Source organism: Abramis brama, assembly GCF_963993115.1.
Source record: "Abramis brama genome assembly, chromosome: 17".
Taxonomy (NCBI): domain Eukaryota; kingdom Metazoa; phylum Chordata; class Actinopteri; order Cypriniformes; family Leuciscidae; genus Abramis; species Abramis brama.
In genome coordinates, this window is record NC_139979.1 from 8,789,790 (window position 1) to 8,861,878 (window position 72,089).

At 37.1% G+C, this 72,089-nt stretch overlaps 1 protein-coding gene across 1 annotated transcript; it reads right to left on the reverse strand.

Moving 5' to 3' along the window:
* Positions 1 to 2,614: 2,614 nt before the first annotated feature.
* On the reverse strand, positions 2,615 to 22,371 carry rspo3 (R-spondin 3). Its single transcript, XM_084089886.1, has 6 exons — positions 21,623 to 22,371; positions 13,023 to 13,217; positions 12,717 to 12,860; positions 11,394 to 11,537; positions 11,118 to 11,297; positions 2,615 to 3,510 (listed from the first exon to the last, which is right to left on the reverse strand). The coding sequence occupies exons 1-6, from the start codon at positions 21,714 to 21,716 to the stop codon at positions 3,314 to 3,316; spliced, it is 954 nt and encodes a 317-aa protein (XP_083946012.1). The 5' UTR covers positions 21,717 to 22,371; the 3' UTR covers positions 2,615 to 3,313.
* Between the last annotated feature and the right edge of the window lie 49,718 nt (positions 22,372 to 72,089).

The window sequence follows — 72,089 nt, forward strand, 5'->3', positions numbered from 1 at the left end:
TTATATGTGTGTGTGTGAATTTATTTATGTATATAATTGGAACTCTTACAAACTAATTTATCCTTGAACATTATTATTAAAGGCCTATTGTTATTTTTAAAGTAATTTTGTAGCATCCTATAGCAAAGTCGTGTATAGTTTTTTATGTGAACAGTATAAACATAAATCATATTTTTATTTATTACTTTTGTAAATTACTATCAACACTTCAAAACTGTCTATCTATCTATCTATCTATCTATCTATCTATCTATCTATCTATCTATCTATCTATCTATCTATCTATCTATCTATCTATCTATCTATCTATCTGTCTGTCTGTCTGTCTGTCTGTCTGTCTGTCTGTCTGTCTGTCTGTCTGGCTGTCAGTCAATCAGTCAGTCCATCCATCCATCCATCCATCCATCCATCCATCCATCCATCCATCCATCCATCCATCCATCCATCCATCCATCCATCCATCCATCCATCCATCCATCTATCTATCTATCTATCTATCTATCTATCTATCTATCTATCTATCTATCTATCTATCTATCTATCTATCTATCTATCTATCTATCTATGTATTACAGTTTTTCTCCATTGGTTTGGCTCATTTCTTGAAACAGAAATGACATTCTCAAAACAACATGGACAAACCTCCAAACCACTTGGCAATTGTTCACAACAGAATTGAATTTCTCATTCATTTCATCAAATTGTCTCAATGTCTCAGTACATCTTTGCAAATGATTAAGTACAGGTAGCCTACATTTAGCACAATTTCCAAGTGAATAGATCTTGTTGATCTAAACTGATTGTTGATTCTCAGTCTAATGGTTGTTCGCTCCAAAATGTGTCAGCGTCATTTCATTGTATAAGTCATCACATGCACAATAGTCTGTTCAATTGTCAAAATTAGTCAAGAACATAATACCATGAATAGCCTACCATATGTGTGTGTGTGTGTGTGTATATATATATATATATATATATATATTATACCATATAATATTATTGGCCTATTGGCCACCAGGCCATGGTGGATGTCAGGCCAGCGAGGGGGCAATATAACTATGTGTGCTGCCATATCTGAGAATGGTGTGGCCACTCACATCCCCAGTCTTGGCCCATACAATACACAGAAGCTCCTCATCTTCTTGGACCGCCTTCATTTTGATTTGATCCCTGAAAATGAGAGAGGTCTCGTAGGGCTACCACAATATGTCATTGTATGGGACAATGTGAATTTCCACCGTGGCCCGCTCATCAGGGCCTGGTTCACTATCCATCCAAGGATGGTCATGGTGTTCCTACCACCTTACTCTCCTTTCCTCAATCCTATTGAGGAGTATTTCTCCGCTTGGAGGTGGAGAGTGTATGAGCATCGGGCTCAAGATCAGAGGTCCCTGCTCCATGCAATGGACGCTGCGTGTGAGGATATTACAGGAGATCAGTGTAGGGGATGGTTGTGACATGCACGCTGTTTCTTCCCTCGTTGCATCGCAAGGTAGAATATACGCTGTGATGTGGACGAGAATCTGTGGCCAGACAGACAGCAGCGTGTGGATGGCCAGGAGGGTGAGGATGGTGGCCAGGAGAGGGAAGGTGAGGACAGCGACCAGTGAAGAACTGTTAGTTGTGAAACTCCAGCTTTATTTACAGCACTGTAGGCTGCATATCATTTTCATTGTTTTTTGTTTGTGTGTTTATATTACAGTATATTATGCTGTATACATTTTCTTATTACTCTGATGTATGGAAGTTACTTTATGTGTGTGAATGATAATGGTTACAATTTCCTTGGCAGTATGAGTGCAGTGTGTGATGTCAAACCTTGGAGGCTACTCTTACCATAAAATCCTATTTCTTTTTTTCAGTTTTATACACAATTGTATTCTGTTAGCTAGACAAAAAACAGTACAGTAACCATTGTCAATGAAGGACTGGGCTAAGACTGAAAGGTGGACATGAGGGATATTTCAATGGTCCTCTGCCAGTGACAAAACATCTAAACATTTTGACTTGCAGTGCTTACACAATGCCAAAGGGACAAAGCATTTTGGGGGCACTGACTGTTTAAATGAGAAGGAAATTTAGTTTTGACACATGAGTGAACTGTTTTGGGAGAGGTATGAGCTTTTGCAGGTGAACCATGGTGTTGTGCCGAACCATCCACGTTATTTTGGCAAAAGCACCAAGAGTGTTGAGAACGTCCGGTCTGTTTCAAGAAGTGAGCCAAAGCAATTGAGAAGGATCTTTGCCATTTTCGTGGCACTGACTCTTTACATGGGAAACCAATTTAGTTTTGAAGCATGAGTGAACAGTTTTGGGAGAGATTTGAGCTTTTGCAAGTGAGCTATAGTGTTGTGCTGAACTGTAAGACTGTTTTGCCAAATGATCTTAGAGTTTTGAGAATGTAATTTCTGTTTCAAGAAATGAGCCAAACCAATGGAGAAAAACTGTAATGTTCACAGAGAAAATTAAATGTGGATATATAATAAATGAGGAAGAAATCACACATTTGTATCTTTAAATGGTGTTATGCATCACCAAACATTTATAGCTAAGCTACTGTTGTGTTTGATGTATATTTATGCTTGTCGAGACAATAAATAAATTACAAACGAATACAAACTCAGTATTGTTTATTTGACATACAGGTGCTTTTGATTTCTGGTCAGATGGCTTCAATGGAAAGCTCAGATCCTGTTTATACAGACAGGCAAATCAACACTTTGTTCGGAGAAAACTGAAGTTAAAACGTTGCAGCGAGAGTGTTGTTGCTCATCCAGTATGAAGAAAGCCAGTTCATTAGCCATTTACACCAATCAACATGCAGTCTCAGCCTCTGGCGGCAGGCAATGTCCGCGGTGGCAGTAAGCATGCTCATTTTTAATTTACTCAGCCCCCCAAAAATAAAAAAATACAGACGTTTATACAACAACTCTACTTTAATGTCTCAAAAACCTACATTCAAACCATGATACAGTGCTGTACCTGGACCCCCTTTAAAAAAAAAAAACATTCCACGGATCATCGGACATGCCCAGCCCCACGATACACAGTTCAGCCTCAATCCAGCACCAGACCGGGCCCACGGGGGTGAAGGGTGCCCTCTGAAGGAGAAGTTCGAGGGGCGTCCTGACTGTCTGCAACTGTGTGGATGACGAGCGTCCCCTCTCTCACGTGCATATACAGTATACGTTTAAATTATACAGGTAGCAGCAACACCCCCTCGGCGAGGGGTTAAGAGAGTGAGGGGGTGACACGGACTGATAGGGGAAAGAAGAGCAGCAGCAGAGGAGCAGCAGCGAGGAGCAGCATCTCTCTATACTGTTCCAGCGTCCCTGCTCTGGTCCCTCCTGCGACGGTGCTCTGTTTTGTTCCGGCTTTCAGAGTCCTCTCGGTCGATCGTCTCCTTCTCTCGTTCTCTCTTCCTCTCTCGACGGGCCTCGACGTTGTCTTTCTCCTGCAGGTTGAAGGGTTTTTTCTTCTCTCTCCGCCGCTGGCCTTTCGGTGGCTTACCTGCAAGGACAATTGGTGACAGTGTGAGACACTTTTTTAACATTAAAATATAGAATAAATCTGTGTTTTTTGTCAATTTTATCGTCTGCCAGGAGAAAATTTGATCACTTAGAGAAGTAATAGTACAATAGTAAAAAAAAAAAATACACGATCTGATGTAGCACTACAGTTCAAAAGTTTTATTCAGCAAGTATGCATCAAATTGAACAAAGTTGACAGTATAAGACATTTATAACATTACAAAAGATTTCTATTTAATAAATGTTGTTACTTAAAACATTCTATTCATCAAAAAATCATGCTTTCCACATAAAAAACAGCTGTTTCTTGAGCACTAAATCAGCATATGAGAATAATGATGCTAAAAAAAAACAGCTTTCCTATCAAAGCAACAAAATACATTTTAAAATATATTCTATTAAAATTGAAATTCTATTTAAAAATCTATTAAATGAATAAGTTACACGTTTACATTTACTGTTTGGGGTGTGTTCAAAAGTAACAATCGCAATGTTTTTGCTCATTCATCTGGAATAAAAGAAAGTATTGTAACCAGAAAAAGTGCGCACACAATATGACCAGTCAGAGTTTGGCCGGCATCTGAGCTGATTTATTTCCCATACAGGCATGTTGAATCATTCTATCATTCTATTAATCAGGCTTTAGTGATTTTCCCATCATCCTTCATCTCTCTCCCGCTCCAGATGGAATTACTCATTCAACCTAAGATGACCATTGTTCTTAATTTTGGACTGTTTTGGTTGGGAGACATCCCTTCAGCAATCATCACTTCTATTTAAAAGTATTTTTCATAGATTATTAAGAGTTTGATGGAATCCAGGTTGAAGACCCATTTATAAAGTTGTGAAACAGCAGAACCATCTGGTGGGGTGTGCGATTGGTTGCGTCTGGTCTACCACAAGATGACAGTCTTGTACAACAACCTTTTCCATTTCATTTGTCTTTCTTTAACACTGTCAAAGAATGGTTGATCAGTGTTTTAAAGGGATAGTTTACTGAAAAATGTAAATCCTGTCATTATTTTCTAACCTTCATTTAATTTATGAGGTGTGAGGTTTTTTTTTATAGTGAACTTTAAAACTAAAAATTAAATAAAACAAAAATAAAATGATTAAAGCTTAAAGGAGAACAATTTTAACATTGAGCTCATTTTTTTTGTAAATTTGGAGTGCTGTCAGTACAGAGAACGACAAAAATCGGTGTTGCCTACTTTTGTCCCCTTTTTCGGTCGAAGTCCACAGTAGTCGATTGTCGAGTTCACGCAGTTAGTTAGTTACCTATGATCACGCGTGTGAACTCGACAATCGACTACTGTGGACTTCGACCGAAAACAGGATGTAAATACAGGTATGTGCGCTGGCTGAATTAACATCACTTTTATTCATATCTTTCACATCTACTGCAGTCAGATTCACCCGTGTTAACTCTAAAGGAATCACTCACATGGCTGGGCACTTGTAATGACACATCAAGGATGTTAAGAGGCTAAAAGCAGGTTTAAAACTTGCCCCATTCAAGTCAACAGGGTGCAAATTTTAAAAAGAGGATAACATGGTGTAGGCAACACCGATTTTTGACGTTGTTCTCTGTACTGACAGCACTCCAAATTTACAAAAAAATTAGCTCAATGTTAAAATTGACCGGAGTTCTCCTTTAAAGGGTAACTAAACCCCTGGTCAGAGCCTGAATCCACCCACTGGCAATATTTGAAAAATGCTGGAAAAGTAGGCAGAGCCCAGTGGAGAGGGGGCGTGCATCTGAGACGTATCTCTCTGTAGGCAAGGGCGTGGTTAGCTGGTACCCTTTGATGTCAGAGGGTACCACAACTTCCAATAGGAAAATTCAACTGCAGTAGCCACTGTTCAACCTGAAGAGGGCAGCACTCAGACGTCCATATTTAGTAAAATTAAAACACTTTAAACACAAATGTCAAAAAAATTACTTGAATCAATGAACAGCACTAATAAAGCCCCATTCTTACAGATTATTAACTAAAAAAAGTTGGTTTAGGGTTTAGTTACCCTTTAACCTAAAAGTAAAATTCAAAATATGAATAAATACTATAATGGTATATAAATAATATTAAGAATGAATATGACATCAATCCTGGTGTTGAGTGTTGATATGAACGATCATAAATTTCAGTTTCTCACACAGCTACTTGTTCCTTCAGAAAGAATATAGTGCAAATGTTGGACGCTGTGAAGGGAGGGTGGGATCTTATGATTTCAAAGCTAGCTCGCTATTGCTAGCCTCTCTGAAATTGCCTACCCTGCCTTTAACAAAAAATAACAGCATATTGTTTAAGAACAACATGAGGGTGAGTAAATATGACAGCATTTTCCTTTTCTGATTAATTATACACTGGAAATGCAAAAAGGTAGGCGGCGACCCATCAATTGCAGAGTCAGATAACTTTATCTCCATTGTGCTCTTGAGCAACCAGTCCGGTTTCTTCCAGGAACATGATTCCTGCAATTACTGCACAGTACGTCTCTTTGGAATAAAACTGTCAAGATGAGCAACCACGGTGAAGCCGCCCAGCTGAATGTTTGACAGCAGAATAAGCTAACAACCGATTAGCACATCAAAAATAGAAAGACTCAAAATACAAATTCTGTTAATATTACTTTATCTCGCCGTTGCTCAACGCTCACGGCTAGCCAATTTCCATTATTGTCAGAGGCTTATCGGTGGGGCACAGATGAGGATTGGAAAAGTGCTGAGGTGGACAGCCACCTCTCCCCCGCTTCTCCCCCCAAAGCAGGCTCTACTAATCAGCCGGACTCTCTCCGGACTCCCTGCCCACTGCAACCCACACTGACCCACACATTCCTGGGGTCTAGCCAGGGCGATAGGGGGCCACTGACGACTCTTGTTTTGTGACTGAAAGTAGTTCAGGAGGATGAAGTGAAATCCCCCTCCTCGACCTCTCGTGGGCTCGAGGATGTTGTGATTGCACTGTGCATTCTGAACGGGCCGACTCATGTACGGTGTCTGACCGATCAAAACATACACACGCGCGCACACACATTTCACTCGCTGTCGTCACCTCCCCTCTCGCCGTCTCTTTAAACACAGGAAGTTCCCCTTCACGCACACTGTTGTCTTTGTCGTGACGATTTGGAGATCAGTGGATTAGGCGTAATCCTCTGCCTTTCCCATAAACCAAGGCGTAACATGACCAGAGCGCTGTGCCAATTATTATGGAGATGTTTACTGCCACTCTTTCGGAGATGGAAGGCTGTCAAGTTTTTCAGTAAACAGTCAAGCGACGAAATTAATACAAGTGATTTCCTCAGCGATGGAGCATGTTCTTGAGCATCTGGTTCACCACTGAAGTAGCAGAGGCAATCCTAGTGGAAAATGTCATGGATCAGAGGTTGCTTGTTCAAAGCTCATGCAAGAGACCTACTGGAGTTATGTAACATTTACGTATCAATTTTGACACGAATACGACAATTTATGTCATGCAGTATAAAATACAGTGTCATAAAATTAAAATGGATAGCATAGCAGATCATGTGGGCTAAAAGGAATTTGATGAGAAATCAGAAAATAGGAGACCCATGTGAGAATACTAATGTATTTTTCTCAGGAGCCCCATCTGAAAAAACAGGAAAGTTCCACTGGAAAAGTCCCCATTTGTTCTCCATTTAATCTCATTGCTATAGGAGAAACAATTGAGAAATAGATTATTTTGTGAATTCTTCTTTTGGGATACTCTAGTTTTAGAAGCCTGTTTCTGCCTTAGACAAGTGCATTTAAAATGTAAAAAAGGAGATAAAGTGCAAAATAAGAATTAAAAGTAAGATTAACTCCAGTCTTCAGTGTCACATGATCCTTGAGAAATCATTCTAATATGCTGATTTAGAGCTCTAGCTGAATAAAAGTATTAAATCTTACTGCTCACTGACCCCAAACTTTTGAAAGGTAGAATAAAGTGTAATGAAATATTGAAATATGTGAAGTGAAATATTATGAGAAATGAAGTGTTTTCTAAAAGTTTTGTATTACTCTTTGATGGCACACGGCTTCCATTTAAAGTTGAATCTGAGCATAAGTTTACAGGTGCTCTATCAACAACTGAAAATAGCCACATGATAATGGGTCTATTCATCATTTCTGGACGAATCAATGGATTGCAGTTCCATCCTCCTCTAGGATATGTTGCAAGCTAGGAATGGTTTGGAACAAGTTTGTCTCATAGTTGTGTCTATCTAGATGTTTCAACATAGGTGAAATGAGGAGTCATCTGGCTCTGATTATACATTATTCTTGAAAGAGTGATTGAGAGGGGAGAAAAGAAGGAGATCTTAAAGGAGGATGGAGATGAGAGGGTGAAAAGTATGCCAGGACAGATGGAAGATTGAAAATGTGAAATGCTCTAAAATCAACCCTGACAACCCAAATCATCCCAGTCTGCTGCTGTTAAGGGCACAGAGGCAGAGGTGGTTGAAATAGGATATGATGTCGGGTGCAGTGGGGCACATTTTCATTAATGAACCCTGGGGGTGGGATGGGGTGGGGTGGGGTGGAGGGAGGCGTGCTGTCGTCCGGGGGCTTTTGGCAGGAGCCAGGCGGGGATTAAGGGCTCTGGCTCGTCCCACAGGAGGAATGCCCGGGCTTTGAAGGCCCAGTATAGCTGCTCTCCCTTAGGGAGGTTGGTGCTAGTGTGGACGGCAGAGGCATGCAGGGCTACATACAGAGTTCAGTGGACGATTGAGATAACACACACACAAAAACTCAAACAAAAATATCTCTATCCATCTATCTATCTATCTATCTATCTATCTATCTATCTATCTATCTATCTATCTATCTATCTATCTATCTATCTATCTATCTATCTATCTATCTATCTATCTATCTAACCTATCTATCTATCTATCTATGTAAGTCAGTCAGTCTCTATCTCAATATTAAAAACCTAAATGAGCACATGTTGACATCAGGAGTTGAGTTTTTAGAAAGTCTGAAAGGGAAAGGACAGGGGCCAGACACAGGGTTGCGTTTGGACAAGATGTGTAAGAAAAAGGTCAGGATTAGTCAGAGGGAGAACACGAAAGAAAAACAAATGACAAGTAACGGGAGAAGAATGAATTTGGCTAGGGCAACAACAAGTAAAGCAGTTGCATGTGTGTGTGTATCGGGAGTGGGGGGCGGACAAGGAGGATGTATCAGTGTCAGAGGGCGGCTTGGGATTACTTTGAGCTGGCGGGGGTCGGACCACTGACCCTGCTGGTGTATGTGGAACATAAACACGGACAGGACAGAACCCCGGCAGATAATTAGCGCGCAGTTGATGTTCTAGGAGTTGGGGCAGCTGGGTAATCACAAGCGGGGGCGAGGTCGATAACCGAGCCTGAAACGCACCCCTCAGCTGTGGCCCCCGGCGGATCAACATTGCACTGACTCCTTTGATTTAACATGGAACAAAAAGTCTTTCTCAAAAAGCAAAGAGGTTCTGCTGAAAGAGAGAACACACTTCTAAGATGAGATGGAAGCTCTGTTCCTACATAAAAAGGAACCTCATAAGTGACTGATTTGGAACTCACAAATAACATGAAGGTGACCTGATAATTTAACAGTTCTGTTAGTTATTAATTATGTTATTTTAAGTTAATTATACTGAATTTATTATACTAAAACAGCCAGATTTATTTATCAATACTTTCCTGCTAATTGCATATATACTGTATACTACATATATATATATATATATATATATATATATATATATATATATAGTTAACTATAACAATAACTATATGTGTCCACAGCAGCAGACGATATCGTTTATTTTTATTCTAAGCAAACACTGCAGTTATGTCATCTAGCGCTTTAAATGCAGGTGGATTCTGATTGGCTGTCTTTTTTATCGTTCATCAGCTAGAAAAAAAATCGTTCTGAAAGTGATTCCAACGATATAGTTTCTGTGTCGTTACTGTAATAGTTGTGGTGTGGACTCTATTCTTTTATATTTAGAACCATTTTAGAACTGATATTTATTGTTATAAGTATAGTTATCATCCTAGGTATGAACGGGCCTTTAAAGCAGCGCTATGCAGTTTTGGCCATAGATATCATATAATAAAGGCTAGCTGTCTTACGGTGGAGTCTCTTCCGGCATCACCGTTCGGCCATCTTGTCACAGGCAGGCTTTCAGGGCGGGCTCTGTGGTACCTGATGTAAGGTGAGTGATCAGCACGAACACAAATACTCTTATCTCGCTGAAATCTTGACGGATTTACAAACGGTTTGGTTTCTTACAAATGTTATTAACGTGGCTATAATTCCGAATGCTTGAACATGTATGTTATAATTATTCATATGTATGCAGTGTCATAACTACATCTCTGACGTTTATAACAAACCAAACCGTTTGAAAATCGGTAGAAAATTGAGCAAGTTATGGTTATTTAAAAAGTACATGCAGCATTAAAACAACGAGCTGTCTGTGGCAAGATGGCCGCCACGTGCGGACGTCGACCTCCATTGGCCAGCAGCGTGCACGAGACATCTAGCCTTTATTATATGATATCTATGGTTTTGGCAATTTCTTCGCTGTTTTCTCGCTTTTTGCTCGCGGGTTTCTCTATAGAGCTCCCCCTACAGCTTCGGAATAGATATTTGACAACACTGTCGTCAAAACTCGTTGGCGACTCACCCGCCTCCCATCTTCTCCCTCATGTCATGTGCATTTGTATTCAAAGAACCCGGCAAATGCACAAAGCCATGTCCACTGAGGTATGTATGATACACAGAAGGCTAGCATATAAATGTTTATATAGTGTATGTGTGCAGTGCCATAAAGCAATTTGTTACATCGCGAGACCTGATACCTGAGACCTGAGACCCGCCAGCCCAAAGTTGCAAGGGTGGTTTTTCTGCTCAAAGGTGCTAGGGGGGTGCGAGAAGACCACCATTCAACCCGAAAACAGTCATATAACCATTCCAATGACTCCGAAGCTGTCCAGTTAAGGTAAAAAAAAAACTGCATAGTTCACCTTTAATTGTGACGTGTTTTTTGTGTTTTTCTGTTGCATTTTTGTGCGTGATCAAGTGATATCATTGTTCTTTGGAGTCAGAGAAGTTCAAATTTAAATCTCCACCTCCTTTATTTTCCTCTCTTCCCTCTCTCTGCGCTGAGGCCCTGACTGTTTATGAGGTGGAGAGCGATGGAGCATCGAGTTGGCCTGCTGTCTGTCATAAAGCAGCAATGTCCCACAAATACCACTATACAAATAAACATTCAAAACATAACTGGCCAAATATGGTTAAGATTACAACAGCACAGATCTTTGAATCTGCTCCATGTATTTGTTTTGCATCGGTTGGGAAATAATTCTGGCTCTTACATTTAGAATTACAATCCAGACGATACAAAACAAGCATTTATATGATAATAAAATGAGCAGAGTCAATGTTTTTTGTAGATGTGGAAAATGGATAACAGCCTACTAGCAATTCCATTCGCTAAGTCAAGCATCGCTATTATTACTTCTTTACTTTTCTAAGTGATCAGACTTACAATTTTCAGGGACGATCGGGCCTATTTATCAATAATTATATTGGCCACTTACATCTTCTTCTTTTGACAAAGCACTCCCTCTTCTCAGAAGTCTGTGGGCACGGGCTCCCCATTGGAGAAGGATTCTGTAGGACCCTCCTGGTCCTTGTTTCTTCACCCCATTTGAAGCCGCAGGTTTTTCCCAAGCGCGAGCAGGGGCTCCACTCACTCCATTCGCCCAATTCACAGTGCACTAAAACACAGTTAACAAATCAGTGAAGCAACATAACACACGCATACAGCACTGCAGGGGTTTTGACAGCAGATGTACAGTATGTCAGAGACTGACCTGTTGGGATGCACTCCACTGAGTCATTGGGCTCAAACTTGTCTGGGCAGATGTGATGACATTGCCCATTTAGGAGGTAGTGTCCCGGCACACACCTCGTACACGTGTCACTGTTTTGACAGGAGTCACAGTCCACAGGACATGCTGTAAAACCATCACACACACACATTATATTTACATTTATAATTATAGGGGAGACACTAACTAAATGTAGTAAGACTACTAACTAAAATGTTTCTACACCAATTTGTTTCAATGTAGTAGTTTTATTTCATGACATGTAGTTTTTAACAAACTACAAATAATGTTGTTGTGCATCTAAACTCCACATGGCTGTTTTTAGACGGCCCTCTCTCTTATATGTAGCAGTGGAAAGTCTAATTCATTCTAGTGAATCGATTCATTCTAGTGATCCTCTCTTTAATATTATCGCTGTCGGGCAGAAACCTTGTATCTCCATATTTCGTAATATTTCTATCATTTACTATTGTTCACACTTTATTTCTGTCTGTGGGTTTTGCAAATATTAACCAATGAAAAGTATTAAAAAGAGCTTGTGATTAAACCTCGTAACTCCATTGGATCCTCAAACTGTCACTCAAACCTCATAACTCCACCCTGCCTCTACCGTGAATGAAGTGCCTTACACATTTTGGACCGGGTCTGCTTGTTTGCAATGCAAGGGTAAATAAAGAACTGGTTGTTTGAATAAGTGCATCATTTTCTTTATGTTTTATTAATTTGATGAGCAGAAAAGAGAGTCTTAGTCTAGAATTTGTTTTTGAGTCATTAAATAGTCCCTGCGTAGCACTTTGTCTTTAATAATATGAGATTTTGGCCAAATGACAGTAAAAAGTGAGCACCCACATAGCTACAGTAAACTTAAGAAGTTGATGAAAACATAATGCAATGCACTTACTGCCTCAGATGCAGCCGTTCTAATGAAATTCTCTAATGAAATTCTCAGAAATGTGCTGGTCAAAAACATCGTAACTCCATTTGAGCTCGATTTTGGGAAAATGTTAACAATATAATGGCACATGCAAGTCTCTGACCATATATAAAGCCACAATATCAACATTGACAACGTTTTGTTTCATTATTTTTTTCAATTTCCTGAAAGTAGCGTTTTTAGAGATATATAGAGGTTTCCACCCAACAGTGATATGTAGCGTGTAGTGTAGTTTTACTTCATCAAATTATGATTAGCTTGTAGCTTGGAAAGCTACAGTTTCAAGTATAGCTTACACAACACTGGTGGCCACAGAAAAAGGAAGCTAAAAACTAGTCTATTATATCTGTGGCACTAAACTGAGCACTCACCAGGGACACACTCTTTCTTGGTTTCGCTGGGCACCAGCCCATCTGGACAGCTCTCCATGCACTTGCCCTTGTGCAAGTAGGATCCCGCTCTGCAGCGCAGGCAGAAGTTCCTGTTAAAGCACGAGTCGCACTCTGACCCACACTCTGGAAGACAGGTTATGCACTCATTACCACATTGCCTGAACTGAGAAGAGAATGCTGTAGCATGCATATCAAAGCCCATAGTTTCATTATACCGTAACTAAGACAAAGCCGTCTGTAGTGTAAATATTTCAAGGAGAAGCTGAGGTGAAACATGCGTCTTACTCGTGCAGTCGTTCCTGTCGGGGGAACGGGTGCCGTAGAAACCATTGGGGCAGGAGGCCAGGCACACTCCGATCTGCCTCATCCCGTCCCTCTCCAGGTGAATAAAAAGCTTGGGTTTGCACGTCAGACAGCCATTGTAAACGGAGCAGGTCTGACAGCCTCCCTGGCATCCCTGGGTGCTCACCCCTGAACCCTCTGTGGTAGAAACATCATTTTCACATTAGGATCAAATAACATGTGTGCTCAAAATGATGAATGAAAATGTAAAGATCTGAGAAGTGTAATGGATATACATAATTTATGTATTTTCTGGAGAGTGAAACCACTGGTGTCAGTCTAGGCCTTTTCTTTCATTTCCAAGTGTTACACAGCTACAATATTACTTATATATTTTGTGAGGGATAATGTGCAGTCAGCTTGTCGTCGCAAAATAAAGCAAGATGGGCAAAATATGGGCAGATTGCAAAAAAAAAAGGTAAATTATATTATTCTAAAATCTAGCATATTTAGATCAAATGTAACATGTTTATTCTGTTACTGTATGTAATGTATATTTTGTTTTTCTGTTTTAAAGTTCTCTCTTATCAAGCAGTAGTTGCTGCATCATCACTGCTCATTTCCATAAAGTTAAACTTTGTTGCACCACCAACAGTTTTCATGTATGTTAATAGTCTCACTACTCTCTGTTTTCTCATTCTGGCTATTTCTAACCTGATTGGCTGCTTTTACGCATCTCATCAAGAGTAAAGGGCACACAGGATTTTTTTTTATCCATCTGCCTGTAAATAAAGTCACTGATTCAATAGACACTTTTGAGGACTAAATAATCACTGTATTACTTCCATAGTTTGCAAGACTAGTGGCATCATATAAGGTATTTAAAGTAGCGTGTTACATCAATTCACATTTAATGCCATGCAGGGCTTGACACTTTTTTGCTCACCAGCCACTGTGGCTAGTGGTTTACCAAAGTTATTAGCCACTCAGCATTTTCACTGACATTGATACCATGGGGAAAAACTGCCAGATAGATATTTTTAATGTCTCATAATTTGGCAGCAGTTAGATTAGGCTGCTGTCAGTTTAAGACCGAATGCACGGATCCATTATACTGTTACACATGTGTTTTCTTTCTCAACTGTTTACGTTCACTTGCAGCAAAAAAGAACTCAATTTTGTACTGAGAGGCAGCTTTCTGTGCGCGCACTTTGGGTGTGAGCACGAACGAGTAAAATTATGCGCAATATGCGCAATATGCCCTGTAACCAACAATATTCCTCCGGAGCAAATGAAACAAGTGATACAATTACCAGCACTGCTGGTATTGTGTATCTATTAAGCGGAAAATTAATATTGTAAGCATTTCAGATATTTCAGCATCGATATGTATCGAAAAATCTATATTTTTGACAACATTACATTGCACTTAGTTTTTTTTTATTTATTTCAGATGCCTTTTAAGAAGACTACAATTGAAAAATGTATGTTATATATAAAATTCAACCCGCCAAAGTGGCTAGTAGGAGTGACTGCGTTGCACGCCATTGCTGAAATTCACCCGCATTTGGTGTTAAATTCAAGCCCTGATGCCATGGTATATTGTTTAAAAGTTTGTGATGTGGTCAATACGTTTTGTTTTTTAAAGAAAATAATACTTTTATTTAACAATGATGCATTAAATTGATCAAACATGACAGGAAAGACATCTATAATGCAACCCCACCCCCCTTCTGTCTACTTCCTCTAAAAAAGTGTCAAATTTTACGAGGAAAAAATGACACTTTAGTTAAACATTTTCACATTTTAAAAAAATATATAATATGCAGGAATCCAATATTTTTCTTTTTCTCCTGTCAACACCTAGTTACAACAAAACATACTTGGCATTTACTTGGACATTCTCAACATTTATAAGAGCAAACACGAATGGTGGGTACAACTAAATGGTTCCAGGTTCTCTGAGGAAAGAACAGAGCCATCAATTAAAGCTACAACAGTGACCATAATGTAGTGTAATAATAAACACGACAGGAAGCACAGTCATCTGTGGATTCTCCCGGCAGAGAAACTAATCAACAGAGACACGTTGCATACCGGGGTTTGCACGCAAACGGCAGCACAGTAGCCTTTGTGTTCATAAGCCAGCAAACAGAGCGGCCACACTGTGACAAAACCCCAGACAGAATCGACTCGTCTCCACCGGAGACCTCCAGCTGTGAATACATGCTGAAAAGCTGCCCACCTGACAAAGAGGTTTCTCAATGTCCTAGTGACATATTTAAAAAACACTCTCACTCACAACTCCCTTAAGATAAGATCTACTCTTAAATTATAAAGCTGATCGCTGACCTGACAACCTTCTGGACAGAACAACTCTGAAACAAAAAGAGATGGTATTTCTGAGAAATAGTCCTCCTGACTGTTCAAGGGGATTAAGAGAACATTTTCTTCAGCTTTTTGCTCAAGGGATTGTGAATAATGTTTATGCACTATGGCCTCATTGTTTTGGCTCGGGAACTGAAGAAGTCAAAAGTGATTGAGTTCACAGTTACTGTGAGAAGAACAGACGTTCACTGATCTATTCGCATCATACTGTAAAGTACAGTGCAGTACCTTGTTGAATTCGGTAAGGTAAAAAAATGGAAGGTGCTTCAGAGAGCATCTCTGATTAAAGTCAATCGGTTCCAGGTGTCTCTCAAAGGTCAGTCTCAGATGGTTAAAGGCGCTGCATTTTAGAAGGGACTGACCCTGTCTCAGCATCTGGATGAGGGTGAGTTAGGGGCAAAGCGAAGATTGGTCTAGCTCAACTTAAGAGAAGCAAAAAAATTGCTTCTGCTTCTAGTTTCACTTATGTAATTTGAAATGATATGGCTTGAAAGAATGTTACATAGTAAGGATTTCTACAAGCATCAGTAAATCTAAACAATAAGGCAGCAGTTAAAGGACAGGAAATGAAGGACCCTAACATCACTGTAACAAACAGACTCACAATGAGTCTGTGTGTTACAAACTCATTGTGACTTGTTAATTAAAAAGAAAAAAAGACAGTAAAATCAGTAATATTATGAAATATTATTACAATTTAAAATAACTGCTTTCTAACTGAAAATATAATTTATTCCTGTGATGGCAAAGCTGAATTTTCAGCATCATTACTCCAGTCCTCAGTGTCACAAAATCCTTCACAAATAATTCTAATATGCTGATTTGCTGCTCAAGTAACATTTCTTATTATTATCAATACTGAAAACAGTTCCAACGGTTAAATTTTTTTGTGGAAACTGATACAGTTTTTGTTCAAAATAACAGCATTTATCTGAAATAGAAATCTATTTTTAACATTATGTTAATGGATGATGGACAGATGATGGATGGATGGATAGATGGATGGATGGATGGATGGATGGATGGATAGATAGATGATAAATAGGTAGATAGATAGATAGATAGATAGATAGATAGATAGATAGATAGATAGATAGATAGATAGATAGATAGATAGATAGATAGATAGATAGATCTAGATCTGCTCTTACATTCCATACTACTGAACTCGGGCTCGGGCATCGTTGTTTTGTTTTGTTTTTCTGTCCCCCTCCCCTGATTTTCAGAGTTCAGTCTTGGCCGCCAGATTGCCATAGATCAAGGATATTCTGTTTGACATATCTAAGCAATCTTTACAACTGCTGTCCATTTGCCCAAATGTGTTCCTGCCAAAGCTCTCTAATTCACAGAACCCTTTACACAGAGGAATTCTGCATGCCCTTGCACTGCCACAGCCCCTGGGTAGGCTTGCATAACAACCACACGAGCACTCCTGAAATCCGAACGTTCGAAATCGCTTCGCCACGGTTCAAACTCAACGACCACAAAAGCAAGCATTCCCAGAATCTATCGGTAAAGCGGCAGAGTTAAAACCTAATTAAATAACAAAATGTAAGACATCGACATTAAACAAAAGCATTTGCTTATTGCCCAAAGACTTGTGGTGTGAGTTGGTGAGGCAAGCCGACACAATTAATTTCCTGGGATATTTACAGCATGGGGAGGCCACACACAAGCAGAGATAATTTACTAAAAAACACAGCCATGACTTTTTTCACAAGGAAATTAGTTACCACATACTGTCATTGACAAAGCTGTGAGGGACTTAAATGGTGACCTCACCTTATGTCTTCTGTGACCTAGTACACTCATAGGCTATTAGACAAAAGTGTATACATGTACCACAAATACACTCACATAAAAAATAATAATAAAAAAACACCCTTGCAAAGCATTTGTATGCAAGAAAGACATTCTGATGTTATAAGTATAAGATGTTACAAATACTTTAGCATTAAAAAGGTATCCATTTTACATGCAAATCAAATCCTTGTGGTGTCTTGTCAACACAGAGACACAGAAACTCACACACAGAACACAGGAAGTGTTTGAGGTCAGACGACCGTTTGGTCACTCGCTGTGAACTGATAAATTAGTCATGGTCATTCACCCAGGTTTCTGTCCATCACAGGCATTTTCTCTTATTAAGTCTCTTAATTAGCAGCCTCTGATGATGGCTGGTGCATTCAAGATCAAGAGGACAGCGGTCATCATGTTTGACACACTTCACTGTCAAAGTGTTAAACAGCAAAGATTTGACCATACATAAAAAGATTCATCACCCTGCACACCTGTATCTAAAAATAACATCACTTTGGAATGAGTCAAAATCTGCTAAGGGGTAATTAAATGCAACAAATCATGTAAAAATGTATAATCCTTTATTGGAAAATTAAACAATATTTTAACAAACTTTGATAATTGCCTTCATCTTTGAAACAACTGAGAAGATAGTGATATAGGCTACATTTTATAAAAATCATCTGTCAAGTTTATAATATATTATGGGAGTCAAATTGGTCGACTACAAGGACTCATCTCAGGCTCACTCATTTAACAGTTCATATATTGCCAAAATTATGAAAAAAAGATCAGTCAAGAATAGATTATTTTTTTGAAAATATTCAAATCAAGAAAATCGTCCAACCAACACATGTTGGACGATGTTTACTAACCTGGCGAAGTTTTTCAATTGGATTGGGGTTTATTCTCTTTAACATGCAGTGTGAAGTATTTCACTCAGTTCCCTGATCATTCCGATTTAATTTAAGCGAGTGAAGAACAAATTTAGCTATTATGTACATTATCATCTCTGATGGACAGCATGTTGAAACCACTCAGGCCGCCATATTCTCCGTCTTCTCGAAAAGCGATGATATCACTTTTTTTTTTTTTTTTTTGACAGACATTGATGTCGTGAGATTCAAATAATGTGGATTTGAAAGCAGATGGATCGGTAATAATTATTTATTTCTTAGCCGGCAAGTATCCAGAGAAGTGATTGATGCCCATGTCAATATTTTAGTTCTAATATTCCAACCGACATCCAGCCTCGAGTTTTTGACAGACGTGATAACGTGCATAATGTGAAATATGTTTGATTTGTGGGTAAAAAATGTGCTGTAGACATTCAAAATGCTTTTAAATGCATTAAATGAAGTTTATTTCATGGTTTAAATATTTCATGTTACTCAGAGACCGACATGTTTGTCTTGACAAAAATGTCAGGCTACATTCAGCTGTCGCAAATTCGTTGATTTTTTTTTTTTTTTTTTTTTTTGGCAAAAAGTTGTTTTATCGTCTCTTATAACAAAAACTATTTTATTTAAACCCATGAAAATTCAGATCCTGTTGTAAATAGTGAAAAATCACTTTTTAAAACTGTTGTTCCATTATTATCAGATTTTGACTCGTCTATGAATTGATCAAAAATATGCTGAAATGAGCGAAACAAATCTGTTCTTTAAGGATAACCCAACAGTGTTTTCTCTTTAAATTCAAAATAACAGCTGTGTGCTCAACTAGCTGTCAAAGTCAGATTAGATGCATATTTTTCTCATAATATGCCACATGAGAGAGCACATACTTAGTATGCTGAAGACACTGTCCTAGCCACAGTCCACAATTCTGGCACCATCTCAGTTTTAAAAAGAAAATATGGCTAAGGGTTTTGTATTTTGAATTCCATAATATCATTTTGTTCTATCAGACTTGAAATAATCCAGTGAGTGCCACATAGCCACCATTGCATTTTTGTGGCTCCCTGATACCAAAAGCTATTCTATTGCTCTAATTGGTTTTGTCACAACTAATTTGGACCACATGTTTATACATTCATACTAATCTAGCCTTTTAAATCACATTTGTATATTACTTTGCTTATTAAAATAAAAATCACACTCAGTTCCACAGTTCTGGAGCCTGTCATGCATGCATTGCTTATTTCCCAAATTTGTGTTTCTTTCTCCTATGTAAAACAAAAATATTCATATACATACTTCATCCAGGACCATAACCACCATAGACAGTGAGGGGGACATGACCTCCAAATTACACTTGGTCCCCCACAATCCTTAGTATTTGGTTACAACCTTGACTTGATGCTTCTGATTAAAAGGGCCTTTTGAACGAAATGGGGAATTCCTTATGTTACCCTCAACTAAAGCTATTCAAATTTGTGCAATAAATTATAAAACATGTACTAGCAGGTATTTTATGTGCTCAACTATAAAGATGCCCCAATGGCCCTGTGCAGGCGTTAAGTGAGGTTCGGGCCAGAAAACGTGTGACCAACAACTAAATTTAAACCTTTGTTTTTCAAGGATGTATTCAACATTGTTGCAAACTGAAAGAAAAGGGGAAACTGTACTTCTGTCAATACTGAACTTACTGAGGTGTCTTCCTATCCGTGAGCAGCAACAGTCAATAAATGTGTAAAAAGGACCAAGCGCACGAGGGACCAAGGGTTTTCAGCGTAATGCAGTGGCCGCTAGAGAGCGATCCTAACAAGAAACTGGACTGGCCAGATACTAGACGAACAGTGCACACCGAAACTATAATAATGATGAACAAATACATGCTCGCTCTGTTAACTAAAATGACAGAAAGAGAGAGTAAAGCAAAACACAAGTAAAACTCGTCAATGAAAGGAAACTTAAGAACTGCAACATAGCCTAATAGGCCTACATGATTTAAAACACATTATAAAACCAGCGGTCTGTCCGAGGTACGTGTCCGAATAAAACCACACAAGTGTCTACTAAAAAGAAAACATCTGTCGTGACTTGCGCGTCTTCTAGCTCGTCTATCTTTTAGGATACCTCAGCGCAACATTTCCCAAATAAAAGATTAAGTAGCTGTTTTTTTTTTTTTCTGCAAATCTCGCTGTGGCGAAACCTATGTAAAATATCCCTTAAATTAAGCCATCAAAACGAAACCATGAGGAACACAGTCACTCTTTAGTGACAGGCGCAGTTTCACGGGCTCATCTCAAGCAACAGGCTATACGCTGTTTGCAGGGTTGCCAGGTCTTTATAACTATCCCAAAACCAGCCTGATTAGGCTGCCAATAGGCTAAGACCAACCCCCTTAAAAACAAACCAAAGTATTCCACGCATTTTACAATCAATGTTATGCATTTTCAACTTGTATAAAGCATTGTTAATCACTGAAAATGTTTAGGCTAACTGGACAGAGGATTGCTTGGACAATGTAGGCTAGCCTACTTGTACCATGTAATGTTACTTGTAGGCTACTTGGATTAGAATTTTACTGCTATTACTTCATATATGGACCTTACTCAGCGTAGATACATTATATTGCATTTTTCACAAATGAAAACGGCTGTATACAGAAATACCCCCATGACATATAGCCTATGACTATTGAACATATAAACAGCATAAAGTGTATAGCATCTACCCTGAGTAAGGTCTACCATCGTTTATTTTTGTGTTGGCCTAACTTAACTCTAAAACACTATTTAACTAGACTACATTCACTGTATTGTTTCTGCCATATATAGCCTAAATATTCTGCCTATCTAAAAAAAATTTAAAAAAAAAATTGAATTGAATTAATTTTACCTGATGTTGGCTGGTTAAAAAAAGAAAGAAAAAATCATCCCGCTGCCACAATTTAAAAATAGCCAATTTCTTCGGGAAACAGCGCATTTGGCAACCCAGGCCGTTTGTCACAAAATATGAACGAAGAAAACAGTGATGGTCATAAGAACAAAAATAGCATACTTCGATAACAATAACTCAATCACAGTTCTTCCAGCTGGTTGCAGCTTCCTAACTGCTTTAGTTGTCAGCTGCCTATATTGTCATATCCCGAACCACAGAAGAGATGTCGAGTCCGCTGGTTTTCTTTTTAGAGTTTGAGTTTTACATTATTTTATTTATTTATTTATTTATTTATTGCAATGGCGCGTCTTCCTTGCCAAGACATAAAATAAATAAAAAGTTCCATTCTCATGTAAACCTTTAGCCTATCTTAATCAGTTTCCTATCACCTGATCATTATCAATATTCTTCCATACGCGACTTTTTTTTATATATAAACAATCATTTTACTTTTTAAGTCTCTTAAAATGAGAAAAAGTTTTAAAACATCATGACCACTAAAAAAGCGATTCACACAAACAGCCAGTAGCCTACAAGTCACGGTGCAGGTGTGCGCAAAGCATCAGATCAGCAGCGCGCAGAACTTACGTTTGTGTTGCCGGTGCCTGGTGCCGTGTTGCTGACAGTTTGTGTATTCCATACAATGCAAGATCAAAACAATGGAGATCAGTTGTAATTGCATAGTAATCAGGGGAATGATGCTTGTCTTGTCAATTTCAATGTCCCTTAGCGCACTCTGATCTGTGCAAAACTCAATATGTTATTCCTAAATCGGGCAGAAGCCCCAGCTCTGCTCACGCGCAAGAGAACCAGAATTTTCAATGGCCCAAATGCACCTGGGCCGATTCGGCAGTAACATATTGGAGGCAATCCACATATGTGCCACTGAGAGATATCCAAAGAGAGAGCCACTCATTCCATTGAAACAATGAAAGTGTTAGTTCTCCATCCAGCGCACTGTAAGCAAAATAGGGAGAAGGGAATCAAATTAAATTGGCATGGTGATCAATTTGGATTGTCTTCCTTAATGACTGTGCGTATTCCCCTCTGTGATCCTGTGATCCAACACGACACGTCCAGGTGTGAAGGTTACTTTATTTATTGAGCCTGGCATGTAGGAGGTCCTCGCGTCATCCTCATCACACCATCTCGAGAAACTTTCAGTGAAACTTTGGCGCTTGATTGGTAAATAGTCGCCGAAACTTCGCTCTTCTCTGTTCAAATCTCTATAGCTCACAGTTTCACGGTTGAGCAATTCACTATCTCTCCCTTTCTCTCGCCTGCTCCCAGCTCGTATGCTCGTCTAGTAACTGATGACTTCAGCTCTCTGCAGTCTCTTTCCCCCCTCTGAACTCCAAAGTTTATTTAGAGGGCGAGCACCCCACGTCAGACACCCCACGGGCTACCAACACTCGCTTTTTTCATTATATCACGTTTTCCAAGACTCGAGAACTTGAATGGAAAAAGCAGACACGGACGGCCAGACAGACAGACAGACAGACAGACAGATAGATAGATAGATAGATAGATAGATAGATAGATAGATAGATAGAAAATAACACACATTTATCCAAGACATTAACCAATAAGTTAATCAATAATAAATTAATTTCTGTTATCTTTGTATTTATTAAGTTAAACCTTTTTTAAAAACTTGTATTTATGATACATTTTAGTATATAATTTTCTCACGTTTCATATTTTTTAGATATTAATTCCAAATTCAAAAGCATCTTAGTAATATTAACTGGCCATACATATGGTTGCGATAATAGAGGAATTTCCATTGTGATCCTCTAGAGGGGGTCAGTGCTATAAGAGCCACATTGCTGAGCACAGACTGCGTACAGGCAAATAACTGTCTTTTGTTTTAGCACGTCTGACTCCGAGATGCGTTTTCAGTTGTTATGCATGCAATGGCCACATAAAGACAAATCCTTGCATTTTTTTTTTTTTTGTGCGCCATGGAGCATAAACAATGCTGGTGATTACTGGTGTATAGGCTACGTGAGAGCGCTGCACAGCACAGTGGTTCCCTCTTCTCCCACAGGGAATCTTATTTACACGTCTGGCAGTGGGACGGGGAGGCCTGCTTTTCTTAACCAGCATGTTGATGTTTATTAGAATATGAGGTGGACCAATGTTTCCTCTGTTGTGGCTGCTCCATCAATCACAATGGGTGCAGAGGGGGAAAATGCCATAACTTTTGGAGGACTCCTTCTAGTAAAGTGCAGTTGTTCGTGCCCAGCACCACTGAAGAGGGTGGTCGCTTTTCAGATTAGAGGGATTTAACTGCCGTTTTTTTGTTCTTGATTATTCATTAATGAGAAGTCTTTGGTAAATTCAGCTGTAAGGGATAAAACATGGTTTAGTTTATGGTTGTCGATGTGGGGGGTGAACATTCCAAGGGAGTTGATCTTCATATGGGAAGGGGGGACAGAATAAAGCCCCTCTTTGTGCCCCCTACTCCTTTGATAAATTAGTCCCAGCGACAAGCTCTAACGGGGAGCGGGGAAGAGGAGGTGAGGTCATTTGGTCACTCTATGTGACGGCCGATGAGAGAAGCCGTCAGCAGCCTGAAATGAAGCCGAGCAGGTGCACCACGCCGACAAGGAGCAAAGGTAACTGAAAATGTGTGAGGACTGCAATATCACACATGGAAGTAGTCAGCGTAAATGGCTGTATGGATGCTAACTGCGTCTAATCCTGACACTGGAGTATTTAAGAAGACCAGACACAGGATATTTTTATTACAGGAGCTTGTTGCTCCAAGAGGCATTACAGAGTGGACCACATGGCTCCATGCACTCTCATCCATCCTGATCCCATCACATTCTCCACCCATAAACCTCAAAGATGAGAGATCCCAGCACAGGGAATGGTGTGATGTGCTATTGTGCAGAGATGACCTATAGGCGGTTGCATCATGAAATACTCTTATTTGGAGTCGAGAAGATTAAAACAGTGCACAAGTTAGTGGTGCTGAAGCAGGAAGGAGACAGGAGAGGATGAAGATTCTGCCATGTTCTAAGGGCAGATAAACAAGGGTTGCGAAACATAAACACAGGGAAGTGGCGAGTGACGTGCAAACTCAGGTGTACACGTGCGCTGTGGTCTGCAAATTCACTTTCACCTGCTCCCCGAAATCCTCAGCAGAATTAAGGTCTTCTGACAGAAGTTCCAAACAGCAGAGTTGTGCATATTTCAGAATTGAGAAGAAAGCCTTTTAAATTACAGGTCTGAATTTGATTTCAATTGAAGTAACAATAAGGATGCAGAATTGCAATTTGAATTTGAATGTAAAGAACTGGAATGGAAATAAATTGGAAATAAACATTTTTAACAAAAAAGAAGAAAAAAAAGCAAAGACTAAGATAGATAGATAGATTACATTAAATTAAATTATAAATCAATATTAATTGATTTTTATAATTTAATGAATTCAATATTTTAATAATTTAATATAGACCTATAATATTATCTATCTATCTATCTATCTATCTATCTATCTATCTATCTATCTATCTATCTATCTATCTATCTATCTATCTATCTATCTATCTATCTATCATTTAATATATACTTTTCAATTCATAAGAAAATTAATTAATATATTTAATAATTTAATGTTTAATGAATTCAATATTATTTTACAATTTTAAAATAGGCCTCCATATATACACTGCACAAAAATGCTTTTCTTACTTAGCATTTTTGTCTGGTTTCCAGTCCAAATATCAAAAAATTCTTAAATCAAGATGCATTTACTAGATAAGTAAAAATAGATAATATGTTATGTCTTGTTTTCCAGGGGAATTAATCAAAATTAATTCTCCAGAAAACAAGACATAATATCTTATGGCATTTTACTACTTTAGTAAATGCATCTTGATTTAAGATTTTTTTTTTATGTTTGGACTGGAAACAAGACAAAAATACTAAGTAAGAAAAGCATTTTTTGCAGTATACACACACACACACACACACACATATATATATATATATATATATATATATATATATATATATGAGTGAAATTGAATTGGCTACACCTCGAAGGAAGTTTATAAAAGGTTTATTCATATTTATTTTTTTAAATATATTTTGATCTATATTGTCATTCCAATTAAAATTCAGGTTACTTCCTTAGAAGTGTGGACAATTCAATTTTACACTTATGAATTGAAAAGGAGCCTGAATTTTCCACAACCTTGGCTTTCAGACATTTTAACTGGGCCAGAACTGCCTAAAATCTAAATAAACAAAGAGTCTTGCTCATAGAATGGTGTGTGTTGCACTGCTTCTTTAGGCCTGACCGCTGCCACATGAAACACATGTACCTAATAAAAGTGTGAAAGCTCTTCAAAATCGATCTAATCTGAGAGAACAGACTGAGCAAAGCCTACAACATACGCAGACTTGAGCGGGATTTGCAGGCTGCTGAATTCCTGTGGCGAGACAGCTGCTCGGTACAGAGGAGTCCAACCAACGGCGCTCTAGAGCTTTCCCAACACTTCATTCAGTCTCACTGTTGCTGAGCAACCCGTGAGCCAACCTGGGCCTTTCCGAGTGAGGGGATCGGCTGTCTATAAAGGGTCTGGTGGTTTATATTAATCAGCATGATGCCGTTAGATTCTTTCATTTTGATTAAGGTTCTTCCCCACCTCCTGACAGGTGGTCTGTCTGTCCACGGCTGCCCTATTGTCCCGCAGTAATCACTCTCTGCCCTGGACATGTCAGGGAGGATTGGGGAACGGTCACCCTGGAGTGTGAACGTCTGCAGTTTTTCTGCCAGGCCACTACGGGTGTTGCATTTCAGCTGCCCTTGAGCTCTCTCGCGTTTGTTTGTTTGCACTTAAACACTCATTATAGTGTGGATTTTATGATGCCACCCCCCCAACTTTTTTTACAGGCTCTTAATGAGACGGAGTGAGAGAGAGCAGGGACACCTGGAGGCACAGCTGACAACCACTGAGTTTAAAAAGGAGTTAAAGAATCAGACAGCACACAAGTGAAGGGAGACAATAAGTCAAAACTTATCCACCAGCTCAACACAGACGTTCTACTTGCTCGTAAGTAATTCAGCCTCATTAGCTTTGAAATCCATTGGCCATTATACGCATAATTCTGACAAAGCTGTAGATATAGGGTTAGTTTACCCAAAAATGAAAATTCTCTCATCATTTACCTTACATGACTGTTTCTTCATGTGAAAAACAGAATAAGTTATTTAAAAAAAAAAAAAAAAAAAAGTCAAAGTGTTTTTTGGCCATATGGTGTAGTTTTATTATACTAATTATATACCATAGTATTTATTAATTAATTAATATTTAGAACTATCTTATATTTTTATATTTTCAGTTTATTCCAGGCTTTATTAATTGTATGTGCTTTTGTCATTTTTAGTTCTATGATGAAAGAGTTTTCATTTTCAGATAAACTATCCCTTTAATTTTCAGGGCAGTGTCCTCAGGGCCAGGGGTAGTTTTTTTTTTTTTTTTTTTTTTTGTCCTCCATGACCTTTTCTCAAGTCCTGTCCTCTGTAGAGTTCTGTGTTTAAGTATCCTGTCAGTTTTCTTGGTGCTAGAATGATTCCCAGTAAAATAAAGTAAGCTTAATAGCACCAAGGAGAGTCATTCCACAGTTTGAATTTCATGAAATAAAAAATGGAACATATAAAACTTCTGGCTGAGGAACGCCACAACTGCGCATACACACAACATAGGCTCTGTGTCTGTGTGCATTTAAGCTGTTACTTTTTAGACAGTATATCAAAATATTCCATCTTAACCATTTTGTTACATAATTAAAATAAAACTGGATTTGCCTTAATTTTATTGGCTGATGCATCCAACAAAAATGGATGTACCATCAACCAGAAAGAAGAACAAAAACTTAAAGGGATAGTTCACCCAAAAAGGAAACTTCTGTCATCATTCACTCTCCCTCATGTCATTCCAAATTTGTATGACTTTCTTTGTTTTAAGGAACACAAAAGAAGATACTTTGTAGAATGCTGAAGTCACTGGATATTGAAACCCATTGACTTACATTATACCATTTAGTTATTGTTAACTAAAACTATTAATAAAGGTTTAATTGAAATAAAACTGAACTAAAATAAAATATTAATATTAGATGAAAACGTTGTGTTGGCTACTAACTGAAATAAAATAAGTTGATGTTGAAGTACTAAATTACTAAAACTTAAAAATAAATAAATGCTACATAGATAAACAACCTTATGTTGTTCCAGATGCATGTGACTTTCTTTTATCCGTGAATCACAAAATGATAGAATCACTCACTCACTCAGACCGGGTTTGTGAACCGGATCAACTGATTCATTGAGATTCAACTCAAAAGAACGATTCATGAATTGAATATTGCATCTCTTCTTAAAGTACTCTCAATAAATGACAGAACTTTTATTTTTGGGAGTGAACTATTCCTTTAAAGAAGTTCTAAGAAAAACTGTTCTTCCAGCCTTAAAATGTTAAAGACATTATCAGCCTGAAAAACAATGGAACATGAACTTTATTCAGAAAAACAAAACCTCCCTTTCCATTAGGTCTTTGCAATGGAAACTTGTGGAATGAAAAACAGACTAATTTCACCACTTTGAATGTGTTGTGGCAGAACCACCTTTAATAATACCACATGATTGAGCAGAATGGAAATTGTGTCCAAAAATGTCCATAAAATGAGCCCCCTGCCCATGACAGAGGAGGGTGCATTTGGGCACTTGCGTCTGTTCAGCCATTGGGATTTTTTTCTATTTTTCCTTTCGCTTTCTCTCCCAGTTACTCACTCCTCCAACATCAGCCCTGGATGCCCAGTGAAAGCATGCTAATTAGGGTAAGTTGCACTGCTATGATTTTGACTGGGTCAGTTTTGGGTCAGTAACATCTTAAACCCTCCATCGCCACATTATAAACCTGCATTAGTCAAGGTATTTCACAAAACCATGCAACTAATTGTAGCCTGAAGCACCTTGTTAGAAAGACCATAAAGATACAAAAAAGGAATTACATAACTAAGAAGTTTAACTGAATAGCTGGTAGACATAAATTCAATTTGAACACTGAACAACACAATATATGTTATACTATACCTAACACCATTGTTATTCATACCACTCAATACAACTTTAGTTGTTCAAATGTACATCATTAGCACCTTAAACTAAATAAAATATAACTCAATAGTTGTCCTCAAACAATGCTGGACCTGAAAGATGCCTGTTTTAAATTAAGTCAGGACATTTGGCCATTAAGTTACAAGATTTTTGCATTTCATAATTTGAAAGAAAAATAAAAGTGTTCAAACTTGTTAAAACTCAGTGGCGCTAATTACATTCTTAAAAGCCCATCATATAAAACTATACCAAAGACCTATAAAACAGTGTGATTCAAGGAATGTGTTTTTATTATCAAAACCTACCGAATAATTAAGACCAAAATTGGTGGAAACTAATGGCCACAAGACTGGCCTCGCTAGGACTGACTGAAGTGACGGGATGCTGATCGATTGTGATGGCAAAAGGAAACACATGCGTGCCGTGTGTCAGGTACAAGAGGCCCGTAAAAAAGCCCCTGCCGGAGTGCTGGGGTGGAGAATGGCGACTTTTGGCTGTTTATGGCGAGTGATAATAGCCCCTTCATAAAACAAACCCTGTGCTAATTATGCTGGTGGTCGCTCAACAGCAAATCAGCAGTAGCTCTAATGAGTTACACTATGTCAATCCAGTAGATGTGGATCTGGGACATGTTACAAATTGTAATATAGAGCAAAGAATAACAACATAAAAATGCTTCATGACGAGTAAATCTTTTTTGGTCCCTTTAAACAGTAACATTATCAAGTTCATTTTATGTGCCGCATGTTATTTTATATCAGAATATTGAGACTTGATTTATGATTATTTATATTTATATACTGTCGGAAAAAAAAGCAAACATTTTAGCTTGTCACTGGGGCAGTAATCGAAAAAGTACACCCTTTTTAACCTTGTATATTCCTAAAGGGTGAATATGAGTATAGGGATATATCACCTCAAAATGAAAAATCTGTCATCATTTACTATAAATGCGTTTCAGATCTGCAAAACACTAGAAAATATTAAGGTATGCCTAAAAGTACAGTTTTGAACATTCTTGTGAGCATTTTCTCAAAGTGCAGATCTTCCTCTCTGCAGATTCTGCTGGAGAGAAACCAGCTCTGATGATCTAACAGCATAATCTGGAAGAAGGGGCACTCTTTAAGCACGACCCGGAGATGAGCAATTTCCATTATAGATGACTCATGTTTGTCTTATATTTAAACTTACTGGAATTTTGTAATGGCCAACAGGTGGAAAAGAAAGAATGTGAGAATAAGGGAGAGAGAAATACATCTCTCTGTGGGGGAGAGCTATCCTCCAAATTACACTGAGAAAAGAAAGATCGTCCTACAAGAAGAGTCAGTTTTGTTTCACTCAATGTTAATGGATTCTAACAGTTCATGAGTTGTCTTGTTTAAAAATAACATCTGATTATTCCTCTTTAGATATCAACTTTTCAATTGGAAGCAAGCCATTCTGCAATATTCAAAGCATTAAATGACTTTTCATAGAGAAGTAGCCCACCAATGCAGGAGCTAAAAAGACTCCCCACAGAATGACACCTCTTCCTCCATTCTTCACTGTGGTAAAGATGCATATATTTCTTTCAGCAGATTTTCGAAGACAGGACTTTGGAGCATCACCATGTGACTCGTGTTTCACTGCGATTCATCACTCCACACACAACTTCCCATATTCTGCCAAACAAATTTCAACATTCTGTCTTTGATATTTTTCTGAGATAGCAATGGCTTTTTAAGTAGTGCATTTGCTTAAATTTTTCTAATTTTCTGATCAATAATTTGTGGTTAAGTCAATTAAAAGCTTAGTGCTTAGCCATTCCTTGACCCATTTCTTTACCCAAGAGTGCGAATATATAGTTTTGTTTAAATATAATTTTTATTTTATTTAGTATTGTCCTTCGGATGTAACAGAAGATATACTTGCCTGTTTTTCGGAAGACAAATTAAATACAATTTACCTTGATCTTCAAATTCAAAAAGTTTTTACCCCCCAGCTCTTAATGCATTGTGTATGATCCCTTTTATTTTGTATATATATATATACATACCTCCTTGGTTTAAAGTTCAGTGTCATATCGGTTGACAAATAAGAGCCAGGACAACATAAACTTGCAGATTCTTACTGTTATTTTGGACAAAGGCTCAGAAAGTTTATAGTGCAGGTGGTTCTCTCGTTTTATCAAAGACACAAATTAAACGTGCTTGCCAGACTTCTCTCGTTTCTGGTTTACTCATTTCAACTTCACCAACAATACAGTTCAGACATCACATATAGCCTTAATATGAAAGCCGTTCCTTATTTGGTTAGACGATCTGTTTTTCGATCCCTTATCCTGACAAGTGCTTGGAACTCAGGACACTGCAGATAAAAGCCTGACTGGCCATAAAGACTTATTTATACTTTTTAGCATCAATAAAGTAATCATCCTCCAACTATTTAATCTACTAGATTTTAATGCGGCTGTGAGGAGAAAGAGATTTATGAGAGCTGCGAGGTGTTTCGTGAGAACGGAAAAACACAGCCTTAACAGCGACCTGGCACGCCGCTCGTCCAAACCCTTGACTAAAGTCCTCTCTCTCTTCACTTTTACTGTGCACACAAAGCCCCAACTGGAATATTAGTCTATCCATCCATGATTCGCTCCTCCCAGGCGTCCTCTTACTGCCACGGTCGCTCGTTCTGAGTTGTAAAAGGCAGGCCTGTAAATATTAATGTCAACGGTTACAACTACAACAACACGAGAGCTTTTACAGCAATGGAATAAAATACTGATACACCATCCTGCCCTGTGTTTCACAATGCAAAAACATACACAAAACACAAAACTCCCTTGATATGAAGACATGTTTTTGTTCATCACTGTTGCACATAACCCCTGTACTATTTACACTGTTTTCTGCATCGTTACACAACCAGTAAAATCTTGCAAGAGAGATTAATATAGAATGCATGTATTTAATTAAATGAGTTTAAAGTTAGTTATTTAGAAATGTTGAATTGCCTTACATTTGCATGTGCTTCAGGTTGCTGACCCTTAGTATAGACAAAAGTTGTGTAGAGTTATTGGTGAGCTCAAGTATGGCATACTATATGGCAATGTATTTTGTTATGGTAGCACATGACGTACTGAGAACATGCATGCTTTGGGTGGCAGTACGCAAAGGTTTCTAAGTTGTGTCTGTGGCAAGCTGCAGTTTGCCCTTGTGGGAGCTTGTATTTCATACACTGTTTGAAGAACTTTAGAGTGAAAACAAATCAACAAACACCACAGCCCTACTGAACGACCACAAACACACACATTCTCTTTGCTACCGCTCACCAACACCCCGCACAATGCTGTCTCAGAGCTCCCATTGAGAACTGTCATCAGTCGGAAGCTCTGGTGATGACATTTGCTCGGCGCAGAGAGAAAACGCACTGTTCCCCAGAGAAAGATGATAGAGAGAGAGAGAGAGAGAGAGAGAGAGAGAGAGGTTGAGAAAGTGAAAGATGCGGAGTGAGGAGAGGGTGAAAAGCAAGGGAACCAGAGAAGTGGATAGAATGGATAATGAAGGAGAAATCAAAAGGGGACAAATAGGGATCAGCTGCTTTTCCCTGCTCTGTGTTCAAAGGCCAGGCCCTGGCCCAGTATCCCAGGGTCATGCCTCATTGGAACACAAACATCCTGCCTGGCCCATGTGGCTTTTTATCTGCCCTCCCCTCCACTAGTGCAACCTGTAACCATATCCTACCTGCAGCGTATCCCTTACAGGCATTCATCAACATCAACCATTAAGGCCTGTTCTGGGCACAGAAAAAACTTAAGATGAATTTTGAGGTATCGGGGAAAAATATGACATTATAGTTTTCGATGAGAATAGTAAAGAATTGAATGATTGTTTTTTTTTAACAGTTACAGTACTTTAAAAGTGCCCCTATTGTGTTTTTTCGAATATTACCTTTCATGCAGCATGTAATATCGCTGTATGTGAATGTAAAATCTTTGCAAAGTTTTAAAGATCAAAGTGCACGATAAAAAGACATTGTCTCATAAAAGAAAAAAATCTATTCTAAATTGCCAAAACGAGTCATCAGCAATTCTCACTTCCTGTTACATAACAATGTAACAAATTTGCATAATGCCAGCCTATGGTTTTCATTGGCTGCCCAAGAACAATGTCTACTTTGACCCTCAAACAGTAGTTATAGCTGAGGCCTAGAAGAGTTCGGTTCATGTTGTGGAAATGTCGAGAAGACTGTTTTCCACACTATCATTCATATCATTGTGCATCAAGCACTGAGGAAGCCTCCAGAGCTTTCAAATTCAGATATGGTAATACAGTGTTCGACCAATCACAACAGACTGGGCCATCTGACCAATCAGAGCAGAGAAGGCTTGCGGGAAGGAGGGGTTTAGAGAGACTGAATCTTCGAAAAAAACGTTTTCCGACTCTGTGAGAAATGAGGTGATGTGCAATGTATATTATGAGAAAACTAAAGTGTTTTCTGACCTTGGATGCATAAATCTCCAAAACAAAATTAGGAACCTTTACAATAGAAAAATAGGGGCAGTTTAAGGAAATGCAATTCCATTTCCAACTGATGAGCTATAATTTTAATAAGAAATATATACAGTATAAAGGTATGCGCTTATGTTTACCAAGGCTGCATTTATTTAATCCAAAATATAATAAAACAGCAATGATATGAAATAATATTACAATTTAAAATAAAAAATATTGTTATACATTTTAAAATGTGTCATGTTTTTCCTGTGACAAATCGCAGTCAGTCAATCAAATCGTACAAATCAAACTGTACGACATGGATCTAAACTTGGGTATGACATGTTGTAGACTACGATGATATTGAATCGTAGGCTATGACACAAGTTAGTATAGAAGAATAAACCTCATCTGCATGCGCTAGTGGTAAACAAATAGAGCAAGATGAACCGCACTTCTGCAATTGTAAAGGTTTTGATTAAAAAACTGCATGCGATTAGATCCTGCCTTTATTTTCCAGTTTTCTTGCAACCCTTTGCTGACAGTTATTCATTCCTGTGATAGCAAAGCTAAATTTTTAGCAGCCACTATAATAGTCTTCAGTGTTGATTTGGTGCTCAAGAAAAATGTATTATTATGAATGTTGACAACAGCTGTGCTGCTTAATAGTTTTTTTGGAAACTGTGAAACTGTCTTCAGGATTCTTTGATGAACAAAATGTTTAAAAGAATAGCATTTACCTGAAATAAAAATCTTTTGTAACAATATTAATATTTCTTTGTCACTTTTGATCTAATGCATTGTTGATGAATAAAAGTATTAATATCGTATTGGTATAGTATACAAATACTGAGTGTTTGACTTTTCACAGGCTGCATAAATGCAAATAAAAAAAAATTATTTTACATAATTCCAAACCATATGACTAATTCTTCCACAGAACACAAAAGGTAAATTCTGAATGTACTGGTTATTGCTTATGACAATACAATAGGAACTAAGTTTTCAAGCTTCAGATACAAAAGCAGCACTATATATAAATCATAAATAATCATATAGCTTTCCTGTAGCTCAAACACTGGAGCGTTGGCGCTTGCAACGCCAAGGTCATGGGTTCGATTCCCAGGGAAAGCAAGAACTGATAAGAATGTAAATGTGTACCTTGAAATGCAATGTAAGTTGCTTTGGATAAAAGCGTCTGCCAAATGTAAATATAAACATCATCTACAGGATTATCATTAAATAACAACTTAGATTTCCATGTGCTTCTCAAACAAAGCTATCAAATGGCTTCAGAAAACTTGTATTGGCACACAGACTCTTATAAACTACATAATTATACATTTATGAAATGTTATGATGCTTTTGAAGGTCAAATGTGCCTTAGCTCTTGGCAAGGTAACTGCAGACAAGAGCACAGGGCTGTATCAGAGCGTGGACGCCACCAGCACCCCGCTTTTAGCCAATTTCCGGAGAGACTTCCAAACTTTTACCTTGAATGAACAGCAATTACATGCCGGCTGGCACATCAGATAGAGAACCTCCTCGGGCAATGGAGAAGTGTCAGTCAGACTACATACAGATAGAGAGAGAGATGTTGGTAAGAGGGGAAACGACTCTTCCTTTGTCCCTTTGCTAAACTTTTTATCTGCCAAAACAAAGATGGATGTAGCTTGAACACACTATAGGAAGATAAAGATGCATGTATACTTTTATTACAGTGTACATATTCAAAGAAGTCTGTTTGTGATTTTGTGTTAGGGTGCAGAGCGTTCATCTCTTCTCTTTCAGCAATTTGTCAGTACCTTTATTGATGACTGTCTTCCATCTCTGTGCTAATGGATTTCTTAAGAGTTTCTCACTTTCTTTTCTTTTCTGTGATGTTAATGTTCTCCTGTGTTGTAGTAGGTGTGACCATGAGTCACACATTTAAATACAGACCAACAAGAACTCAGGAATGTCTTTGAGGTGGTAGAAACATTTTTCTAGACCAAACTAATTAGTACTGGAGAAGTTCAGCACTCTCACCAACACCAGCTCAATTAAAATGGGAAATGTGTTTAAAATACTTTTTAGAACAAAGATAAAATGTATTTTATTGCATGCATTTAGATTATCAAAGAAAGAAAAGCAAAAAAGAGATAAAAACCTTTGTTAAGAGCTGCTACAGTATGTGATTTTAATGTGTTTTTAGAAAGGACAAAAATAGTAACTGTAAAACAGATTATGTGAAAGCTAAAATTTGACCATGCCAAACATGCATATATAGACCGTTCAAAAGTTTGGGGTCAAAGAGAGAACAACAAATTAATACTCGCACTGTAACTGCTATTTGAAGGTTGAAAAGCAAGCTCACTGGCTACTGATACAGCAAGAACCAATCAGCTGTGCCCTATAGAGAATGATGTGATTGCAAAACAGATTAAGTTAAGGACCTATCAGCCTGCCCCATCTAATGTTTAATGACAGAACTTTGTATGTATTATATTGCAAAATATTTTCAATAAATTTTTAACTTTTAAACTTACTATTCATCAAAGAATTCAGAAAAAAAGGTATTACGGTTTCCACAGAAATATTAAGCAGCACAACTGTTCTCAACATTGATAATAATAAGATTTGTTTCTCGAGCAGCAAATAAGCATATTATAATGATTTCTGAAGGATCATGTGACACTGAAGACTGGAGTAATGATGCTGAAAATTCAGCTTAGCCATCACAGGAAGAAATTACATTTTACACTATATTAACATAGAATAGAGTTATTTTAAATTGTTATAATGTTTCACAATATTACTGTTTTATGGCTTTTTTTATATATATGGCACCTATGCTATTTTGATAGATAGCGTTAGTCGTATTTGCTCTTAAATGCTCTAACCCAGGGGACTTTATCAGGCAAAAGGTGGTGCAGGCATTTCTTTGTGTATATGGGTTTGATGTGAGTCTGTGGGGCCATTCTTTCACCCGCATGAGTGCAAAGCAGATTAAGAAGCCCCCATCAAACTTTACACCTTCTTTACCCCACCACGCTCTTTTGCCTTTCCTCTCAAAACATCTTCAGCAAAGTTGCAACAGATCCAAAATTCTTTTGTGACCCTAGTGTACCAAACTAATGTTGTTTGGGTCTGGATATTTCCAGAGTCAAAAACAAACAATATTAATCAATTATCACCACTGATTATTATATACAATACAGTTTAAATAATCACCACTGATGGAAACCTATATGGATCGAGAAAGTATTCCTTCCGCTGTTTTATGTACTTAACAGACCAGATGTAATTGGTTGTAGTTAACGTGGTTGGCCTGAATCAGTGCATTGCTGTGGTCACACATGAGGAGTTCTACTATCTACCCATATTCCCCATTTCCCATACTTTCACTGGGCCACATAGAGGGCTCTGATTGGCTGAGCTGATAGCCTTAGGCTGTGATTTTCACCCTACTATACTTATCTTTCTATCTCACACAGTTTGTCTCACACAATCCCTGCAAGGAAAATCAAAGCTATACAGACCCAACAACTGTGTATCAGCAATTTAATAATTTACATTTGTTCTTATCATGACATTATGAAATTACATATGGATACTAATCTGATTTGACCTCTCTAAACTGAATTATTGCTACAAATAAATGCAGTCAACCAGTTATCACCATAAATTTCAACAGGTTGATCCGATCCACACTGAGAAGTGAGATTTAAAAGTCTGAGACCATGAGTGAAAATGCTTCAAATTTGATGATTTTTTTTTTTTTTTGCATTAGAAAAAATCAAAACAACTATTTGAGTTGAAAAATGTAAATTTGTTCAACCTTTGCTTTAATGATATAGCAGCACTTGAGCATGAACATGAAGTCATGTTACAAATTAGCTTATTTTATTTGTGACCTAGAAATACTGCAGAATCTTAAACATACATTATCTTTTGTCATAATGTTTCTTTGTTCACATTTTTCAGCTATGTAGGAAATCTGTCAATTATACGGTTTAGCCGTCTTTGGGAAAAAAAAGAAAAAGACTACCAAATTCCATGATTGACCAATCAACTTTCTGAGCTGTGTGATAAGAACACCTACTACTATACAGGCTGAGAAGTACGTGCACTCTCTCAAATGTTTAGATGTCTGATGGGGCCTCAAAAGGACAAAGCACAAAAGCAAAACAGAAAAGAGAACTTAGATTACAGTGTCAGTGTATCCCTCTGGATCTGTTTATTTCTGCTGTGTGTTGAAAGGAAATCTTTCATCTGATCTGGGCAGTAAAATCTGTTCTCACAGGAGAAGCAGAGCTTTTATCTGTCAAAGATTTACGCAGAGAGCTTCAGAGACACGTTCAATGTTAAATGCTGTGATTGATAAGAACTACAATTTCTTTTTGTTTCTGGCTGTGTGTGTTTAGGCACCATACCCTGATGCCGAGAACTTTCCAGGTGAGATAAATCACAACCTGTTTATTTTACGTGAAAAAATCTTTTTCTTAATCATTTTTTGTCTTGTTTTCCAGTAAAAACATCCTTAAAAACAAGATGTATTTGCATGATAAGCAAGGCTATTGCTAATGTAGGCTTGCTTTCAGAGAATTTATCAATTAAGTTTATTTACTTACTCTTTCCCAAAATTCCGATTCTTGTTTAATACATAAATCTAACACAATTTTGAGAGGTTAACAAGAAAAAGATTCACAATTATACGATTTACAATTCATATTTAAACAGGTCTTGCACATTTTTATGTTACTATTTTAAGGAATTTTAAACACACACACACACACACACACACACACACACACACACACACACACACACACACACACACACACACACACACACACACACACACACACTTGCAGTGAGAGAAGGCAGCAATCCTGAACTGAACTTCAAATAGAAAAGCTCAATAGCATTTATCCTTACCAAACATTTCTTTAAGTGTGGGTGCAAACACAGTGAAAGTGGTGACGATCAAAGAAAGACAAGGCAAACGGGGTCAAAATAACACCTTTCCAGCTCTTCAGAGAGACAATCTGGGTGTGAAAGAGAGGACCACGTCCAAAAGGTGTTTGTTTTCAAACTTGTGACGGCTGTGTACATTCCTGCACGGCTCCTCACTCAGCCTCGGGGCTTTAGGTACACAATCAGAGTCACTGTTCCATCCCTCTTATCGCAGCGAGAGCACACAGAACCGCCTCACCTCCTCTCCCGCAGCCCAAACACACAGTACACTCACCCAGCGTGTCGGTCGTGCCAGTCTCTGACCTGGGCATGCCCCCCCCTGCATCGCTCATGCAGGCACATAGTGTCATTTCATCTATCCATCTATCCACCTATCCATCTATCCACCTATCCATCTATCCACCTACCTATCTATCGATCTATCTATCTATCTATCTATCTATCTATCTATCTATCTATCTATCTATCTATCTATCTATCTATCTATCTATCTATCTATCTATCTATCTATCTATGATTGTAATTATATTTATATGATAATGAATTATGCATGTTTTTATCTTACTGTATTATATAAAAATAATATGTATTAGTATTATTATAAAGAGAAAATAATACATGTAAACAAACAGAAATGAGAAAAAAAAATAATTTTTTTATTTATTTTTTATTAAAACTAATACGACGGAATGAATGCCTAAGCAACAACTCACATACTTTTCATATTCAAAATTTATGTCTTGATAGATCCATTCCAGTTGCCTACTGATATTACGACCTAACATAAACTCTTCCAGCTTTATTTCTCTCCATGTGAAAGATGATTGCGAAGGCCAACATCACAACATGCCTCACACGCAAGACCACCGACATTTGGAATAATTCCTATCGCAAGTGTTCCATAAAACCAGTCCCGTTTTTGGGAAAATTCAAAAGGAGAGAAACAGAGGGGAGAGGGAGAGATGTTCCTCTGGATCAGGGACTGAATCAGCTCCTGACTGCGTAGCAGGAGTACAGGGGTCTGTGCGGTTTGGTAAATGGATATCTGCATCAAATTCAAAGCAGGTACAGTGCATGGGAGAAAGACTCTCACACATGCCAAACTAATAACCAGCAACAAAATGCGTGTGGTTGCACTCAGGAAATCAGTACCGAACGGTATAGGTCAAGATAAGGAGACCAAAATGCTTGCTCAAAGGCATGAAGTTCAATACATCTTTGGAGAGTGCATGGCTCTCACCAGCCAGCTAAGGAAGCGTCTGAGAATGCATGAGTCACACACAGCATGCATTGTTTACTCTGTTTTTTTTTTTTCCTTTCAGTTTTTTTTTTCCTTATTGCAGTTTAAACCAATTACAGACTCAAAGAAAAGTATTGGTTAAACTTAATTTAGTTTTGGACACTGGTTCCAAACATTGGAAATGGGTTTTCTTAACATTAGATTAAACAGTGACCTCAAATGCCTTGTGTATAGCAGAAATCCAAATGAATTGAGAAAATACAATAAAATCAAAGTAACCCAACTGAATCTCTCGCAGTCAACTACAAGCGAGCAATAGTGCAAATAAACTCATTGAACCAAGAACTGCATGCGTCATAGACTCATACATACGTCAAAAACCAATTAGTGAGTTGATAGTATAAGAGAATGAAGAAGATTTCACACACATTATATATATATATATATATATACACACATATATATACATATATACATACATAGTCAAACCAAAAATTATTCAGACACCTTGCTATCCTCACTTACATAAATGAACTATAGTGTTCTGCACCCACTAGTAAAAAAATATCAAAAATGATACCTGTTGTCTGAATAATTTTTGGTTTGGCTGTATATATATATATATATATATATATATATAATATTTTAAACTTTTTATTAAAATTACATTTATTTTATATTTAAACAATTTACTTTTTCAGTTAAGTACATGCAATGTATTTTATACTAAATGCATATTAATTTGTTTACATTTATTATCTTGTTTATTTATATTAGTATTATTTATATTTAAACAATGTACTTCAGTTAATTTTATATTGAATAATTTATTTATTAATTTATTTAGATTTAATATATATTTTATATGAATATTATTTTAATTCTATTTAAATAACATTTTCAGTTAAATACATGCTATGTATATTAAATAGTTTATTTATTAAATTGTGTAGTATTATTATTTAGTATATTGTTTATTGATATTAATATTATTTATATTTAAACAATGTACTTTTTCACTTAATACAAGCTATGTATTTTGTAGTAAATAATTTACTGTTTTAGTGTTTCAGATTTTAGTTTTTCCTTAGTCCAGTTTTGAAAATCACAATGAGACACAAATGTATGCTTCAGATTTCATCGCTGGAGATTCTTCAGTATATTCATTTGTGAAAAGCTGACAAGGGTAAGGAAAGTACAAAATGTACAAAATGACTAAATGCAATTTCCCAAGCAGAGATCACATTCTTAGAGCACTCCAGCAGCGCTCCATGTCCTGTCCCAGAAACAAAGCCCATATGGGTCAGCTCCATCAGAGATTTTGGGAAAGAAAAAATGGCCTCAGAGTATAATTAAATTTTTAATTTCAGGCCAGTCTCTCTGATCCACTGGCCATGTGTCAAGTACATCTCTGCTTATACTTGTACTGGATCTATATCAAACTTATCTGAAAAATGATGCACAGTGCACACGCCAACCAAGACCAGACTCTAGAGTCTCAGTTTGCAAAATTGCAAGCAGGTGTTTGTTCGTCATCCCCCTCTTTAGCTCACTTCAGAATACCTCGATTTCTATAGTAATTGCTGCATTTAAGCTCAACTTGCATCAAGCTCCACAAGCTTTCATTTCATGCTGCTGGTCGTAAACATGAGGACGGCGTAATGCTGTTTCTTGGAACTAGTGTATAAGGTGGCCATAAATGAAGCCTGGTTTCCTCCACACTTCCTGCAGTAAAGAACAGTCATTGTTTTTTGGCACTGAGAAACTGAGGGGAATGTTAGGGAGCAACATGCTGTTTAATGCGAGACCTGACAAATACTCTGATGATTTACTCTGAAACAGATCTGGAATAAGAGGACGGCATTCTGTAGGTTTTATAATGCACTAAACACCCACATGTGCACACCGCTGGATATTGTTAGTGTAAACAGCATAAAGGGAAGAGGTTTATGACTGCACCATGCATGCTTTAGAGGGGTTAATCCGACCCTCACTCACATAATGGATGCTGGTTCACAATCTGGGGGTGTGGCCCCTAATGCATGTGAAGAAAGACTGGGGCCCCTTTCAACAGGTTCTTTAAGGTTACTGAATCACTGTACACCCAAAAACAATTTTAGGTAATCTTTTTTTCCCCAGTTTTACAAAAGTTAGTAGAACTTTAAATTTTGATTTTGTACTACACAAACATTGCCATTTAATTGAAATAATATTTTACAGTTATTGGGTAGTTTGTAATAACACACTTGTGTTAATATAACTAACAAAGATACCATCACTAAACTTGCATAGTATCAAGGTCCCGCCCATACTTCCTCTCCCTCAGACTCAATCATAAACACAACTGTCAATCATGACATTACACCCCGTTTTTGCAGCATCACATAACTAAATAAAACCCAACTTTTAGGGAAAAATAAACACTTGAACATACGTCAGTATGATAAGAACTACTTAAAATGACACAAACCATCTTCAGAAAAAAAATTATTTGAAGTGTAATTGGATATTTTAGTTTGGCTCATGTCCAATTCGATTACATGGAGAGGGTGCAGGGTTTATGACCTATGCTGCAGCCAGCCACTAGGGGGTGATGATCAAAATGTTTTGGCTTCACTTTTCAGGACGTGTGCGGCACACTTGGGCTGTGTCCGAAATCTTAAAAACGCTTCCTGCAAAGTCATTGCCTGATAGGGCAGCGAGGCAACAAGTCAGCTGCCTAAGTTTTCGGACGCAGCCATCGTCCCACACCCTGAAATCAAAATGGACAATTCACATTTTTTATGGAATATTGCAGGAATTATTATAAATGATTTATCTGTGTACATAATAGTGTAAAAAAGATGATCACAACTTCGACTGACTTTATGTTCAGTTTAATATAATCAGTTACTGAGTTCATGTAACTTTTTCCTATTAAGCACAATGAACTTGAATGAGCAGTTAAGCACAAGTCCACCATCCTGTTCAGACCCAACTGATTTTTGCAAAACAAAGTGCTTAAAACTCTGAGAAATTGTGTTATTTACTCAGAAACCTGGGTATGAATGTCTCAGAGATCGCAATGGACCGTTTGAAAGCAGTCGGCTCCAGAGAAGCCCTGCTGTTCGCACCATTTCACACTTTAACACCCCACAGCTGTGGTTCGAGGAAAGGTCCATCCACCTTTGAGAGTTCCTCGCATCGCCTGAGGCTGCTGGGTGGGTGGAGCGCTGAAAACATAAGGGATCAAAGTTGTGCTGTTGTGTACACACAGCAAGACAAACTGGCAAACATATGCTTCATCTAAACCCAAGACAAACTGAAGCCATATTCTTCCATGCAAACATGATCAATGTCTTTCACTTTTTTCTTTTAAAGGAACAGTTCACTGAAAAATGAAAATTTTGTCATTATTTACTCACCCTCATGTCGTTCCAAACCCTTATGTTTGAAAAATCTTTACGCAACTGTTTTCTATAAAATTACTGTTCATAGTGACCAAGAAACACCAAAAAACACGACTTGTGCGCCATATTACAACAAAACCGTTAACCTGCGTCACTGAGAGCAGTGATGAAGAGGAATGAATATGATTGAGTGTGTGAAAACTGACTTATATTTTAAGTTTGTTCATCGCATAGTTTTCATATTGCTTGAGAAACTTGGAATATAGCAAACAAGATAAATAAACTTCTATGCCACTTTGATATTTCTTTTTGAAGAAAGCAAGTCACACAGGTTTTGAATAACATGATTATGCATTGTGAAAAAGTAGTGCACTTTAGCATGGTAGTACATTTAAAATACATTAACAGACTACAGTTAAAATTACTTCACATGTGCTTTAGTATGTTAGTCAACAACACATCAAAATAAGTGTACTTCTTCAAAACCAGACTAAAGATTATACAAACACTGATTTTGCACTTTAAAGTAAAACCGTTCATTTGACATTATTACAAAGTGCATGAAAGTCATGAAAGCCTACTCTCTTTAGATGGCCTTTTATTTCATTTAAGGGTTAGTTCACCCAAAAATGAAAATTCTGTCAGTAATTACTCACCCTCATATTATTCCAACCCCGTAAGACTTTCGTTCATCTTCGGAACACAAATTAAGATATTTTTGATGAAATCTGAGAGCTGGCTCACTCCTCCAAAGTAATTGCATCTGCCGGTCCAGAAAAGTTAGTAAAGACATCGTTAAAATAGTCCAAGTGACTACAGTGGCTCAACCTTAAGTTTATCAAGTGACGAGAATACTTTTTGTGTGAAAAACAAAACAAAAATAACGACTTTATTCAACTATTCATTTTCTTCCATGCGCGAGAACTGAGAAGATGACCCTCGCGATCATTTGATGGGAAAGTGTGAAAGGTAAGCCATTCATTTTGCGGCATTGGTACGTTTTCTCATTGGTTTCTCTTTGGTTTCTTACGATTTGGAAATCCAGGAAATACTAAATCGAGACCCTTCTGCGTCATCTTCTCAGTTCTCACGCATGCATCGTGATGCTCTCGTGAACTCGCGGCAGAAGCCCACACGGAAGAAAATGAATAGTTGAATAAAAGTCGTTATTTTAGTTAGTTTTTTTTTCGCACAAAAAGTATTCTCGTCGCTTGATAAACTTATGGTTGAGCCACTGTAGTCACTTGGACTATTGTAACGATGTCTTTACTAACTTTTCTGGACCGGCAGATGCAATTACCTAGCAGCCTATGAAGGAGTGAGCCAGCTCTCAGATTTCATCAAAAATATCTTAATTTGTGTTCCGAAGATGAACGAAAGTCTTACGGGGTTGGAACAGCATGAGGGTGAGTAATTACTGACAGAATTTTCATTTTTGGGTGAACTAACCCTTTAATATTGCATCATCTTTTAAGTTTTGAAGTAGACTACAAGTGCACATTGAATACATTCAAGCATACCTCTTTTTCACAAGGAATTCCTTTAAAAGTTTTATTGCCCAAAGCACAGAGATTTCAACTTGTAAAAGGCAAAGTGTTCTCATGACTCTCTCAACCTGTGCCCTTGAAGGACACAGACAAGCCCTTTGCTCTCAGATAAGTGAGTCTGTCTTGTGCTAAAGACACCCCCTTCCCCAGGCACAAACACACACTGGTACACACATTTCCTCGAACAATTTTTCTACACATATCTGGAAAAGGAATTGAAGTCAAATCTCCTGGATTTGGATTCCCAGCCTCTTCTTTTAAACCTCCGGCTAGATTGATGATTAGCGTAAGTGCTCTCGTTTCCTGAAGTTATTAAACACATTTATCAAGCATCTCGCGATTGACGGAGAGAAAAAGGGCTTAAGCGTTGGCATGCTGCGTAACGTGATTAAAGAGCGTTTAACGAGCTGCAAAAACGTCTCCCACAGCTCGAGTTCTCTCATCACACCCTCTCTACCGGAGACGCCCAATCAGAGTGTTTGTGTGTTTTAGCGCACAGTGTGACTCCATCAGTCTTAGGTCATTCTTTGGATGGGCACCTCACATGTGGCGCTGAATGCTGAGTAAGGTTTGATTACCAACTTGGCATACTGAACTACAGGTGCTGGGTGGGCTAATAAAGCCTTTCTGCCAGGACTTGAAGGTAGTGAATTTAGATTTTGTCTCTTTTTCCTATGAGCACTGTTAGATTTATTCACATTACATTTATTCATTTGGTAGACGCTTTTATATAACTTGAAGTTAATAAGCAAATCTATTTATTTTTCTAATGCATGTTTCTAGTCTTATTGTGCACGATTAACCACTGCATGATATTTTTAATAACTTTCTCGTAAGTCATAATCATCAAAATGTAACTTGTTCTGTCAACGGCATTAAGGCTGAACAGCCAATTATTATTAATCTATAGCCAAATAGCTATTTTGTCATAGTTCTACTATTGCAGGTAATGCAGCCTTTTAAAAAAATTGCCACACAGTAATCTAATACTGAATAATGTAATAAAGGTCCCAGGATAAATGCAAGTAATGTTACAAATTGGAGATATGAGATATGTTGAGATGTTCTTGTGGGTGACCTTGACCTTCAGACTCAACATCCAGGTCAAAACAAAAATGGGACTCTGTGTTTCAGAAGGGGAGATCTGACTTGTGAATACTTGGAATATAATGCACAAATAGAATAAATCATATTTCTGATTTTATGGTGCATTTGATTTTTTTGTTTTGTTGCAGCTATCGAATGGCGAACAAAATCTAAATTTAAATATGCAATTATATGCAATGTTCTAATGTCAAATATAATTAATGTGATGGAATTGAACACATTTTACTAATCTTGTAAATTAAATATTAAAACCAACCAATTAATTCTGTGGATTAAATTTTCTAAAATAGACTTACATTTCAGATGCTGTCAACATGTTTAAAATGCATGTTTCAGTGTCTATGCAAACATACCGAAATGCATACATATGAATACTTACAATTACTAATGAGAAGAAAACTGGATTCTGACCTCGGTGGTTCTAAGGAGGGTTCCTTTTGGGAGGCTTCTATTTAAAGACTTTCTATCAAAAACTTAATGAGAAAGGAGTTCTTCAAAGACACGTCACAAATAAAGTTATTTAAACATTGTCATCGCAAAGACGTGCATCTCAGGAAAAAGGAAGCGTTAATAAGGAGATAATTTATGCCTCAATTTTTGCACGCAAATTCCTCTTTTATCAAAGGCTAAAAAAAAGAAAGAAATGACTTCTTCCTCACACTTTCTGTGGTATTTTGTGAAATGCACTGTTTAGTTAACCATTGCACAACAGAGATGTCCATCACCACGCTGTCATGTGTCCTGTGGCCCCAACACGCGCTGATGTCTGTGTAAACGAGAGAACTGGCCCAGCAGACTGAAACCTGACCTGAGATCAGTGTAATATTAATGAGTGTGTGAGTCGTGACCTCTGCTCTGCCTCTGAGCATGTCGGAGCTGCTCAGTGACTGCTTCTCATTTGCTCGGTAATACTGTTGCCTGTCCGTCACACAATCCCAGACATTCCACCCATTTATGGATTTTATTAAACCTCTCAAGACGAATGCCCTTGGCAGTTGGCACTGTTAAAAAACTTCAGTTTGGCAGCATCTAAAAGAAGACTCCCCCCTTCCCATTTCTCCCATTCTGCTGCATTCACACAAGTGATATCGGTTTCATCTAAATATTTCATTCAGGGGATTTAGACAGCGGGGCTGCTCTAATCGAGGGAAAAGCCTTTAGTGGCATGTTGGAAAGGGATTTTTAAAGCCTCTACTTCATTCTGGAAATTCAGCTGGACGTTGCCAGCCAGTGCCAGCAGGATGGACTGCTGTTCACACTTAGAAAAATATACTAGATTTACACTGTTTTTTTAATTGCCACATGTTTAATGGTTTTTCTTGGACCACTTCAAGCTTCTAACGGTTTCCCTGCGTCAGTTTTCCAAAGCTTTAACTGCAATCATGGAGATGTTCTGCTCTCCACAGCCTTTGGTGCCCAGTGTTCTCTACTGCGTAATTCACCAAAAGTTTAAAGCAGAGGCATTTTAACCGCCTGTCTCACTATTTGGGCAATTATCATTTTATTTCAGTCATTTTGAACTTTGTTTTACTTGACCTTAAAACATAAAAGATAAAAATACATGTAGACGGCTGAAAAACACACCATGTGCAAATGAATAATCTCACAACCGATAAGCTTCATAATCATAATAAAGCAAGCATCTTACTGGATTTTTCAGTAAAAGAGTTACGAGTACTTGGTGAATATTACATCACTTAATATTCTTGAACCAGGCTAATAATATTTATATAATGTGCACCACTCTTTTCAGATTTCTCTGGTTTAAGATGTGTTTTACACAGCACACACACTAGCTTGTTTAATTTATAATGATTAAATAAATTTATAATGATACAATTATATCAAAGAATAAAAAAATAAAAAAAAGGTTTAAAAAAAATTCATGGTTTCCACAAAATTATTAAGCGGCACAACCGTTACCAACTTTGATAATATAAATATTTGAAATATTTCTTGAGCATCAAATAAGAATATTAGAATGATAATGTGAAAATAAAGAATTGAGTAATGGCTGCTGATTATTTAAAACGGTTGTTTTAATTTGTAATACTATTTCACAATATTAATGTACTTTGTTACTTTTATTACTGTAGCCTATTACTGAATTTTTTTGATAAATGCAGCCTTGGTCATAAAAAACTTGAACAGTGATGTATATTAATATTTTTAAAATGTTTACAATACAATGATAACATATGGTGGTAACCTATGTAGAACAGAACCCGAACTGAAGCAATAAACTGCTTAAATCATCATAATTCAGTCAATTATTAAATGCTATGCCTGACAACACTTTTTTGAATTGTCTTGCTATATTTAACTATAACTATATTCAACTGAATTATAGTTTTTTTTTATATACAATTGGATAGCAGTTCAGAAAAACAGTGAAAAGATCATGTTGATAAATAGGTGAATTCTTTATGTATTTCTTCTACTTGAGCTCACCACTGCTTTCTTGTGCAGTGTGAATGATGTACCTTTAAATAACTGTACCAATATAAATACATGAAACTTAGAGTCCCATGAAATCAATTTTTTTGGCTTTTAGTATGAATATTTGCCTTAAGGTTATCTATAAGCCAGTGTGCTCCAAAACAATGATAAAATTTGCATTAAGAAGATATACACATTCAAAACTTACAGTCTCTTACGTCCACCAATATGGATCAATGATTCTAATGACATCACTCAGCATTTCAGCTTCTCATCAGATTTTCTGTCCAATCAAATGCTCTCTAGAATCGAAAGCGTCCCGTCCCCATATTATAAATAGACGCTGAAGCTGCAGCTAAAATCAGTCACTTGTTCACACAATTACTATTTTCTACATAGTGAATGGAACATAGTGCACAATATAGGGGATAGGGAACAATTCACACAGTGTAAATATGTTTTCCATTGGGGCGAATGAAGTCTGGTTTCACGTTATTGTCACACGAACCGCCGCAGTGCGAACACAAGTCTGCTCCGGTCCAGAGACATGATAGCACAGAGTGGAGAAAACGCACAGAATGCTATTTTTAAAGAGATATAAGAGATTAGGAATAGAAACGGTTAGAGATAGGAGGAAACCGAAGCTTTACCGAGCTCAACGGCTCTGGCCGAGATGTAATATAAACGAAAAGCAATTGGCTATTTTAAAAAAATGGGATAAGTTTGTTTGATCTGTCTTGCTGTTTCAGTGGAAATTATGTCAACATATTGAATAATGCTGTGCGTTTCAAGGCACTTCATTGGGCCTTTATGTGTGTGGTGTGAAACAGGCCTAAAAGAGTAAGAGAAACAGAAGGAGATAAGTGAAGTGGAAGAGAGAGAGAGAACAGATATAGCTTTTGTCTCAGGCAGTGGGAATGTGAACATTGAGATCCCTGACAGTGTTTTTCAGGGAAAGAGCAGCAGGTTTACGGGTGTTTACATGTACTGGACAGAAGGTTCCAGCAAACCATTATAAAGCTCCCTTGAACCCGCACATACAGGTACCTCTGCGAGATCTGCAGCACAAACCAGCCAGCAACCTTTGATCTACCACCTGACAGACCCACACTGTATTTCAGAGGAGAGAAGGGAATTTCAAAACCAGGCATTGCTCACAGATGACCCAAAGCTGAACAATACCATACACTACATTACATCTATTGACCATCATGTTATGACAAGGAATGCACCGATACACTGTAAAAAAGAATACATTGATTTTATTGATATCTAATTAATAAAAATGAGGCAACAGATTACAAGCAATATTATTAATTAAATTTAACAAATTAGAATTGAGTAATAATTAATCAAATTAATTCCTTAAAAGTTAACCATTTAAAATGAGTAAAATTTACAAAATATCTTTTATTGCCAACATTGAAGACACATGATGTTAACAAGCAGAATCACTGAAGGAGAAAACCATAATTAAAGCCACCATTGTGGAGATCAGTGTGTGTTTTAGTTGGGCTCTTGACCTTAAATTATTAACTTTAAGTTTTGTTTGGCTGCTGTACATGAGTTATAACAGCCAGATGAACAAAGAGAAAAGATGATTTGATGGTGTTGGTTGTGATTTATCATAATCATTATTTCACAATCATTAGACCTGAATCACTGAACCTCATATAGAGTCCAATTTATGAGTTAAGTTAACTTTATTAATTATAGCAGTACTGGCCTTGTACGGCATAATATTTTTTAACTTTTACAATGTAAGGCAAATAATTTCTAAAACATTTCTCTGACATAAAAAGGAGACACACAGACATCAATAATCAGCCTGTGAATCTCAACAATGGTGACATTTATAAAGCATGTTGCAGTGCATTCTGGGTGCCACCAATCAAAACTCATTCATGGCTCCCATCATGCATTGCTGCATGAATAAATAATGAGCTTATGTTCAGAGGTGATCTGTTCGTCACCATTGCTGAGATTCATACGCAAAATCTTGATGTGTGTTCGTGCCTAAAAAAAAAAAAAAAACACATATTTATTTATTTTTTATTATTGATTTGATCATTTGGATTTCATTGAAAAGGCTAAAAATATTTTACTGCTGTAGTTAATAAAGTTAACTTAACCCATAAATTGGACTCTATATGAGGTTCAGTGATTTAGGTCTAATGATTGTGAAATAATGATTGTGTTAAAACACAACCAACGCCATTACATCACCTTTTCTCTTTGTTCATCTGGCTGTTATAACTCATGTACAGCAGCCAAACAAAACTTATAGTTAATAATTTAAGGTCAAGAGCCCAACTAAAACACACACTGATCTCCACAATGGTGACTTTAATTATGGTTTTCTCCTTCAGTGATTCTGCTTGTTAACACCAGGTGTCTTCAATGTTGGCAATAAAAGATATTTTGTAAATTTTACTCATTTTAAATGGTTAACTTTTAAGGAATTAATTTGATTAATTATTACTCAATTCTAATTTGTTAAATTTAATTAATAATATTGCTTGTAATCTGTTGCCTCATTTTTATTAATTAGATATCAATAAAATCAATGTATTCTTTTTTACAGTGTATAGAAATTCTGGCTGATAGAGTTTTCATTATGTTCTGGCTAATTACCAATAAATGGCTGATAGTCATAATTCCATATCATTTTGTCTAAATAAATTGAAAATAAAACACTAAAAACTGAAATCAATTGATTTAAATGCTTGAAGAGGATTAAGGCATCACAAAAATAATAAACAGTACAAAAAAATATATTTATTTTGAGATTTGCTAAAGATTATATTCAACATTGTTACAAAATTATTAGAGTTTTTAAAGATCAAGGGGAATTAACTGACACAAATAAAAATCCAGTATTGACCTACTATACATGCAGTATCAGCTGATAACCAAAAAGAAAAATCACTAATACCAGCTGAAAAGGAATACTGATATATTGTGCATTTATAACAAATATGATACTGATATATCGTGCATCCCAACAATTAAAAAAAGAAGAAGAAGAAAAAAAAAAAGTTGTAATCAAAACTGGTTATAATCTAAATGTCAAATCAATTTTTTTCCCATAGAATAAAAATGCACAAATTGATTATTATTACTATTATTATAATTTATAATGGAATTGTTACAGAATCCCATACCAAGTACTATGCACATCTCGTTCTGACTTTAAACAAGTAATCTTACTGAGAGTAAAATATTGCATGACATAGCCACAATTATTTGCCGTTTAAATTTACAATTTAGAGGAGGGTTTTGGAACTGAAATTTCAGTGTTAGTTTTCAATTTGACAAAAACAGAACCCAAGCAACTGACAAAAAGTCATGGTAAAGTCAGAAAAAGATGCACAATAAAAAATAAAAACAGATGAACATGGAAGAGATGTTTTATCATGTTGCGCCAAGTTAACATGGTGATATATGATAGATTATCCAAGTCAATGGTGAAAGTAAAATAAATATTAAAGATATATGCATTGGCCAAAACATGCTGTAGTCTAATTTTTCCAGAGCTTTTCTCCTCAGCTGGCCTTTGTTGAGCACATGAGTAGCTGTTCATCACTGAACAAAATCTTCTCCCCAGTCAAACCACAATCACAGACACATGTAGGGCCTTAAATGCATTAACCTTCATGTGCAGTGATGGAAAACCACTTCCTCGAGTGCCCACTGCCCGTCGCACGCTCTCACAGCGAGAGAACAACTGAGACCCGGATGGGCTAAACCGATGACAGATATCATCGGTTTATATCACTGTATCAGACTACTGAACAGTAGTCACACTGCCTTCTTACCATACACAACATCGAACTCTTACTAAAGCTGCAGACATGAGAGTTTAGTAAGTACAAATTAACACAACTAGACATATTTGATTTGAACGGTTGCAGGCAAATGTTGCGCAATATTGACTGGGATGACGGCCTTACAGAAGTTTCCAATCAAGTCACTGTTCTGACAAAACCGATTTGTTTTAGGAGAAAAATTACAAATAGTATACACTTTCAGTTTGATTTAAATGCACACGAAGGACTATGACTCAAGTAGGAAAGGTTTTATATTTTTTAAAAATGTCACAGATTAGATTGAAAGGGCTTTATGATGGTCATGTGGCTCTTGTCAAACTACAATTTAACTAAAGTCCAAATGGAAACACTCCACTTGGTTTGTTGTGACAAAGGATGTTCCTATGAATCAGTTTCTTCCAACAAAGCCATCATTTTTCTTTTTACAGTGACCACAGACTGTAAAGCTCAAAAAAGGACAAAGTCGAACAAAAAGTCATATGATATCTTTGTGCAGGGAACATTTGAGATGTTTCAGTGGTTTAATCTCAATTTTCTCTATGGCTTTTTAGGTTCCATGCATTTTTTAGCATGTCATTTGATAGGCCTTTCATACATAACGTCAGAATCATCACAAATGAGATGCAGCACACATATGACTTCAGTTAAAGTGAAAATGCAACTCTTTTGTGTTTACTTTAACATATACCCAGCGGTCTCTTTAAGAATTATTGCTATGGTAATTGCAATATTTTTTCACTTTTATAAACACTTCTTATGGTGACGTGTTACTGAAAATGACTACGATTTTCACTTTTGGGCCAGCTTTTTCCATGGTATTATGACTCAAGCAAACACAAGTGGTTTCACTACTTTGGTGAGCAGTAAACACCACCAATGAGTGAATTTTTTTTTCAGCTGCTTAAGCAAGGAGTGTGTTGAGCTGTATATGAGTGGTTCTCAACTGGTAGGTCATGACCCAAAGACAAATAATACAATGCAATTACTGTAAGTAACCATATAATCATGCATAGATAGGAAAATAAAATACAAAAGTCTCATTATCTTATCAGATCAAAGGTACTGTGTCCAAAAAAACACCACAACATATGGCTAGATTTACTTCGAACAGCGGGCAGGTTGTAGTATCTAACCCAAGTATTCAAGGATTCAATAGTGAAATAAAAACAGTAAAAACTAAAGTAAAATAATAAATTTACCCAATCTAAATATTTCAAGCCTTTACATCATTGTAAAAAAAAAAGAAAGTTGCAGCCTTAAATTTTTAAGTACAATCAACTTGGATGCTTAAGTCATTTAAACTTAAATTACATTAAACTGATTTTAAAAATTGAGTTGAACATTGATTAACTTATTTTCATGAGTTAAAGCAATGTAAAAACATATGTTGTCATAACTTATTGATCCTATATATTTTTTTACACAATTCATTATTTGTGGGAAAAAAGTAGTTGATTGTGTATGTGCTATACAAATATTTATGTTTAATAATATATATGTTCCAGATTATAATTGGGAATTTATCACAAATTTACAGATTGAATTTGGTTACACTTTATTTTAAGGTGACGTAGTTACATTTTACTTACTCAAATACTGAGTAATATTAATTAACTCCATGTTTACTATAGAGTTACAGTTTGGTTTAGGGTTAGTTACTTGTAATTATGCATTATTTACTGTTATCATTATAGTAAGAACATGTAGTAACGTGTAACTACGTCATCTTAATTTATTTTCCAGGTTCTGTCTGTCTCTCCACCAATGAGCTCTTAGTTTTCCTTTTTTCGTTTTCAGAAGAAGCTGTTCATAATTGGCTGGGCTCATTAACGAAACACTTTACTTCAAAAGAGGAATAAACAAAAACAAACAAATAAATGACTACAGCTCAAACCTTCAAAACAAAAGACATTGTGCTGGGCAAGTGGATGTCCTGTTTATCAGTCTTAAAGTGTCTAAGGGTGGAAATTTCCTTTGAGGGTTCATGCTAGTGATAAACTTGTTTACAAAGTTTCATAAAATACATCCAAAGCCTTTTGAATGTGCATGTGGTTGAACGGGGAGAAATTAAACATTTGGTCAGGAAGTATCATCAGGCCCTCGAGCCAAGTGCTCTAGACCGAGGTCTACTTGCATGCAACACTAAAAACGAATTACCTTAAACTCAACCTCATCACACGCACATGCGTTCGACACACAACATGATGGATTGTTTTTTGATTCAGCACTAAAAATTCAGGTACTGAAACTTTTATTTCATTCATCATCACTGAAATTGCAAACAGATCTCAGATGTGCACATGTCTCCTTTTCCTCAGCCTTGTTTATATCCTTTAATCTTTTTGATTTGTATGGTATCATTTCATTTTCCTAACTCTGGTTGTCTCTAAGCACACCATTAGGACACTTCAAAGATATTTCGACCTGGACGCATGTATTGGCATGTGCTGTTACTATGATGATGGTGGTTAAGACTGCTGCTGCATTCTCATTAGGCTGCGTGATGAAAGCAAAGCATCCTAGATTTACAGGACATTTGAGAGAGTCCAAACCATGAGCTAAACAAGTGTAATCTCATTTCTCATACACTACCTCACAAACTAGACAATAACAAGTTAATCAGCATACTGAGAAACAAGCCCTGCTGTTGAGTGTATTATTATTATTTTTTTAAACAACTGCTGCTAAGTGATGAAGATTGAACCAGAGAAGGAAATATATGTAAACAAACCCAATGATGTAAGAAATCTGGATCTTCTTCATAATGACAGCATACTGGCTGATAAAAGAAAACACAATCAAATAATTAAATATTCTGTCATGGGGTCAGTAAGACTTTTTAAAGAAATGAATAGTTTTGTTCATTACGGATGCATTCGATTGATAAAAAAGTGACAGTAAATACATTTATAATGTTACAAAAGAGTAACTGTCAAAAGTTTGGAAACATTACCATTTTTTTAAAGTTTTTAAAAGAAGTCACTTCTGCTGAATTCAAAACACAGCAAAAACTATTTTACTGTAAAATAATTGTTTTCTATTATGGCAAAGTTGAATTTTCAACATCATTACTCCAGTCTTCAGTGTCACATTATCCATCAGAAATCATTCTAATGTGCTCAGTTGGTGCTCAAGAAACATTTATTATTATTATTATTATCATCATCAAAATCGAAAACAGTTTTTGCTGCTTAACATTTTTTGTGGAAACAATGATACCATTCAAACGTTTGTGGAAGCATAAAAAAAGAGAGATAAATTAATACTTTTATTCATCAAGGATGAATTAAATTGATCAGAAGTGACAGTGAAGACATTAATAATGTTACAAAATGTTTCAAAATGTAACGCTTTAATAAATGTAATAAATAAATGTAATACATGCTGTTCATTGAACTTTATAATTATTAAAGAATCCTGAAAAAAATATCGCCATTTCCACAAAATGTTAAGCAGCACAACTGATGATAATAATAAGAAGAAATGTTTCTTGAGCACCAAATCAGCATGTGACACTGAATTTTCAGCATCATTACTCCAGTCTTCAGTTTTCCATCACAGGAATAAATGACATTTTAAAATGTATTCAAATAGAAAAAAGTTCTTTTAAATTGTAACAATTGCACAATTTTACTGTTTTTACTGTATTTTATTGATGAAATAAATGCAGCCTTGGTGAGCATAAGAGACTTCTTTCAAAAACATGACAGGTACATTAAATAACAGCTGTTCCTTTGAACTTTCTAATATGGAGAAAACAATTATCATATCAAATTATCTTCAAGAATATTAAGCAGCACAACTTTTCAACATTGATAATAACAAGAATTGTTTCTTGAGCAAATCAACATATTAGAATGATTTCTGAAGGATCATGTGACACTGAAGACTGAAGTAATGATGCTAAAAATTCAGCATTGCCATCACAGGAATAAAAGACATTTTAAACTGTTATTTCACAATGCAATGGCTGCAGAAAGTTCAGCTTTGCCATTTATTAATTTATTTACATCATATACATTAGTTTTAAACTTTTAATATATAAAAACTCACATAACTAAACTAAAAATGTAGTTGTAAAACTAAATTCATAAATTAACAAATCAAAATATCCCTAGTCCTTCTACTGTGCAAAGATACATCTAAAACCAAGAAACTACAAGCAAAACGTATTATTTGCCCAAAACAAAAAATCTCTTAAAAGCATAGTTATGCAGAACTCTAAACTGCAAGACGCGTCATCTCCAATGCATTCTGCTCACTGCAGCACTGATTCACAGCTGGGTCCACGAGTCCAACTAGTCAACACCTACAGGCACAGAGCACATCTCATCAGCGTGCCAGTGCCAGATTATGAAGGTTATCTCCATCAGAAGCAGCCAACCGCAAACTGCATGCTACTTGCGTTTCTTTGCGTACACTGCGCACAGCTTCGCGGCAGCCATGTAAGACGTGCCTGGATTTGGGATCTCACTCTAATTGCACAACAGAGATCATCTTGTTTTGGACACTCACTCACCTATTTGTACTTTAAGTGTTTTGTTTAGTTTTGAGATGCTGGGATGGTAATAAAATGTGAGAGCACCCCCTCTCGCTCTAAAAAAAATAAATAAATAATAATAATAAAAAAACATGATGCTGCAAGAGCGCAGAATGCCAGAAATTCCACAGAGGTGCAGTGAGACGTGGAGTTGAGGGGCAACTGAGCACTAAGTGCTTTCAAAACAAACACCCATCCACACCTGCGGGACAGGGTCACTGCGCTGCCATGGCTACACTGCTAGAGGAAACAGAGGGACGTTTCTTTGCCACCCGTCAGGCAGGGCATCAACACTTCCTAATCACCGTCACCAGTGCGTTATTGCAGTTATTTTTAGGGCTGCACTAAATGTCAGTTCTCGTAATTAATGCGTGGAGCAGCACCAAACAGCTGGGTCACGAAGCTGGGCAGACCCCACTGAACCAAGGAGAGGTATGAAAGTTTATTGGGATACATTCTGAGGCGCTTCTCTTTGGGAAAAGAGAAGGAGGAGGAACCGTCAATGGAGTCGAGTGAAGTTCAGTGCTGTGTTTGTTTGTTTTCTGTGGGTAAGTGCGTAATTAGTTTGGAGGAGAGCTGAGCCGGGTTATGGAATAACAAATCATTCATCTTTTCCTGGCCTGCTGGTGAACACAGAAGCGATTACTTAAGGCAGCAGTCCGGATAAAGGTCAAACTATGGAGGGAGAACCACATCACAGCAGGTGACTGTCACCAGAAATGACTTAGAAAGGAAAAGAGAGGGGGAAAACAACAATTTATTTCTGTCGACTGGGGTCTTAAAGCTAAATAAATTCCTGCTGTGCGACGGCAGGCATCACACAGACCGATTTTTCCAGTCACAAATTAAGCTAACTTTAGAATGTACAATCCCTGTCCAATATCCTGCTCATATGATCCAGAAGAAACCAGCAACAGTGTTGTATTCAGTCAGTCCATTCACTCAACCCTTCACCCTCCTTTCTAAGAGTAAAACATGAAGTAAAAGCAGATGTTGAGTTTGTTTTAAACATACAAAGCAGCTGGGTAAACTGCGGGCATGGGTGTAATATTCCACCCGGTCACGTCTCTCTTATACGGGTTTCGAAAGATTCGGATTTGAGTGCAACCAAAAATGAAGTATACTGTGTACAATACCTATTTTCATAATATTGTAGCTTTTCCAGTAGATAGCTTTTTAATCCAACAAGAAGTGGTGTAGCACAAATAATGCTATATCGCTGTTTTTAACATCTGAGTATGCAGAGTAAGAAAGGCTGATTCATTCTAGTGAATCAGTTCATCCTAAAAGCACCTCCCTCTCATATGTAGCATTGAAAAGTTTGATTCATTCTAGTGAATCGGTTCATCTTAAACAGTCCTCCCTCTCATTTGTAGCATTGGAAAGTCTGATTCATTCTAGTGAATCAGTTAATTTTAAATACTCCTCCCTCTCATATGCAACATTGGAAAGTCTGATTAATTTTAGTGAATCGGTTTGTCCTAAACGGTCGTCACTCTAATGTAAATTTGGAAAGTCTGACTCATTCTAGTGAATCAGTTGGTTCGGACAATTCATTTCAGTTGATTCACCAGTTTGAGTCCCTGTAGCTCTAGGCTTTGGAATTATGGTATTTTTGTATTTTGTATAAATTAACCTGTTTAAGTTTGAGACTGTCATCCTAATTGAGCTCATGTGATCTGTCTCCTGTAAAATATTTTAGTCAAGATTATAATGAAATTAATGTTACTTAGAGCGATTTCACTTTTGAAATTGTATCTATCTCAACATTTGAATGGTGTGACATGGCCAAAGAAAGCAAACATAACTACTTTTAACAGTTTGGCCTACAGTTTTATATGAAGGTCTGAACTGGCAGTATCACATCAGCGAATACTGATTTGACTCAACATCAGCGTTAGAATTACAGTGGTAGTCAACATTGCCTGCAGCTTAGCGGCCCACCAGTGGTTGAGAAGCTTTAATATAATTTAGCACTGTTCAATATCTCTGTGAACACATCATTTAGTTGGAACTCCAAAGATTTACCAAACTGGTATGTATGATAAACTTCAAAATACCACAGTGACCACATAAACTCAACAGTCTCACTCAACTGCTGTTATATAGTTCATACTCTGCAAACACAAACCACAGCGCTGATTCATATGAATATGCAAACAATTTCAGAAGTTGTTTTAAACGAAATTGCACTGGTATCTAAGAGGTCATTCAACCCCGTCTCTTTTTCCAAAGCTGTGGTGCGAGCCAGAAAAAGTGTCATCTGTTTCCAATGAGAAGGCTCTTTGATTGTTGAACTTCTCAAAGGGCTGTCTGACAAAGACCTCTTTCGCTCTTTCGCTTTTTGGACAAAATAAACAGGAAAAAGGGTCGTGTAACCAGGGGCCAATTTTTCAAAAATAATAGTAAAACGTAAGCTTATGGAATAAATTAAATCCCAAGATATGTTCAGGTGTGTTCCTTTGCTGCTGGTTAGCCAAATGTGTGCTTTCATTGTTATCGTCATTACAAGTTCACCCAACACATGACCCCACAAACCTATTTACAACATAAGACAAAAAATAAGTTAAGCTAACCTTTCATATACCGATGCAGCTTGTTCAATGATCAAAGTTACAGGTTAAAAACAAAATGGAACCTGATTCAACTTTAGAACATTTTAAACAAGACCAACAAGCTGAATACATTAAGCAGAACAAAAGGACTGGTTCCATACAACCAGTTAGTCTGTCCATTTATCTACACATTACCTCACAAAGCTCAGGGTTTTTTCTATTTTATTTAGATTAAATTCAATTCAGGCTGAGGGGCAGCATCATCCAGCAGGGTGGTCGACAATTTGAGCATCAGTCATGTTAAAAAGAGGGTTATTTATGCAATATTTTAGGCAGAAATGGAATTAAAGGAATCAGTCAACAATGATACGGACCTCCAAGTTACAACAGATGAAACCAATACATTGGCTTGTCAGTGTGGATGACTGCTAATCCTAGTGAGTTGTCTTTGCATGTGTCAGTACACTGGGAGCAACAACTGATCTTGTACAAATGCGTCCTCTACATCCAAGGAAACTGATACTAAAACCACCATGTGCCATTGATCAATGGGGATATGATTTTGCACTCAGCAATTTTCTCCAGTTACAAACGGGTCTTGTGACTGCGAGTGTGACTGCATTGTGCTGAATGGCTTTGGCACTCTATATGAGATCTGAGAGAGGTGAAGGTATGCTAGCATGTATAGATGCTGGACAATGAACTTACTGTTTTAATCTTCTCAAAGACTTAAATGAGGCTTCCTTTTACTGCTGGTCACACCTTAGTGGATCTACAGTCCGCTACACCTCTGACCAGAGAGAAATAAATTCCACCAGAAAGCCATTTTGCTGGAAATATGAAAACAGAAGTCATAAATTCAGAGAATAATAAATCTTCAGACGAAGCTTCACTTCCTGATCCCTCAACAGCAGTTGGTGCTCAATTTATTATGACTTAAACCCAAGAAATTCTAGAATGCAGTTCCAAGGTTTCAACCTCAACGCTTTGTGCATACCATTCTAGTTCTTTCACGTCTAAGTAAATCTTTTTTTTATGGACCTCATTTTGTGCACTAGGACTAGGTATCAAAACAGATTTCTGATTCACAAGCTCTTGATCCAACTGGATTCTGATTTGGGTTTATTTCAGTTATAATGTCCATTGCTTACACAACTTTTCATTTTTTGAACAAAATTAATACTTTTATAAAGCATGCATTTGTTTTATTCAGAATGCATTAAACTGATCAAAAGTGACAGTAACAACTTTTACAATGTTACAAAAATCTATATTTCAAATGAATGCTGTTCAAACATTTCACAGCTTATTATATTAAAGGGATAGTTCACCCAAAAAAAAAAAAATTGTCATCACTTACTCACCCTCAAGTTGTTCCAAACCTGTATGAGTTTCTTTCTTCTGTTGAACACAACATAATATATTTTAAAGAATGTTGGTAACCAGACAGTAGGTAGCCATTGACTTCCATAGTATTTTTTTCCTGCAATGGAAGTCAATTGCTACCATCAACTGTCTGATTACCAACATTCTTCAAAATATCTTTGTGTTCAACAGAAGAAAGAAACTCACACAACTATTTTTAACTAATCTTATCAACAACACTGATCATGCTTCATGTTTCTGATTCACTAAAAAGAACTGTCTGATAAGAGTACTGATTTGTTTGTAAATCGGGCTACCTTGGACACGTTGCACAACTCAACTCAAAAGAAATCCTTTTCTTTTGCTATTTAATGTATTGTCATATAATGTCTTATAACCACACGCATTACAATCAAAACGGACTACAAACTCTCATTTCCAACTAAGGTAAAACCTGATTTCTTTCGTGGCCAAACTAAGCAGCTGAGTCAGTGCAGCAGAATGCAATGACATTTGCAGGATGGGGAGCTCTTCACAAATACATTTAAAAATCAGGCAAATCAATATTGTTACCCAGTCCTGTGCAGAGGCATATTGTCATAGTAGAGAAAAGCATCCTCCAATAACTCTTGCCACAAAGATAGAAGCACACAACTCTCTAGAATGTCATTATATAGTGTAAAATTAAGATTTGGCAAACATGTTCATAAAACATGCCCACATTCGTCTGTCCATATAGTGTATGAGAAACATATAGTTTAATATTATTAATGACTGCTCCTCTAAGCTGTTTCCACCAAGACTAAAACTCATCGTGGTAAACATCGTGGTGCCTGGCTACGAGATCAGCTGTGTATTTTGTAACTACGCTGAACAAGTTGACAATTAATAGCACTTGGGGAAACTCCGGACACCAGCACATGGACACATTTGGGGGACACAGGGTGAAGAACAACGTGTGATGATGACTTTGCTAATGGTCTAGCAGAGATCCTAACCGCTGAGAGATTTATCTAATGTCAATCAGTGCTTCCCTCCGCTGTCTGAGCTCTGCTCTCTCAATCATTCCCTCATTCCTCCTCTTCCCTCACGCGTTTCTTTCGTTCAGACGTCTGCAGACCCCCGGAGCAGTGTCTCATCTGTCTGTCTGTCAGTGGCCGGGTAATTGGAGTTGTTTAGGAGGTCATCTAATACAGGTAGGCGGGGGAAGGAATGTGTGATAGACCAACTACTAAGTCTTCCCACGCCTGTATGGCCTAGTGATTGCACTTGTAATACTATTGGTCAAACAAGACTATACACAAGATTATACACCATATGGCTACAGCTCAAAGCTCAAGAAAAAAAAAGCTTAAAGGGATAGTTCACCCAAAAATTTAAAATTCTGTAATTATTTACTCATTTACTTAGTTCCAAACCCTAAAGGTCCTTGCACACCGAGTCCGAAATTTTTGTATGCTTTTTTTCGTATTCGTGATTCGATGGCTCTGAATTGTGAAAACATCATTCAAAATGCTTACTACGGATGCGAAAAACGCAGAAAATCGAACCCGATCTGAATTTTTTTATGACGGACGAAAGTTTTGTGTGTAAGTGTGATTGACAAAACGTGAAGTCGTATTTATTTTTTAACGTGTGAAAATTTTGGACGTGAATTTTGGACTCAGTGTGCAAGGACCTTAAGACTTTCGTTCATCTTCGGAACACAAATGAAGATTTTTTTAATGAAATCTGAGAGCTTTCTGTCCCTCCATTGACAGCTACGCAACTACCACTTTAACACTTTAAAAAGTTCATAAACAGAGCGTAAAACTAATCAGTGAACATAAACAGAGGCTCAACAGAACCTGCTTGACGCACAAGAACAAACCTCATTGGTTCATGCGGAAGCTCAAATGTGCCACTTAAAACACGAAAATGAACCTCATTGGTTCTTGCAGAAGCTCAGACCTGCTGCGCAACACATGAGAATGAACATGCTTGAGCTTCCGTTTACCACAACTGATGTGTGAGTTGAATGTTTATGTGAATAAAATTCTAAATTCAATCTGTTCATCATATAAAGTGATTGAGTCTAAATGTTACTAAACCGCTCAATTCATATGGATTAATTTTACGATCTCTTTATGAACTTTTTGAAGAATCAAATTGGTAGTTGCGTAACTGTCAATGGAGGGACAGAAAGCTCTCAGATTTCATCAAAAATATCTTAATTTGTGTTCCGAAGATGAACGAAAGTCTTACGGGTTTGGAACAGCATGAGGGTGAGTAATTAATGACAGAATTTTCAGTTTTGGGTAAACTATCCCTTTAATAAGTTGTTACTGTTGTTTTATTTTACATTCGCAGCGCCGTTCACCGTCATGTCCTTAGGGAGACAGGACTATTTACTCAAACTTCCTGAACTATATTTCAGAAGCTGAGACAAAGGTGTTTAGACACAAGTGTCTTGCGCGGTACAACCGCCCACGTGCGGATTAAGATTTATAACCTAAATGCACCAATGTTTATAGAAACAAATGTTACAGAGTCGATTTTCAAACAGTCTGTTTGAAATTGATCAAACGGTCTCATGTTTGCAACGCTTTGCTTAGACTGACGGTAGACTTGATACTATTTATGAAAGCTGTCAGCGGCGAGAAACTAAAACAGTATTCTTTTCCTCTTTGTATAATCGAAATGTGTGCTGCATGGCATAAAGATGAATGAGATGATATGTTTTTGTGTCCGTGTGATTGGCTGGCCGGTGTGTGTGTGTATTGGAGTGCTGTCAGATGTAATCACCCTGATGACGCTTTATGTGTCACTGTAAACAAAGAAAGGAAAAAGAGAAACAGATAGGGAAATCAGTAACAGACAGAAGCCACATCTGCGCGAATGATTGTGACATGTAATTTACAAGATTTGAGCCACAGTGTGTTGTGTGATGAGAAAACAGGGCATGAGGAATTTGAATTAAACATTTTTTTTTTAAATGTTAAATGTCAAAGATAACATGCTAACTTGAGATATTAAATAGGTAACACTATTTTGATTGTCCACTTTATACTTTATACTACTTTGCAACTACATGTCAACTAACTCTCATTAAAGTATTAGTAAGGTTCGGGTTATAAATGTGTTAGGGTTTGGGTTAGTAGAATAATTTGACTTGTAGTTGCAAAGTTACTTACAGTAACTTAGTAGAATGACCATCAAAATAAAGTGTTACCATTAATTGCATCTTTAACACAATAATTAAAAAAACTATTTGATTATACTACTGATTTCTAAAGATTGAATCATTCAATTGCATTATATTAACAAAAAATTATATAAAGGCAATAAACAAGTTTAGAAAAATTATTAAAACAATTGTTATGATAATATTAGTTTCATTTTGATTTCTAAAGATTGAATTATTTAATTCCTATAATTTAGGAAATAACATTATCTTTATTATATCACACTTTTCACACACACTTAATGGGTCATACATGAAAATAGCAGTCGTTATATTTTAGGAATTTGGGTCACTGGCATCAAAACGTTTGAAAACCCCTTAATTAAAAGATAGAAGCCTCTTCAATTATGGTCTTAAAATTCATTCTTTATTTGAGAGTTAAACGGATAGTTCACCCAAAATGAAAACTGTCATAATTTACTCACCCTCATGTCATCCCAAACAAGTATGACTTTTTCTTTAGAGTAAAAATATATTAATAAGTAGCAACTGTGACTAGTTGCAGCAAGAGAATACGTGATGGGCACATGCTGCAAGTTGGCTTCAATCTGGAGCTTTTTGTCGCAAAATAGTTGCAGACTTAAAAAATGAAAGCCTGACAGGTCTTGCAGTGTGTGCTTGGCTTATAAGTCATGGAAAATGAGCTGGAAGAGAAGTAAAAGTGTAACTGATTCCACAAAATTGAAAAAAAGTGCATAATCAATCATAATTTAAGCAATTTTTATACAAATAAAGGAGATTTAGATCTATGATTTAAATATGCAACAGGTTCAAAGATTCATGGAAGTGTGAGGGAGAAAGCATATGTCTGGTGTTTGTGTAGGGGGCTGGATGTGGGGTCGGAATGAAGTTGGGAAACGCTCAAGGTTTGTTTTTCTCTCCGAGCAGGGTCATGAGGAAAGGTCTTAAGAGCCATTAAGGCTCTTGGGAATAATATTCACCATTTATAACCAACCTCACTTTCCCATATTAACCTATAATGCGCCCCAGTGGTGTCATTTCCAAATCCCAAGAGATAGGATTTGAAATATGCTTTAACATATGTAACGCTGACGTTATTCAGGGCTTTTCGTTTACGCATTAATAAGTGGAATTTTTAAACATACTCGTTCTGTTCTGCCAGCAAAATTACACAAGCATACTGTCATTTCTCCTCACAAGTATAAGCAAATCAGCCGATGTGATAACGTCGGTGAGGTGAGATCTTGTTATGCGGGGGTTTGTTGACATTACACAAGGAATTTTTACACAGCAACTCGGGCTGTTTAGCACATGCTTTGTGCTCCGCAGTGCCTGTTTGGAATCTGCGAGAACCCTTTTCCAAGTGGTCAGATCTGGGAGTTTAGACGTCAAAGGGAGGTCTGAGTGGAAAATACCCTCTTCACATATGCTGCCAGTTTGCATACCACAAATGCACAGGAAACTAGAAAGAAGAAAAGGAATATTGCAATGCAAACGACAAGCTCTGTTAAATGCAAGCAGATAAAATCAGTCTAAAGAGGTGTGGAAATGGGGACAGAACCCTGGGCATGCTTACTCAAGTCTTCCTGGACTAGATGCCAAGGGCATTAGGAGTGGGCACACTTTATTTTTTCCATTCTGTCTTGCTTACAGTAACAAAATCTGCAGACTTGAACTGAACGCAGATATACAAATTAAGCTGTGTCCTTGCCTGGATGGGGTCTTGATCTGCGATGTGACCGTACGAGACCTGGGTTCACAGAGAGAAGCGAACCGTCTCATACACCCCTGCAGACAAACTGCCTCTGCTGTCCTTCCTTCTGATGGCAGTGTTTAAGAGCGAGAACAGCCACTGACGCTAGTAGAGCTGATCGATCACCTGAATACCTCAAGGCCTTTACCTACCACATTTGGGAGTAATAAATTAAATATATCGTTCAAATAGTCCGATTTTTTTTCCATTTGAAATAAGTATGCCGTGTTTTTTTAAGTTTTTTTTTAAAGGTTTGTAGAAAATAGTTTGATGCAGTTCTCAAATTGAATATGCCACGGAAAAAATGTTTTAATTGCCTCTCAGTTTGTAAATACAAATAAAAACCATGTTTGTAGTATTAGACTTACAATGGAAGTCTATGGGGAAAGGCATTGCAGGGGATTTAAAATCAGAAATGTGAAGCTTGTATTTTTTTAAAGCACATCTTGCGTTCTGAAATGTGTTATTTGACCCGTAAAATTGCAGTGGTGAGTCTACAATTCTAGGCCTGTTAATGTCTGGTTTTGTGTTACCAGCGTAATTCCTTTCTGGTGTCAATCTGCATACTGTGCAAAAGTTATACAGGGTTCAAAGTTACATGATCATGACACGAGAAAATTGGACTGCAAAACTTTGAACACGATGGTCTCATGTTAAATCTTGCAATGTTTAATACGCTTTAAAGTACATTTACTCCAGCCCAATGCTTTGCCCAGACTACCACTGTTTTTATGGTATATGAAAACAGGAGTATGACATCCAAGAGTAAAAGTATTCACTCTGTAAGACTACAGGCTTATAATAATGGGTGGCAACTGCACAAGGAGAATTTAAAACACAATGTTTTGCCATTGAAAGTGCAAATTCATCAGTTACTACTATGCACAATAAAAATAAATAAAAGTGCCATATTACATCCACACTCAAAGGTCTGACTTAAATAAACCAATGTTCTACATAAAACTACATTTCATTTCGCAGTGGTTTCTCGGTTTTCCACAGTACTTGCTCGAGTGAATCTAAGAGAGAATTACTTAAATGTGATCACAACTCTCAAGAATTCAAATAAACAGACATTCAAAAGTAACATGTTTAAGATGTCACAAGCGGACTCCCCCATCCATCTTGTGCCGTGGCGGCTGTGATGCTGTCAATGCATGTTAACAGGAAACTAGAAGCGGTTGAAAAGCTACATCACAAATTACATGCAAGTGCCAAATCAGTCTGCTGCAGGACTTGGAAATAATTACTTGAAAATAAATAAAGTGAAAGCACAACATACAAGTCAAAGAACACAGAGACAGATGTCTCAAAACCTCAAAAGTTTGAAAGGCAAGATAGCAGGTTGCGAGCGACTGCAGCCTCCTCAGAATCAATGCGTCACTGTGCTCTCAGTCAAATAAGGTCACCTCCAGCTGGTGCTCTTCTAACTAATGTTGAATTATCTTCCAATCAGAAGGTCAAAGATCTTCGGAAACATTCGGGGTGTTTACTTGCATAGTTCTAATCGAGTTACAGTAATCCGTCTGTTCAAGTATACATGACAATGCGTAACTCGGAAATTTGAAGCTATAAAAGAATATTTTACAGTCAAAGCGACAGCATTCTGGGAATAATGTTGATTATTTCAACTGGTCCATTGTTTCCTATTAGAAAAACAAAAACCTGGATTACAATGAGCTACACCATTCAAAGTTTTGGGGTCATTTTTTTATTTTAAATAAATACTTTTATTTAGGAAGGACACATTAAATTGAACAAAAGTGACAGTAAAGTCCTTTACATTGTTACAAAAAAAAAAAAAAAATTATATATATCAAATAAATTCTCTTCTTTATCAAAGAATCCTGAAAACAATCTATCACAGTTTCAACAAAATATTATGCAGTACATCGGTTTTAAACAATGATAATAATAAGAAATGTTTCTTGAGCACCAAATCAACATATTAAAATTATTTCTGAAGGATCATGAGACAATGAAGACTGCAGTAGTGGCTGCTTTAAAATATATAAAAATAGAAAAAAGCACAATGTAAAAAATTTTTATTGCATTTTTGATCAAATATGTCTTGGGGAGCATTAGAGACTTCTTTCAAAATCTTACCAACCCCAAACTTTTGAGGGCCAATCTGTAAACATTAAAATACAGTTTAAATATTATAGCCATAAGAAATGTGTGTTAAGAAATGGGTGGGGGAAATGCTTACTAATCGTTTGCAAGATTAAAACGTATATATGAAAAATTATTGCTTTAGTCCAACTGAAATCAAACTTTTAATTCCTATAAAAGTATCAATAGCGATGAACGCTCCCCTACACGTGTTCTGCAAGTTTTTCTCCACATTTTCATTAGAAGAGTCAAATTAAGTTAAGTCAATAAGTCCACAATCATCCTCTTTTACAGAAGAACACTGGTTTCATTTTAGATTATGGTGTGCGAGAGGCAACTGGAACAATGAAACGTTTTACTGCCTTGCAAATTCCTCTTCTGATTATGGAGCCAGCACAAGTCATAAATTTAGCACTTTATTCCCTGAACAAATAAATAAATAAAAGGATGAGTAATGGAGAGAAACCTTCGGTCAGTCTTTTTTACCCTGGACTGCCTCACTATAGAATTTCTCCATTTATCAGCTCCCAGGAGCCTTCCTGACCAGATGACGGCGGACAATGAAGCTCAGCTCCGTTCTCCTCAGTAAACTGTTACCGACCCTAAAACGGGCAATAAATTCTCCCGTTTGGCGTGAAAACAACATATCTGGAGGACTGCTTCAATCTCGTCTTAGTTTCAGAGCAGAAATGGAGCAGTGTGTCAGATGATGTCATCTAAGCAGGGCACAAAAGACAAATAAAAGCAACAATTTGCATCAAATTGTGATATCTCAGAGTTCATCAATCGATCAGTTGCATCTTTGGGGTGATGTATTGTGTACTCTCTCATCAAGAGAGAGTCCGTCAAGGGCCCACACAGGGGCTCCGTCCATGGCAGTGACCACGGGGGTTATCGGTGATAATGGCAGCCACATGCTCCACACAATCCCTCTACTGTAAATATGCTTTCACACTTAAAACTCACAGAGAGCGTGAGAAAACCTTCAGAAGTCCTCCTCCCCCATCTGTCTCTCCGTCTTCTGTGCTGCAGATGTTGGGAAGTTTATGTGCGTTATGTAAGTGGCGAGTAAGGTCAGGGGCCCGGTGTCTTAATCAGGCAAAGATAAGAATGTTTCCCCTTTAATACTGCACTGCATTTCCTGGTTCACACCTTAAAGGTGAAGCATGCAGCTTCTGTATCATTAGTGGTGAGAAATGGAATTGCACAAATACTGATCGTTTCCAAACAGATTTCCCAAACAATACCACCACCTTCTACCTAGCTCCCATTCTACAAACAAACAAATAGTGTTTACACTCTTCATGAAATCAACCTACGAACAGTCCTAATCCCAGAAGATTGGATCAATGATGCTGAAAATTCAGTTTTGCCATCACAGGAATACAGTACGTTTTAAAATATATTAAAATAGAAAACATTTAACTGTATATTTTATACAATACAATGCATCTCTGGTAAGCATAGGAGACTGCTTTCACAAACACAAAATCTTACCAACCCAAAACTTTTGACAATGTGTCAAATCATCAGTAAAATAGCACTACAATGGCTTCAGAAACTGTTCCTTTGACTAAAATCATGCATCAAGGCTGGTCCAGCTAATTTGCATGCACTCTAAAAACTTCAGTAGAAAAACTAAAAAGAACTAAAAAGCAAAAAAAAGAAAAGAAGTTTCTGTCTTCATTCTAGAAAATACTTTTATTCAACATCACACAAGTCAAAAAACCTTTGATAAATACAAAATTAGGGCATAAAGAGTTCATTTTTGAAGCTATATGCATCTGTAGACAGATTAATCATCAGTGCGTTCAATCAATCAGTGACTCGCTCTAACAGAAATCAGCTGGTATGTGAGAAGAGAGAAGAACTGATTAATAATGACTTCCCATGTGCCTGTTGACTGTTTAGCAGACATAATCCCCCCCTCCCTCATGTCATGATCCTAAAAAACACCACTATCACAAGTATTCTTCAACAATGTGACTTCTCACTCTCTCTTCACCACACCAATATGACCTCTGAGCCCTGGACGTGTTGTGAAGACGCCGGGGTGAGTGGCTGTCGCTGCAAGGAGACAGGGTGACGGACAACGGCGGGCTGAAAAATGGTTGCTTGTTTAGGGGTGCGTGTGAACTGCATGTTAATCACAGATGACAAAGTGGAAAAGTGAGTTCGGGATATAATTTACCCCGAGCGGCACATAAATCAGGGCTTGACATGAGACATCTCCCTTTCTTCCACAACAACTCAACAAGTACCCAAAGCACAGTCAATATGTCGTCAAGCTCACTGTAAATATGTGATCCGAAAAAAGCAGCACTGAATTTCACCAGATCACATCCATCTTTGCCTGTCTGCAGCTGTTTTTGCGAAAAACTGTAAACATAACAGGCGCAACTTTTATCATGAGAGTCAATAATCAAATGCTGAAGCCATGACATTCAAATTACAAATAGCTCACGTGCACGCTACAGATGGTATGATCAGTGTTTCCCTCTAAAGACTAATTCTTTATCCAAAAATGACTTGTGTAAATATAAAGACACCGAGGAGAGGGGCCATCGCTCCTGTAAAAGCTATGAAATCATTCAAATAATTCCTAGCGAGGTCAAAAGCGCAATGACCCCAAAGGGGCTGATGCGTTTGGCTGAATCTCACACCATGGTCTGTGAAACACATAAACATACAGTCGTGGGGTAATAGAAGTGTGAGTGCGAGAGATTCTAGGGCCTTACATAGACAAGAGGAGGAAGCTTGATGCTTCCGTCCCAAGGCAAGCAAACCCGGCGCTCGCTCAGCCCCTTGTACCAAGTGGAAATAGCCTGTCGAAGAGGTCTGTGGGCAGACCGGGTCAAGCAGGGTCAAGAGTACGGGGGTGATGGAGAATAGCTTCCTTACAGCGGTAAGAAGGAAAGATAACAGCTCCAAATCCATCTGTCCAACAGCAAGACCTTACGTCCGTTCACTCCATTCTGCCTCGAGACGAAGCAATCACACCATCTCTGTATAGGAGCACAAATGCGAGTGAGCATGCTGGTTTTCTCCGCGGGAGCCGAAATAAAACTCAAGCCGTTGCTATTGAGCATGAAAAGACTCACTGGGCCGTAACGGCTTTGCCGCCGCCGTGCCAAGATTGTTTGTGGGTAATGTGTTCATAATAATTTCGTGAAGTAAAAAGGACAAAGACTACTTTTAGCAAGAAATAAAAATGAGAACATTTCCTCATTATCTCAAACACTTTTCTTTCTCAATCTCAGTTCTTGTAAAGCTCAAAATAATGAGTTATAGTAACGACAAAATATAAAATTGTTTCTGACACATGAAGTGTTTTTTCATTTTAATATGACCAACAAAACAAACTTGAAAAAATCTGTCAGTTTTAATAAAAATCAACAACTCCAAAGACTAGACTTGACTCATAAACCATGGACGTTACATAACTTAAAAGACGACATGATCAGTAACAAAAATTAATGGACTGATGGACTGCATCCAAAATATTCCACACCATTTAGCTGTAGACCGCAATCAGTGAAAAGCACAAAAACTAAATGTTCCAGTAGTTATATGGACATTTAAAGAGTAGCATCAGATGTTTGGACACCTACATTTCTGGCCCTGCTTACATTTAGCAAGATGGACAACTGGTGTGTAAGGTCAAGACAAAAGAATAACACATAACTTTTTCCCCAAATGACTCCGAGAAACATTTCTGTCAGTTCTAATAAAAATGAAGCTGAAATTTCTCTTACTGGAAAGAGCTACTCCACTGACGCAGTGTGTCATTTCCCAGCTGCAACTGTATTTGTGTTTTAGAGGAAGACAGCAGTATCCCGTAAATCAAGTCCATGACAATTATAGTATGAGTAACTCTGTCATGACTATGCAGAATAAGTCAGTAATGATGACCACAACAGCTCTTTTCAATGGGTCAATATAATAACAGAGTGAAGATAATGTCAACATAATGCTAATTGTGTCTTTTAAGTCCTTATAATCAGGGATGTCAAGCACCTATTCTTATTGAGGGGGCACCGGTAGAGGTCCCGGCTAAATTGGAAATAAGTAAAAAAAATATATATATATATATTTTTTAAATAAAATTAAATAAAAAATGAAATATCACTAAGTATAAAAAAATAAGCACACACACATACACAGCCTATATATATAGTATTTGTAATATATTAAACATATTATAATAATATGCACCGATATGAAATTTCTCAGCGATACAGACAGCCGATTATTCAGAATGATATCGGCAGATGCAGATAGTTTGGTTTTTCTTATGGAAAAAAAAAAACTCTCTCTCAAATAATGCTGCAAACTATAAAGATAACCGTTTCATTTGGTACACTATAATATTAGAGGTTAAAATTAACAACATAGCTAATATATTCAACTGCTATTTATTTCCAGATAATATTTAGCCTACACTCAAATAAAAGCTTAAATGTTTGTATACAACTCAGTTACACATATAAGGTAGTTTTCATAAGCACTTGTCTTCATGGCAAATTTATTCAAACATTATATATATATATATATATATATATATATATATATATATATATATATATATATATATATATAAAATTAACAGTAAATAAGCTCCTCTCTAGTTTTGTTTTTTAAGCTAAACGGATGACTTTCCTGAGGTAAATGCAACATTAAGTGACATTGTTCACAAGCTATTTTATTGACATCTTTGAAACACTGATTGAGTGATTACATGAGACATGATATGGTTGTACTGTATCTTTCAACTTACCTTCTTATATTCATGCATGTTTTTCTAGATATTATTTGTATTAAAGTGGAAGACTCGCGCTCCGCGCTGCTGCTTGAACTGAGGGCGCTACAGTGATCTGCCACGTCACATTTAGGAGCGTCAAACTCAAAACGCCATTTATTTGTTTAATTTCGTGATAAAATTTACAGAATTTGAAAGATGACGCATTGTTTCTTTTTAAAAGAAACAAAGCACATAGCTATTTGCGATTATTGGAGAAGAGGCGCGCTACAAATAATGGTTAGGGACTGTTCGTTTTTTTTTTAAGGGGCTACCGGATGAGTTTTGATATCTAGCAATACATTTTTCTATGACCCTCCAAAATGATTGTGAAAAAAGGCATGACCCTCCCCGATATTTATAATTACGATAATTTATTGATACTTCTGTAGCCTACTGGTTTGCGCTTGGAAAAGATGTTCAGATAGCCATTGTTTTTTACAACCATGACAAACGACTTAACATCTGCTTTCTCATCTTACACATCACACTCCACTGTTATGGTGGCCAGTTCAGTAGATTTACTCACTAACATTGTTGTCAGGCCAGCTGACAGTCTTGCCTGGGCCCGGGACGAGATAATCTTAGATGGGTCCCACCGCGCCCAGATCTCTCCTTTTCCATTGC

Coding starts and splice junctions, on each gene's coding strand:
- rspo3 (XM_084089886.1), bottom strand. CDS start 21,716: ATGCAATTACAACTGATCTCCATTGTTTTGATCTTGCATTGTATGGAA. Junction 13,218..21,622: donor CAGGCACCGGCAACACAAAC/GTAAGTTCTGCG, acceptor TTTCTACCACAG/AGGGTTCAGGGGTGAGCACC. Junction 12,861..13,022: donor CGACAGGAACGACTGCACGA/GTAAGACGCATG, acceptor CCTGTCTTCCAG/AGTGTGGGTCAGAGTGCGAC.